The sequence below is a fragment of the Nannobrachium achirus genome, assembly GCF_963921795.1.
Source record: "Nannobrachium achirus genome assembly, chromosome: 4".
NCBI lineage: Eukaryota > Metazoa > Chordata > Actinopteri > Myctophiformes > Myctophidae > Nannobrachium > Nannobrachium achirus.
Window position 1 is genome coordinate 2933012 of NC_137813.1, and position 50680 is coordinate 2983691.

Here is a 50680-nt window from a genome sequence, read left to right on the forward strand (position 1 = left end):
AGTTTGTTTAGTGCTCATCAGGGTTGGGGGGGTCCCCCAGTTAAAATATGACCATTTTGGGGGTCGCGGCCTGTAAAGGTTGAGAACCACTACTCAATAGTAACAATAAAAACTACATTATAATAACACTCAATCATAATCCATGATCCACAGCCTCTCCATCAGTCCTCCTCCTCTCCTCTGATCAATCTATTGTGACTCTGCATTCCTTTCAATGCTGGCCTTCAGTAATCACTCATCATGAACATAATTATCTGTTTGGACTGTCAAGTATGTTTCCATTGTTGACACACCTTAGACGTTCTCATCAACAGAGAGCTGTTCACCTTTATGGAAACCACAACTATTAAAGCAAGTTGACAAACTAGTTTAGCCGGTAGAAGTGAATCTCCTCGTGTCCTTAAGTAACCCTGTAACCCTCGTCTGAAAAGCCATCTGTCTGTATAATAATAACAACAATATACTGTATACTACCCACTCACCTTTGCAGGCCTTTTGCTCCTACAGTGTAAGATGGAAGCACAGTCAGTACTGATAAAACACAATGATTGAATTATTGAAATCACAAACATGGAATATAATAAACCCTTTTGCAAATCCCGCCCCATTCTGCCCTGTTACTATGATGGGACATTAACCCTGGGCAGATTGTTTTTATAGTGGAAGTGGATGGGATTCTTTTTTCCCTTCATAGCCTCATTACAGCTATATAAAGTACCAAAGGAAAAACACCTAGGTGATATTAATAAAAAGGGAAGACAAAGGTACAGTAGTTACATTGCAAAACAGGGGATTTACCCGAAAATATATGTTTTAATTTGTTTAATCCCAGTGGGACAGAATCCTCTTTGCAGATTCTTTTATAGTGGTAGTGGATGCGATTTTTTTCCCCTTCATAGCCTCATTACAGCTATATAAAGTACCACAAAAAACACATCTACGTGATATTAATAAAAAGGGAAGAAAAAGGTACAGTAATTACATAGCAAAACAGTAGTTTTCCCCCGAAAAATAAATGTTTTAATTAGTTTAATCCTCTGGATAAGAGATAGAAAGAGAAGCGCATTGCATCTTGGGTACTAGGAAGAGGACAGAGAGAATGTTTCTCCTCACATAATAGGCTGGCTTTTCGTAATTCTGCCCATTTAAATTATATGTACCCAATCGTGACTCTTAGACCATTGATAAGGTACATGTGAACTAGTTTGTTGAAGCTTATTCGTTATGATGAGCGAGATCGCTTGACGCTTGCCGTCGCTATCACCGTACCGGCCGATCTCCGTGTCGCGCACTGCGGACAGTTTTTGAAAGGCTGAAGCAACATTCTCCACTGCACAAACTCCACCCCCGATAGCAAAAAGTGAATGTTTTTTTCTGGTTGGCCAGTCAGGGAGTCTCAGGGACCAATCAGAAGGCTGACAAACGGTCTATTGGACCATGATGTCACATGTGATGCCTGTCTCAGGACTGCCCCCTAGCTGCCAGAATACAGAATACAGCTTCACAGTCTCCATGTGTTCTAAAGTATAGCTGACCACTTTAACCCTAGTCTCTCGATTACAGACTTCTGCGTTGCTGCAAAAAGAGCGACCGAACTTTTCCTTGACGATGGCTAGCCAGATTGCTTTAACCCTGACATCCTAATTATGGGCATTTTAGGCTGAAAAGAAAAGACAATTTCTGATCTACAAGCTCACAACGTGCTGTGATGTGTTTTCAGCTTGTAGATAAGCTTTCCCCCCCAAATAAATGTAGATTTAAAGTTTTTGATAAGTGTAAAAAATAAAAATAAAAGTCCACTATTACAGTATACATTTGGGGCTACATGTGTTTCTGGTAGTTTCTGGTCATGTTACTTGTTGTAACAAAGTAAGTAGTATGAAAAAGGGAAAAAAAGGATCCAACAATTCAGTCTCTCGGACTAAGACCAAATATAATGTGTTTGTTAAACCTAAATCATGTGACTGCTTGGGCATACATGGGCAACTGGCGGCCCGGGTGCCACATGCGGCCCCCACCTTCACTTAATGACGCCTGCTGGTATTGATTTCAGCTGTTACAATTCCAAACATGTAAACATGACCCGCTTTAATTACTTCAGTCTATATCAGTAGCTTAATGACTTAGCACTAGCCTTTTTTATGTAAAATGTATTTGTATTTAAGTTCATAAAGTTAACATAAGAACATATAAATGCATTGGAAATTTTATCAAACAGGACAAATAATTAAAACAGCGGCGGGACTCGTACAATCCTGCCATAAACATACAACTTATATATATTTATGCAGAGGAGAACTCTCTCTCTCTCTGTCTGTCTCCCTTTCTTTCTCTCTCCGCTCTGTGCGTCTACATTTGGCATAGAGAGCTAGCGAGAGAGAGAGAGAGAGAGAGAGAGAGAGAGAGAGAGAGACAGAGAGAGACAGACAGAGAGAGAGTCACAATCACAAATATGCCTGTATAAAACAATCATTTATTAGTGTTAGCCTTGTTTAGGGTAACTGCTCCTCATAATATGGATATTCTAAGGAGGAGGAGCACAAGGTGATGTCAGCAGGCAAAGAACTTCACCGTTTATGGTGTCCACACGGCAAAGAAATACGGCAAAAGAAAAATGCGCTGCGGCCGGATTTTTGGAACATATTCGTTTACATCCTCGTTTGCATGTGGACACCCATGGGCAACTGTAAATGTACCTCCCCGTTCAAGGACCGACACGGCACCGTATGGACTGGGCCTTACTTTTCAGCATTCCAATTAAAAAATAGCTGAAAATAAGCTGAACATAATTCAGGATTCCAGTTCAAAAATACTGTAGCAGATCTATTAGCTCTAAACTTGAGCTTGTAGATCAGCTATTTTTGACTGTGTTGGCATTGTGGCCCCTCTGGAGTGAGTGTGAAAATATATAATATAGTGGCCCTCTCTCAATCATCAAAGCCCTGTTCTAGTGCACGAGAGGAATGTTCTCCCCCAATTACTTTTTTTATTTTCATTTACAAAACAATTCAGTGTTGCAGAATGAATCACTCCTCCCTTCCATTGATTCTAAATGATAATATACAGTAATATAATAATAATAAAGCGGTCTAGAATTGTCCCTCAAGGTAAATCTTCCTCCCCCACATTTTATTTAAACAAAAAACATTATAAAAGCCTGGGCCATTGGTTCTGAAACATCTTCATGTCCAGGACCCTCATATTGACCTACAGACACAGAGGTGTAACTACCGCTGACGCAGACAACGCTATTGCGTGGGGGCCGAGAGTCATTTGGAGCTCAGTGGCCGAGTCAGGCCGACCCGCTCTGTCGGTTAAATCTAATAATAATGTATAATGCTGTTCTTATCTGTCCGCGACCGCGGTTTTCCAGGTGAACCTGAGCGCAAACGTGGGGGCGCGGTAGTGTGGGGAACACACACCACTGACTATTGCCGATGATGGAGAGGTTATATAGGTTTATGTATTGACCATTTCGTAAGAGACTCATCTCCAATTGCAAGATAATTAAAAGTTATTTGGGGCCATGATGATAACAGTGGCGTCAATTGGGTATGGCAAGCTATGGCAGCTGCCATACCCTGGCTACAGGGGGAAATAATAAAATGCACTTTTCATTGTGCCTGTTGCTAAGGTATGGCAACATGACTGGTGTCTTGCACGCGCGCCCTCGACACCAGTCATGTTGCCATACCTTAGCTTTTGCTGAACTGACGCCACTGGATGATAACCTCTTCTTCCCACTACTAGACTAAGGATTTATATTGTTTGTGTTATTGTTTACAACCACAATTAGTCTCGTGTGGGAAGATCACTGTTCTATTAGAAGCCTTTTCAGAAGTTAATTTAATGTTTTCCATTTAATGATTTCCTTTATCCTCATCTAATCTTGCGCTAATGCACACAACTGTTTTCGCCAGGTTTTAAGGTCTTATTTTAGTTGTTTCTCATAAGCTCACAAACCTCCGGCCCCCACCGCTGCGCTCAGGTTCACCGGGAAAACTGTGGTTGCGTTCCGTCCAGTGACTGCTGCTTCCAATTCCTGTAGTAGGCTGATACCATTTCAAAATAAAACGTGTTGAATGATCATCACATTACAAATATCCAATAAAATGACTCTTGTTTTGAAATGTACACCGGCATGACAGGAAGCTCTATCGTGCCCCTTAGTGCTGCTAACAGAACACAGGCTGAAGAGACGTTCTGAGTAAAAACAACACGTTTGTTGGGCATTATGGAATATAGGGGGTGCGTTCAGAAATGCGCACCGGGTGTGTGCTCAGTGTAGTGAGTGCAGTGGGTGTGACGTTGTAGAGTGCGTTCAGTGTGGCTTATTTACGAACGACCAGTTTTAAGAGGCAGCTGTGTGCTTTTTCACTCTGGTTTTTACCGTGTTTTACGAGGGCGATCGCGCGTGTGCACACTGCTGTGCGTGTGCTCCGATGCGTTGCGGAGCACTCTATACTAGTTAGGGTTGGGTATCGTCTGCGATACTTTTAATGGTATCGATTGCATGACGTCGATTTTATCAGGTATCGGTTCACGTGAAAACGAACGATACCTTGTTTCGATACTCTGGAACACACCCCTGGCCGGTCGCAGTTGGGCTACTGAGAGTTTAATGACTGCTTTAGTAGGCTACACTTGTTACTGTGGAAAATAGCCTATAATGTTTATTATTATGATGATTATCCAACATCTATACTCTCAGCTCCGCCACACTGTGTGATCATCATCATCACCTCTGTAGCTGCGGTAGAGCAGTTAAACTTAAATAAAAAGTATCGAAAATGGTATCGAAAAAGGTATCGTATCGATTCAAAGGTGAACGATACCCATCCCTAACACTAGTACTGAATAGAGCAGGGCCACTCAGCAAAATACCAAAAGTCCAAAGGGCCGCAAGCTAAAAATGACGGTCCCATTTTGGACGTTTACAATGATTTTGTAACACGCTTCATGACAAGTCTAATAATTAAGGAAACACACAGAAGACAGACACATTTCCATCTATATAAGCCTGGCCAAACCTCATTGAATCAAAAGATTGTCATGGATGGAATGATGAAATGATCAAATGTTATCAAATTAGGCTTTATTCACAAAATGAGAACATGAACAGAAGTGGTTCACTCGTTTTGTAAAACCGCCCCTGTGTCTGGGTATGCAAGGCTAGTGAACCTTGGCAATGTAAAGGTATGTTTTCTCATGCCAATAATGATCCTTTTCATTAATAGGACGGATTTAAAATAAATAGACGTTATTCAATCACTCAAACCCCAGCATCCCTATTCTTGGGGGACATTCACCAAAAATAGCCGATCTACAAGCTTGTAGATCGGCTATTTTTGGTGAAGAGAGTTGTTGTATGGAAAAATAACTCAAGTACAGTTCAACTCAGCCTCAGATGCACTGTACTTGTAAAACAGTTTGATGCTTTGAGCTTTGTAAAACACAACAGCTCGTTGGAGATTTGTGGTACAATAAGCATAGTTCCCTGGCTGCTGCGTTCTGTTGGAATGTGTGCACTGTCTGTCGGTGATGACTGGCGGAGTCGCAGAGGCAGTAGTCTCGCGTAGCCAGACAACTATTCCACAATCTCTGAATGCTATATAGAGTCTGGAACAGCAGCTCCCTAACGGCGAGTAATGGAAACGGGCATTACCGTTCAAGAAAATATATTTTAAAATGTCATTTCTGCTAAGCAGCAAGCTAAACATGTTTATATGATTTTTATTTATATAATGATAAATGTGTGCGATGTGAGACGGAAACGGAAGTGACGAGGAGGCTTCACTTCCGCTTCATCTCGCACTCATCATTTCTATTCTGGTTTGCCAGACTGTATGCCGGGAGCATTTGACCAAATCGCGGAGGCAACAGTCTGGCCACGCGAGACTACGGAGACAGAGACAAGCACAGACAAGGGCAACGTCTTCACTAGCCTGAAACACCGTCATGCGTCTCCACTCCAGTGAGCCCGACTGTGGTTGTCTGCTGCAATATCTCTGCAGACTTGTCTGTCTGACTGTCTCGTTCTATAGCTCTAATGTAGCCGCCCGCATCTCCGCACTGCTGTGCTCTGTGCATTGACTGAATTCGCTTCCTGACTCGTATCGCTACCTACGGAGTGCACCGAGGCTCAAACATCACCGCGTTTTGCGTTACGCGTTAACTTTGACAGGCTTAGAAAAAAATAATATTTGACGTCATTTACCCATCCTACCTGGTTCCCATTCAGAATTCCCATAGACTTTTTTCATATCGCGTCTTATAAGAACTGTTTGAACGGTTTGACTCGTATGGATATGAAGAATCAACTGATGGTGAGAAAACGCTAATGTTACTGTCTCTGAATTAGTTACATTTTCACTAGAAACAGACTGTATCAAATATGAGTGACTGACTATCATAAACCATACAGAGCCTCCTCCCCGACAATATCGCACAAACCGTTTGTTTATTATTGGACCACAATGCTTGTATGAGACGATTTTTAAGATGACTCAATGTTATTCTTCATAGAGAAATGACTTCCTTGAACCGGGGGATGAGCGAGTGACATCATGACTTCACTGCTCTATGTGAGCGACACAGTGTCCTTGCTTCCGTGTTGTTGTAGCTCCGCCCAGGCTCCACTACAATGCATGTGATGAGACCTCGAGGTAGCCTGATCTCAGACTCAGCTCACGCTTTAGTCTGAAACTGTGCCCTATTCTGAGCCATTTACGGGGGAGGAACTTTTTTTGCGAGCGTGCACGCGCGCAACCGCACGCGAGTGATCACGACGCACGGTGAACGCGACGCACTGTCACGGCGTGTGTGTGTGTGATTGTGTCTCGGTCTGTGCCAGTGACTGCTTCCACACAGAACTGCGACCAGAAAAATGTAATCAACATTAACAGCTTGGTGAAATCGGCGTGCGCGCGCGCGTGTGTGCTTGCCTCAGCCTGCCTGATGTGTGTGGGAACTTCGTTTGAATCGTTTCAACTGCTGCGCGGATTGGATATTCGTTAAACCCAACCCCACCCTCTGCACTCATTGGATCAGCTGCAGTTTTTGGCTGCTAAACTGCCGATTCATGCACTCAGCTCCAGACCAGAGAAACAGTCCACTCTGAGAGTGGGCGGGGTCTATGGTCTGGAACCAGGCTAACCTCGTGGCGCTGTGGAAACCTAGAACCGGAGGAAACTGCAGAAGAAGAAAGGGACCGCATGGGGAACTGATGTTTTGTTTCTGGGGTTATTCCGTCTCCTAGCAACCGAAGAGCGATCAGCGGGTAGACATCAGACAACGGCGGTATTAATAAGCTTATTAAATAAAGATAGTAAGACGGAGATCTCCGTCCATGGCAGAACTTAGAGGATAAATTAAAATAAATGCTGGCAGCAAATTAACGGGCCGTGGCTCAGGGTTCAGGCTCATAGATCTTCACCAGGTGGTGTAGTTGGGTGGGGGTCAGGTGGTGTAGTTGGGTGGGGTAGGAGGTGACTCAGGTGTCTGGCTCATAGATCTTCACCAGGTGGTGTAGTTGGGTGGGGTAGGAGGTGACTCAGGGCTCAGGCTCATAGATTTTCACCAGGTGGTGTAGTTGGGTGGGGGTCAGGTGGTGTAGTTGGGTGGGGTAGGAGATGACTCAGGGTTCAGGCTCATAGATCTTCACCAGGTGGTGTAGTTGGTAGGGATGTCACCGAATAATCGATTTTCGATTATTCGTTCGGGCCGCCACTATTCGATTTTAATATTTCATAATCGAAAATCAAAAAAAAAAAAAAAAAATATATATATATATATATATATATATTTTTATTTTTTTTCATGGCTTCGTTTTTAAACAAAATATAGGCTAATAATAGTAATATTATTAATAATAATAGTATGGCCATTCATTTATTAGCACCACCACAACTGTAAAGTAAACTGTTACTAGAGCCATCAGCGCCACACTCCTGCTGCGTGCTGCCTGCGCACTGACTGCAACTGCTGCATATACACCCCCACCCCTCCCCCCTGCCACAGGCAGACAGGCACACGTGCGATTGTTTGTTTGGCAAAGAGAGAAGAGAACTGTGAGAGACACGCTAAAAACAAGATGCCGAAAGTTTCACGAAAGAGTTCCTCGTGGAACTACTTCGACAAAATCAGCGACACAGAGGTAAAATGCAAGCTGTGTGAAAAGACTTTGTCCTACCGCAACTCAACTTCAACCATGAATAATCATTTGAGTGCGAAGCACCCCACCGTGACAGTAGCCGAGGCAGAGAAAGAAGCAGCACAGCCACGTATCACCGACTATGCAACTACAGCTCGTCTTTGTGATGGAAAGCGTGCACAAGAAATCACTGCTTTGATAACTAATATGATAGTTAAGGACATGCTCCCAGTGAGTTTCGTGGAAGGAAAGGGCTTCATTAAACTCATGGAAACTTTGGAACCACAGTACAAGATCCCATGCCGAACAACAATCACTGCTCGGATCGAGAAGCTGTACATGAGAGAGTCAAATGATCTGCGCATAAGATTGTTAATTGTTCCAAAAGTGGCGATAACTACCGACGGATGGACGGCACTCACAACTGAAAGCTACGTCACCATAACCCTCCATTACATTGATGATACATGGGTGTTGAAGTGTGCAGTGCTGCAGACGAGGGCTATGCCTGAAAGGCACACTGCTGAGAATTTAGCCAATGGGCTTCTCAGTGCCACCGAGTCCTGGGGGATTCAAGATAAAGTGGTTGCATGTGTCCATGACAATGCCAGCAATATCGTTCTTGCCAACAACCAGTACTTGGAATGGGAATCAAGTCCATGCTATGCCCATACACTTCAACTAGCCATTAATGATGGTTTCAAGCTCAAACACGTACAGCACATTGTTGCCGGGGCCAGCCGACTGGTGTCACACTTCAATCACAGCACTACAGCCACACAGGCGCTTCGTCAGAAACAGGTTTGTCCCCCCCCTTAATTATTTTTTTAATGGAAATAATAAACAATATAATGTCTTTATTTAATTTGTGCACGTGCACACACACACACACACACACACACACACACACACACACACACACACACACACAATAAAGAAGTGTGTGCTTATGTAAACCTGTGATGTGACAAAACTAATTCTTAATTATTTTTATTCTGATTCAGGCTGATCAAAAGCTGGAGAAACACTGTCTGATTCAATACTGTCGCACGAGATGGAACTCCATTTTTGAAATGTTTGAGCGTCTGCAGGAGCAGCGCTGGGCTGTTACTGCTGTCCTTTCGGACCGAAGTGTCACAAAGCTGGCCGACGCGAGGACACTGGAGCTTGCTGACGACTCTTGGACCGTGATGGAGGAGCTGCTGTCCGTGTTGCGCGCCCTGCAACTTGCAACCACTGCCCTGAGTGGAGAGTCTGGGGTCTCCTGTTCTATGGTTTATCCCACTACATCAACGCTGCTGCACACACACCTGCCTGTTACTCCTGGAGAGTCAAAAAAGGTTGCGGAGTTCAAGCAAGCCGTGGCTCAGTCACTGGAAAAGCGAATGAAACCCGACGACGTGGAGAGTGCAGAGAAAGTACCCTTCATTGCATCATTTCTCGACCCACGGCATAAGCACCTCAAGTTCGCTAACCGTGTGCTTAAGGATGCTGTCAAGGCCAAAGTCACGGCGATGCTTTCAGCCCTAGCAGCAGCCGAAGACGACGACCCAGTGGTCATCGAGGAGGAGGAGGAGGACTCAGCGGAGGAAGGGGCGTCTGGTGGTGGTGAAGCCGCGAAGAGACCACGATATGACAAGAACGAGTCTGCAATGTTAACCTTGTTTGGCGACGATTATCACAAGGAGCAGCCACTAACGCCTGAAATGGAATTAAGCCGTTACTGCGACGAAAACTCCATTGCTCCCAATTTGGATCCACTCCGCTGGTGGGAAGTTAATGAGAACAGGTACGCGAGGTTGGCACAACTTGCGAGGGCATACTTGTGTGTGCCAGCCACATCTGTCCCCTCGGAAAGGGTTTTTTCGGCGGCAGGACTTGTTGTTAATCGGCTGCGCACACGCCTACTCCCTGAGCATGTTGACCAGCTCATCTTTTTGAACAAAAACGAGTAAGAGTCAAGAGACGTTTTGTTGTTACTGATGGCTTTGCAGTTTTGATTCACTGTTTGATGCATGCTTAAACAAAGCAACTGACACTTTAATTTGTTATTTGTGTCTGATTAGACTAGGCCTACTGTATTTCATTTTGTTTGTGATTATTAAATAACTAGAGACATATGTAACAACTACATAGGGATAAAATGGGGTTAAAAATAATTGGCTACTGTAAATGAAAAATATAAAAAAGTGTTCTGGCCTATTGTTCTGCCATTGCCTCCAAGTCTTTAGCTAATGCAGGCTACATGATGGCTTATGGCTATTGTTTTTTTTCCTGAAATGTTGCTTAATGTTTATCATTACCTGAAAGTTATACATGTAACTTGAAAAAGCATGTGAAGGTGCATTGCATTCCAGTAAAAAGAGAAATAAAAATAAAATTGAGAAAAAAAAATATTTCTTTTTTTTTTTTTTTTGAGGGGAGGGGGGGGGGGGGGGTCGACTTTCGATTAAAAATCGAATAGTACTGTAGAATAATCGATTTTGGTAAAAGTCCATTTCTGACATCCCTAGTAGTTGGGTGGGGTAGGAGATGACTCAGGGTTCAGGCTCATAGATCTTCACCAGGTGGTGTAGTTGGGTGGGGTAGGAGATGACTCAGGGTTCAGGCTCATAGATCTTCACCAGGTGGTGTAGTTGGGTGGGGTAGGAGATGACTCAGGGTTCAGGCTCATAGATCTTCACCAGGTGGTGTAGTTGGGTGGGGTAGGAGGTGACTCAGGGCTCAGGCTCATAGATCTTGACCAGGTGGTGTAGGTGGGTGGGGTAGGAGGTGACTCAGGGTTCAGGCTCATAGATCTTGACCAGGTGGTGTAGTTGGGTGGGGTAGGAGGTGACTCAGGGTTCAGGCTCATAGATCTTGACCAGGTGGTGTAGTTGGGTGGGGTAGGAGATGACTCAGGGTTCAGGCTCATAGATCTTCACCAGGTGGTGTAGTTGGGTGGGGTAGGAGATGACTCAGGGTTCAGGCTCATAGATCTTCACCAGGTGGTGTAGTTGGGTGGGGTAGGAGGTGACTCAGGGCTCAGGCTCATAGATCTTGACCAGGTGGTGTAGGTGGGTGGGGTAGGAGGTGACTCAGGGTTCAGGCTCATAGATCTTCACCAGGTGGTGTAGTTGGGTGGGGTAGGAGGTGACTCAGGGTTCAGGCTCATAGATCTTCACCAGGTGGTGTAGTTGGGTGGGGTAGGAGGTGACTCAGGTGTCAGGCTCATAGATCTTGACCAGGTGGTGTAATTGGGTGGGGTAGGAGGTGACTCAGGGTTCAGGCTCATAGATCTTGACCAGGTGGTGTAGTTGGGTGGGGTAGGAGATGACTCAGGGTTCAGGCTCATAGATCTTCACCAGGTGGTGTAGTTGGGTGGGGTAGGAGGTGACTCAGGGCTCAGGCTCATAGATCTTCACCAGGTGGTGTAGTTGGGTGGGGTAGGAGGTGACTCAGGTGTCAGGCTCATAGATCTTGACCAGGTGGTGTAGTTGGGTGGGGTAGGAGGTGACTCAGGGTTCAGGCTCATAGATCTTGACCAGGTGGTGTAGTTGGGTGGGGTAGGAGATGACTCAGGGTTCAGGCTCATAGATCTTCACCAGGTGGTGTAGTTGGGTGGGGTAGGAGGTGACTCAGGGCTCAGGCTCATAGATCTTCACCAGGTGGTGTAGTTGGGTGAGGTAGGAGGTGACTCAGGGCTCAGGCTCATAGATCTTGACCAGGTGGTGTAGTTGGGTGGGGTAGGAGGTGACTCAGGGCTCAGGCTCATAGATCTTGACCAGGTGGTGTAGTTGGGTGGTGACTCAGGGTTCAGGCTCATAGATCTTCACCAGGTGGTGTAATTGGGTGGGGTAGGAGGTGACGGGGCAGCGCTGGTGGCTCCTGACGTAGAGGAACACACAGCTGTAGCAGAACACCAGGCCGGAGGTGGACAGAGCCGTGGGGTTGGTCCTCACACGGCCACACAGAGGACACACTGCCACCTGCAGGATGGGAGGAGACATGACAGGGATTAGGGGTGTAACGATACATTTCAAACCATTTAGGGCCTAGAATTATTGAATGCTTTAACCAGTGAAAAATAGCAGATATACAAGCTCACAGCGCGGCACCGAGTGCCGCGCTGTGAGCTCGTAGATCTGCTATTTTTGAAGTCGTGAACATGTGTGCAAATCTTTGAATATATGTATTTTCAAAGCGCACATTTGTAACTCAAATTTTGCTTCTGGGTGGTCCCTGGAACTAGATATTTTGAGATGGGGGTCCGTGGCCAAATACATATCATTTTGGGGGTCCTTCACATGAAAAGGTTTGAGAACCACTGAGATAGTAGTCTCTCAAGAACAGACTAACTGAGCTCCAATTAAGTGAAAAGGACCTTTTCTTTGATGATGGCTGGTCAGATTGCTGACATAGAAACATAGGTTTTTCAAAAAACCAAAAGACACTTCGGCAGAATCGGGGCAAAATTCAAATTTTCAAGATTTTTCAAAAAAAGCTATTTTTCAATAGTTAACACAAACTCTGCCATCAAAATACCCCTTTGTACCCCTTCTCTGCCATGCCCGTAGAACCCGTAAATGTAATAAAAATGTATTAAAAAACATTTTTTTATCGAAACGCAACTAAAATAGGCCGGAACTAATGCTCCGTGATCGGTTTCTACACGGACACATTATTGAGCGGACACCTTTAACATTGGAGTCCCTGAACCGGAAGCGGAAGTCCGTCCTCTATTTTGGCCCAGCTTACTGTCTGCACTCCGCGGCTTACAGATGGAGAACTTATTGATCAATTGAAAAAGTTTCAACGGATTTGAGAAGCTGATGGAATACGCGAACACACGAGCAGTGTCCGATCACGCACGATGGGAACTGGACAAGCGCCCACGTTAACAGGTAGGACTCGGAGAAGCCGGCAGTGAAAGACATAGAGAAATTAACGGGCTTTACGGCCATAAACTACGAATGAGTTAAAGCAGTAAATAATCCTAGGCCTAAAAGGGTTAATAGCGATTCGATACGCATCACGATGCAAGGTTGACGATACAATACACGGACGATATTGGTTCATTCATGGCGATACGATACGATTCGATTCAATGATTTAAAATCGATATAGTAACTATTTAGCAAAGAAATTAAATTAAATTAAAATGTTCTTCTTAAAAATGCTAAATACATTGCACAAGTAGGTAGTATTTATACAATCGATTCTTTGCACTGCCGATTCGATGCAATACAAAATAAAACAATACGATTCGATTTTAGCTGTTTACATTTCGATATACTTTGATTTTTTAAGTTAAAAACGATATTTCGATACTATATCGTTACACCCCTAACCGGGATGGTTTACTGCAGTACACAGAGGACACACTGCCTCCTGCAGGCGGGGAGGAGAAATGACAGGGATGGTTTACTGAAGTGGTTCTCAACCTGTGGTTTCTGGACCCACAGGGGGGTCCCCAGATTATTATATATTTTTTTTTATTTGGGAGGGGGGGAGGTCTCCCAAATGATTAGATTAATGTGAAACATTGTTTTCTCACTCAACAGTAAACAAACCAACATAAAGTTTAAGTGTATAGAGGGTATCTGCACATTTGTAATACTTTTTAATACCTCTAAAATTATAAATTAAACATGGGCTAATTTGTCAAATATTAGAGGCAGAAATTGTGGAAATAGCCGATCTACATGCTCACAACGCCTCGCAAATTTTCACAATAGAACCGTGTTATACAAATTGTAATAGTGCTCGTCAGGGTGGGGGGTCCGCACTGGTCCACCCTGGTCTAATCAGAAATCAGACAATCAGAATCAAACGTTATTTCTTTCCACAGTGTTGTGAAGCTGAACTAGAGAAGGGAGCGCTTGATTTTCTCTCAAATCCTGCCGTGCGGGGCTTCTAACTGAGTGACTCCGGGCGGGGTTGGTAAAAACAGCAAGCGCCCCCCTATTCCCCATTCTGATTGCAAGTAGCAGGTGTGTTGTTTCTGCAGCCTGTCTGGGAAATACTTTCTTGTAGCTGGGAACTACTTTCTTGTAGCTGGGAACTACTTTCTTGTAGCTGGGAACTACTTCCTTGCAGACCTTGTAGTGAATTATAAGTGAAATATAACAGTTTTAATTGGTACATGTCTATGATTATTCTTGTTGCCATATTATAACAACATGACTGGTGTCTTGCATGCACGCAAGACACCAGTCATGTTGCCATACCAGCTCTTTCTGAACTGACGCCACTGATTGTACTTGACACATTGAGTGCCACGCAACGTTAAAACTGGTTACACCAGTAAGACTCCCTAATCAGGAAATAAGCGTCCGTCACGTCACATACACACACTTTAGAAGGCATGCAGTGCAGTAGTAATGATGAAGGTTAGCTGGGAACGCCCATATTTGGCAAAGCCAATGCATATACTGTACGTATGGACACTGGTGTCCAATATAAAGATAGAAATGATTGCCCAGCATATTCCATCAGCTGCTATAGTTACAACAACAACAACAACAACAACAACAATTACAATGAATTAAAGTCCTACTGACATTATCTTGCTTGTTATAGTGATGTATTACCTGCTTATTGTAAATAGCTTTGGATTAAAAGCGTCTGCTAAATGCCTACATGGGTTTCTATTTGACCTATCAATATTAAGCCCATATCTGGGAAATCCCATATATGGACATATTGTGTCTGTCTAACCAGTGTTGTTGCAGCGACTTGAGTCAACCTTGCAAAATGAATTCTGCCCTTGTCCTTTTTATGCCCATATATGAAGATCCCTGACCCGATGTCATCAATATTAGCGACTTTAAGCTCGATGATTTTCAGGACGGCAACGCCAGGCGGACTACGGCTGCTATGACGTAATCGCCGTAGCGATCAAAATGGTTAAGCAAAGCCTCGGCGGCGACGGGTTCCCACCCCTTTCACTGAACGCTTTGGTTCCCATGGCGACGCGTACACGCAGCAGACGGAGTAGGCGCTACGTGGGTAGGGACCTTCTGCCGTAGTAGAGACGGCTGGGGCGACGGCAGGTTTATCTATCGAGCGCGGATCATTTCCGGTTACCGTTGTCATCTGCCGTTGCGTTGCTTAAGGTTGCTACACATATGGTGCCAACCCCGAGTTTCCCGAGTTTGTATTGGTACCAACGCTGTGCCAACCCCGAGTTTGGGCCGTTTTTGAAAAAACAAAACAAAAAAAAAAACATTTTTTTTTTTGTTCAAAAATGTTTTTTGGACCTCCAGAAATGTATTAGGCATGATCGCGACCGCGAAATTGCATGTTTAACCCCCATACCAACCCATTCTTTCAAACATGGCAGCCATGTTTGTTTACATCTGACGAAAACATAATGGCCTATAAATCATGAATGCCTGAACGGATTTCCAAGCGGATTTGTTTGTTTGAAAGCTGTGAACAGTGGGCACACACGTGGTGCATCATCTAGGCATGGGCGTGCACGATCCGTGCACTATAAATTACATGGAAGTCTATGGAGACCATGGCATCAAGGGACATTGAAGAGAAAAAATCATGGCAACAAAAAAGTTAACCGCATATCTGGGAAGGCCCATATTGCCTATTTCTAAGTACTCAGTACTCAGGTAGATGTACTCAGTTACCTTTCCTTTAAGTACAGTACTACTTTTAAGTACAGTACTACTACCAGGGTTCCCACACATCTTTACCAATTAATCCATTATTCCAAAACTTTTCCAAAACCTTTCCAGAATATTTTTTACCCGATTTCCAGGACTAAATAACAATAATTCAGCTCAATAACGAGTCGCTTACACCTATGTGCAATAAGCCTTATTCACGGCCCGCCCACTCAGCAAATTTCTCAGCATCCCCCGGGTGCTGACATCAATTTAGAAGGGGAAACTATAACAGAAATAGCCGGACTTAAAGCCAACAAATCATTATTTCGAACGGTAAAGTAAATTATAATGCTTTGTGCCTTTTACTATCTTGTGTTCTTGATTATGCTAGCCGTATTTTATACTTTACTATTTGGAAATTGCATTAAATTTGCGATTTCTGTGTTAACTCTAGGCTATAGTAGGATTTTCCCCTTCAAAATGTGACTTCAGCACCCGGGGGATGCTGAGTGGGCGGGCCGTGAATAAGGCTAATAAGACAGGTAGTGTATGCCAGTGGTTCTCAACCTTTTCAGGCCGTGACCCCCGAAATAATCATGTTTTAACTGGGGACCCGGCACCCTGACGAGCACTAAGAGTTGAGGAATTTTGTATAACACGGTTTTATTGTGAAAATAGCCAATCTAACGTTGTGAACAAAATCAATAACCAAAGACAATGCATAGCTATTTTTATCCAGGACCTTGCAGGACCCTTGATAAATTCCAAAACTTTTCCAGTACTGGAAAAATATTTTTTTCTAATTTCAAAATATTTCCAGGAATTTCATGACCGTGGGAACCCTGCACTACAGGTAAATGTACTCGTTTACCTTTCCTTTAACCCATTCAGGCCTAGAATTATTGAATGCTTTAACCAGTGAAAAATAGCAGATATACAAGTTCACAGCGCGGCACCGAGTGCCGCGCTGCGAGCTTGTATATCTGCTATTTTTGAAAAAGTCGTGAAAATGTGTGCAAATCTTTGAATATATGTATTTTGTGAACGTTTGTAACTCAAATTTTGCTTCTGGGGGGTCCCTGGAACTAAATATTTTGAGATGCGCGTCCGTGGCCAAATACATATAATTTTGGGGGTCCTTCACATGAAAAGGTTTGAGCACCACTGACATAGTAGTCTCTCAAGAACAGACTAACTGAGCTCCAGTTGAAGTGAAAAGGACCTTTTCTTTGACGATGGCTGGCCAGATTGCTGACATAGAAACATAGGTTTTTTCAAAAAAATCTTAGGATTCAAAAGACACTTATAGAATCGGGTAAAAATTCAAATTTTCACGATTTTTCAAAAATAGCAGATCTACAAGCTCGCAGCGCGGCACTCGTTGCCGCGCTGTGAGCTTGTATATCTGCTATTTTTCAATAGTTAAAGCATAACATAATAATACACAATAATGTGTACCCGTTCTGAATGGGTGTTAAGTACAGTGCTCCTACAGGTAAATGTACTCGGTTACCTTTCCCTCCCGAGCGGCGGGGGAGGGTGGGGGGAGGAGGAGGAGGTGCAGGGGGGGAGGAGGGGGCGTGGCCAGGGAGGCCAGGGCTCCAGCGGAGCTCCGGTTCTCCTCAGAGGAGGAGGAGGAGGAGAACCACCAGTCCAGGAACTGAAGGAGGAACAAACCACACGACACGGAGGAGGACAGGAGGAGGGAGACCTGACTGGACAGTCTCTGGAACGCACTGGAGAGAGAGAGAGAGAGAGAGAGAGAGAGAGAGAGAGAGAGAGAGAGAGAGAGAGAGAGAGAGAGAGAGAGAGGGGGAGAGGGAGGGAGAGAGGGGGAGAGGGAGAGGTAGAGAGATTTATTTTATTATTTTTAACATCTAATTTATTCATAAATGTTTTTTTTCTACATTAGTTCTTCAATCACAAACTACAACACAACAATACCACAAAGAAAAGAGCGATACATCAACAAAAGGTAACATGTCATTAGGTCGAACACCCTTTAGATCGACCACCAAACTCTAACCCAAACCCTAATCCTAACCTCAGTAAAACTATGCCGAACTCTAACCCTAACCCTAAACCTAACCTCAGTAAAACTATGCCTAACTCTAACCCTAACCCTAATCCTAACCTCAGTAAAACTATGCCTAACTCTAAACCTAACCTCAGTAACCGTGACGCGGGTGATTATCTAACGGGAGTTCGACCTATGGGGCAGTCCCCCAACAAAAGTGATTCCCATTCAGTTCTGGAGTCATGCACCCTTTTCCAGGCCATCCTAGCCAAACACTAGGCTACATGAGCGCCGCCTGCCACCCGCAGGGCTGAGGTGGGTTGGTTCATGGCTGTACCAGACCCCTAGAGAGAGAGAGTTATGACACTTACGTCGACTCCCATTGTAAACGTGGAAAGCCTATTTACTCTATGGTGGAAAGCTAGCTTAGCCTAGCTTACTGGAGCCTGTTCTCATTCTTAGCGAGCCTCTGCTGCTCGTCCGCCCCCATTATAACCCAGGCATTTTCACTCTCTGGTAAGAAGACTAAATCACTTCTTTTTCCCCCTTTTAATAATGTTGTCTACCTTGGAGAGGCCTGTGAATGAGTTAAAAGGGGGAAAAAGAAAAAGACGTGATTTACTTACCAGCGAGTGAAAATGCCTGGGTTATAATGGGGGCGGACGGGGCTGAAGAGCAGCAGAGGCTTGCTAACCCCCTGGCTCCACCGAGCGCGTCGAGCGTCGCGTCAACGCTGGGAACGCTCCCGTTTTAATCAATGAAGGGTGCTCCACTGACAACGGTAACGTCAACGTCGGACGCTCCGGTGACGGCGTCCAAACTCGAAAATCGCCCCGGTTCAATTTTTTGACGGCGTCCACAACGTCCAGTCATGTATAAAATATGAATAAATGCATTGTAGGCTATATTTAAATGTAGGCTATATACTGTACGTGCGTTTATGCTGTTGGCTATCCATTCACAAGGGTGACTAGATGTCCCAAAAATTCTAGCATATTTTTTTTTAAGTAATTACAGCGGTCTACTTTGATAAAATGATGTACAACAGGCTATATCATGACAAAACAAAGTGGTGGTGCATTGCTGCTCTCTGCTGAACATAGTGTGAGCTATAGACTACGTCCACATTCAGGTCACAAATAGTTTTATTCCTGTTTGAAAGTGATTTTCATGTTGTTTTGGAAATGGGCTATAATATTGGCCATAGAATGAATACCTCACAGTCACAGCCGCTGCGCTGCGGTGGAGCCGGTCGGATGTCAATGTGACGGCGTCAAAGTGACGGCGTCAAGACGCAGAGCAGCGCGACGCTGCCAGTGGAGCCCTGGGGTAAGAATGAGAACAGGCTCCATGCGACGCCACTTCCGGTCTGCGGTGAGATCAAAGCGTGTCGCCACTCTGCTTACACTGCTCTGGGCTGCACTAACTGTACTTTCTGAAAACCATTAGGATTTAGAAGACTCTCTTAGGTCTTCACTTTGGTTGTTCTGAAAACCATTAGGATTTAGAAGACTCTCTTAGGTCTTCACTTTGGTTGCCAACCCCGAGTTTCCGAGTTTGCGCCGTTTCTGAAGATTTTTCTTTTTTTTCCAAAAATGTTTTTTTGGACCTCAAAAAATATAGGCATGATCGTGAAATTGCATGTTTAACCCCCATACCAACCCCTTTCTTTCTTCCTGAACGGATTTCCAAGCGGAATTTTGTGTTTGAAAGCTGTGAACAGCGTGCACACACGTGGTGCATGATTAGGCATGGGCGTGCACGATCCGTGCACTATGAATGACATGGAAGTCTATGGAGACCATGGCATCTTGGACCTTCAAAGAGATTTAATTGATTGCAAAGAGAGAGTTAATGGGTTGTTAAAGTACGTGTGTGTGTGTGTGTGTGCATGCGTGTGCGTACCTCAGTTTGTGTGTGTGGGTGTGTGCGTACCTCAGTTTGTGTGTGTGGGCGTGCGCGCGTGCGTCCAGCTGCTGCATGTCCCTGAGAGTGAGGTGCTGCAGTGTAGTTCCAGACATCCACAGCAGGGGGCAGTGAGTGGCGCTGCGTCCCAGCACATACAGCAGCATGTGGGTGAAGCGCCATGCGCCCCACAGGCTGCTCAGGGAGCTCTGGACGCTCAGCAGCCTCCGTGCAGCCAGCTGCACCCTGGAGGAAGGAACATGGATGGAGAACTCCTCCTCCTCCCTGTGAGCACACACAAAACATGTTGGATTTGTTTTTTATTTGATTTATTTGAAAAAAGAAAAAAACAATAAAACCACAGACTTAATCCTGGTGTCTATACTGCCTCCCCCTGGCCAGCCGGGTCCACCTGATGGAGGGGAAAGGAACTGGTTGGAATAACGTGTTCCTTCCACGCGCTAAACTTGTACATCTGCTACTTACTTGCACTTACTTTATACTGCTGTTGTTATTGTTGTAAAGTGGATCTCTTTGAAATGATCTTATTGACTGAATAACAGCAGGCTCTTTTACTAGTTTTATTTGGTGATCTGATCTGTGGCATTGCTGAGGATTGATCTGATCAGTGGCATTGCTGAGGATGTATTTTAGTTTTTCAGTGTTATTATTGCAGCTTTGCAAAGTACAATTATTGCACTGTACTGAAGCCTGAAGGGCCAGGCCTTTTGTGTGTTTGTTTTATATTTCTCCACCTGACTAACTGTAACTGCTAAAGTGAAGCTCTTAGAAATGGGTGTGTGAGACAGATTTTCAAGCCATGTCAGTAGGCTTTGTAGTTTACATTAATAATTTTTTGTATCTTCATGTCTGTGTCTATTTAGAATGAACACAACAATGACATGATACTAAAATGATTTGTCATACATCTTTCTTTACAATTTTCTGTTATTCCTTGGTCTTTTATGAGATTATATTGAAGGTCAGCAATGCTACATTATAGATTATAGCTTCTTAATTGAATGGAAAATAAATGTTTCATTAAACGTATGTATCAGATCACACCGTATCGCATCGAATCATATCGAATCCAATCGAATCGCATAAAATTCCACAAAATCGAAATCGTATCGAAATTGCACCGAATCGAATCGTATCGAATCGTTCTGTATGTAAGATGTATCGTCTCTGAATCGAATCGTAGCCCATGCATCGGATACGTATCCAATCGCCTTGTAAGGGATGGATACACACCCCTAATATTTATGTATATATTTAAGTATATATTTATGTATATATTTATGTATATATTTAAGTATATATTTATGTATATATTTAAGTATATATTTATGTATATATTTAATGTATATATGTATGTATATATTTACTTGATGCGCGTCAGGATGCGCTCCAGTTTGATCTTCAGGTAGGGAACCAAACACAGCAGCAGCAGGGAGCGCCAGCGGCACTTCCTGCTCAGGCCAGGAAGTGCTCTGTGATTGGAGGAGGAGGAGGAGCAGGAGGCGGAGACTCTCTTCAGGGCGTAGAAGTTCTCTGAGAAGGAAGCGGCCGTGCGCGACAGGAAGTGGTTCTGGAGCAGCAGGTCAGCGCACAGGAAGAGCTCGTCGAAGGTTCTCCACAGGAAACCCAGACGACCCGGGTTCCACTCCACTAGAACCTGAGAGAGAGAGGAACAAGAGACAAAATAAAAAGTCACACCCACGTTTGACTGCGTTTAACAGTTGAACAACGTCTAAAAGAAAATGCCCATACACTGTGTGACCAGTGTTGACTTCATCGGTAACATGTCATTAGGTCAAACACCCTTTGGATCGACCACCAAACTCTAACCCAAACCCTAATCCTAACCCTCAGTAAAACTATGCCTAACTCTAACCCTAACCTCAGTAACCGTGACGCGGGTGATTATCTAACCTGCCGACGCTGTTCGACCCAACGGGAGTTCGACCTATGGGGCAGTCCCCGACTTCATTGACTCAAGGCTATGACGTAAGACTTAAAAAAAAAAAAAAAAAAAACTAAATAAAAACTTATGTGTGAAAGGTGTCTGCTGGGAAATGAATTCCGTCTCACCATTTATATTCTATATTGAGAGTGAAGCAAGTGAAGCATAGTCTCGGGAGACTGTTGACTCCCGTGATTTGCTCCCGTCATACAGTCTGGGGCACCGGGAGTCTTATGGTGAGTATCCCATTAAAGTGGAATAAGTGAAGTCTCCTCCCCCGTTCTGTTTTGTTTTTAACATTGCGTACATATCCTAATATAAATAAAACATATCTAAGCATACGTACATAGTTTGCTGCTTGGCATAAATGACATTTTAAAACATATTTTCATGAACGAAAATGCCAGCTTCTGATACTCGCCGTTCAGCAGCTGTAGTTCCAGACTCTATATAGGATTCAGAGATTGTGGAATAGTTGTCTGGCTACGCGAGACTATGTGAAGCATGACCAAAGCTTCACTTTGAGCGGCTGCTCAACCTACTAATATCACGCAGAAAGTTTACTAAACACAGGTTCACTTTGCTGGGAAATAATTCTCGGACCGAATAGAATAGTATGGTCCCTCAATGACCACACATGAAGCTCAATTTTTTAGGTTTTAGAAAAGTTTTTTACTGATTAGGTGTGTGGTCTACCTATGTCATTGTTTTTCTAGATTGATATTCCTATGCATGTGTTATATTGTTGTTGTATTGACATATTATCTTGCTTATTATAGTGATGTGTATTGCCTGCTTATTGTAAATCGCTCTAGATTAAAAGCGTCTGCTGAATGCCTAACCTGTAAATTGTTGTCTATGATGGCAACACACTATCATAACTAAGCTGTGATAACAACTGTTATAATAGCTCGGATAACAACTAAAACTAAGACTAAATATACTGACAATTAAAAACTAGACTAAAATGTTTGATAGGAACGAGTGGAGAAGAGTCATTTTATGCTTGGCTGTGTGCAGGCGTCACTCTCCAAAAATAGCTGATCCAGACGTGTAGACTCGATGACAGCTTTCGAATAAAAAAACAAATCCATTGAAATAGACATATCTGTTGCCAGGTTGTAAACGCCACATTGGAAACAGCCAGCTGTGCTCTATGGTAAGGCATGGACACGTTTGCGCACAAAGCGCACGATATGTGTGCAGATCATATGCCAGGCAGGTAAAAGAATCCGCATGAAAAAAGACCATGTTATGGCCGTGCAGGCAGTTTCCTTGTTTACAATGGAAACTATGGGAGCGGAGCTATGATTCGGCCTTAGACCGGATCCGGTCAAAACCGGAAATGCAGCAGGATACAGTTAGGAGGCGGGCCTAAAGAGTCCGAAACGGCTATAAACAGCAATCATACTTTTAATTGTTTCATAATGATTAAAGCTAATTAAATCTTCGGGCTCCTCGGGCATGGCAGAGCGGTACAGTGGGAAATCTCCGGTTTCGACAGGGATCTCAGGAAATGAGTTAAGGGGAAGCCAAAATATTTCCACACACAAAACCTGTATGAGGCAGGAGGGTTTTCCAATCATCATCAGCACAGACCTGCACCGCAGTCAGTGCTCAGTGTGTTTAATCTGTCGCCTCTCTTTTCTCTTCCCCGTCGGAAGTACGCATGATTCGGACGCCACAAAGAGTAACAAGGCCATGTTAGTCAGGTTCACTATGTATTTTCGTTCAGAATTTGTGGGGATTAGTAAAACTATACATTTTTGGAATCTTCAGAGCATATGGGGAATCCAGAAATCTTTGTTTGCATTTGCACAGAAACCTGCAAAGCTGCCACTATGGACGTTCAAAATGGCTGACATAAAATACATAATTTGTGCTATTTTGGCTTCTAGACAACCTAGAAATGTAATTAAACATGCCAATCCTATGTTTTCTGGGTCAAGGAATCAAATGAGTAAATGATGGGTGTAAAATATTCCGGACCCCCACCCCCTTTCTGGGGGTTATCTCTTTTGGGACCTCCCAGAACAGTACGCCAGCCAGTTAATGTCTGATTTTCATAATATTAGAGTTGTTTTGTAGGTTCTAAAACATCCTGAGTTCATTTATTACATTTTTAAAGCAGCCAGAATGATCTGTCTGACTTTTGGTTGGGGTCTTTCCTCACGCTTGAAATGTAAAAATACTGTTGGTACATATATCACATGTAGCAACAGTATTTTTACATTTCAAGCATTGTGCTGAACACGTAGGATCGTATTTACTCCTAATCGCTGGAGTTACATGTAACCTGTGAATGATCTTATATTGTGTCTTATGAGTTTTGTTAGAACAGGTAATTTTCTTTGCATTTAGAAAGATTTGTTTCCATTTTTTATCATCAATCTGGTACCCTAAATCCTCTTATAACCATCTTCCTTAAAGAAGAGGCTTTCAACAGTGTATTTTTATTCAACCTTAATTCTCTTTTATATTGTGGTATGGATTGAATGTAGCTTCTAAGTTGTAAGTATCTGAAAAATTGTACTTGAAGCAAGTTATATTCCGTCTTTGGTTGGGCAAAGGATTTTAAGGTATCACCCAGAAAAAGATCCTGTATTTTTAAGATACCAGAATCTTTCCAAGCTCTGAAACCGACATCTGAGCACGATTGAGAAAAGTCAGGATTACAGTACACAGGAGGCAAGCACAGAATATTGTGTAGCAATACCAAAATGTTTATGTATCTGGTTCAAAGATTTTAGAGTGTTTCTCACAATAAGGTTATCCCTTATCTCATGAAGTTGGGTAGCTCCATTCACAAATGATATCTCAGAAAGAGACAAACAACATCCAATGGACTCCACATCAAGGAATGTTGAATTATTATAATTTTTTATCCAATCTGCTATGTATCTAATTTGGGATGCCCAATGGTAATACATAATGTTGGGAAGACCTAATCCTCCTTCTCTCACCTTAACGAGGTGCTGCAGGGCGGGTCTCACAGCGTCCATCAGGGTCTCCTGGGCCAGAACCTCGAACACGGAGGGCGTGTCCTCTAAGGCCCCGCCCCCAACCACATGAGCCCCCGCCTCCGCCATCGCTGGAGGTCACAGGTCACCCAGAGGTCACCGCGAGGTCAGCTAGTGATGACCTGAGCAGAAGAACTCATCAAATACCTCTCAGATGAGTTTTAAAGTCACATTATAAAGCTATAAAACAATGACACGGTTGCAGACAGGTTCATATACTCAACGCAGGGCTTGGCACCAACGGCTGCCCGTGGCAAGTAAATAAAGCGTTGGGGAAAGTGGAGCATGCTTTCAGGGTGGCTGTCGGGCAAGTGTGTTTGAGCGGGGAAGCAACCGTTTTTTTTTCTTTTGTTTGCTACACACAGCACGAGATGTCCGTCTAAAGAGGGACACACACACCAGGGCTCGAGACTAACCTTTTCAGACTCCACCTAAACCCTTAGCACTACATGAAGCTAGTTAGTTTTTTAGAAACTTGATTATATTGTGTTTTTTTTTCTAGATAGATATCCATTTGTTATATTGCTGTTGATGTACTGACATATTATCTTGTTTAATATTGTGATGTTTTTATCTGCTTATTGTAAGTCGCTTTGGATTAAAAGCGTCTGCTAAATGCCTAAACTGTAAACTGTAACTGAGACTAAGGGACAAATTAATCTCCTCTAGACCTCCAAGCTCACAACAACGCGTCACAGTGCGAGCTTGGAGGTCGGCTATTTTCGCTACTTAACCACACTGAACTAAGCATAATCAAGTGAATACTGGAGATGTGGCGTAACGGCATGGATTTCTACACAGAGAGGGCAATTCTTTCAACATAAGATGCTGCATTCAAGTTCAGGAGAGTTTGGACAAGGCAATTCTCTTGAATGCTGCCTTCAGGTATGGCATGGAAACAGGGGGCATTTGCATTTCTTTCACCATAGTAAAAACTGCATTCATGGTCTGTTACAGACGGGTAAACATTTTCGGAACATTATTTTTATTTTATCGTCCGTTTTTCAAGACAAAGTCGAGTATCCACCTGAATTTACTGTAGCATTATCTGTGGGACAATTCCGGAGAACAGCAGACATACAAGCTCACGTCGCGTAGCAGATGCAACCGTTGTGAGCTTGTAGATCAGGGGTGGGCAACTTTGATGATGGAGAGGGCCACTACATTTTCAAACTCGCTCCAGAGGGCCACACAATGCCAGTGATGTTACTAGGTTTTTGTTTTAATTTCAAATGCATTTATATGTTCTTATGTTAATTTATGAACTTAAATACAAATACATTGGACATAACAAATATAATAACATTGTAATAATAGTCATTTAGCTACTGATATAAACTGAAGCAATTAAAGCGGTTAATCTTTCCATGTTTGGAATTGTAACAGCTGAAATCAATAATATATCAGTACTCATTTTACACAAATATCAACCTGAGGGCCGCATTACGTGAAGGTTGGGGCCGCCAGTTGCCCACGTATGTTGTAGATCACTCTCGGCTGCGACACCGGAAAACTGCGGCACACCTTCTGCGCAATGCATGATGGGACGTGGGAAAGTTGTGGATAGCCCCTTTAATTTAATTTACTTTTCGGGCAAGTGAGCATGACCTTTGGGCAAGTAGAGCTTGACCTGTACTTGCCCGATGGGGGCAAGTGCCCCTGAGACCTTTTAGTGTCAACTTCAACCCCATGCCCACCTATCCTGTTAACCCCAAAACAATGGATTCTACGACGATAGCTCAGAAACACTTGGGGTAAGGGTTTCTCAACTTGTCAGGGTACAAACCCAAAAATTGTCATGTTTGACTCAGTGGGGACCCCCCGAAATAAACACCCCACCCCCACCACCCTGACAAGCACTTGTAATTGTATAGGAGTTGAGGCATTACATTTAGTTTGACTCTGGTTACAAAACTCCTTAAAATGTCACTTTATGAAACATGAATGCATGTTGGTTTGTTTACTGTTGAGTGAGAAAACAATGTTGCACATTAAGATAAATCATCTCCCAAGTTTGGGAACCAGACAGCTTTAGTTTAGGGTATTCTACAAAAAATGAAATATAAATGCTTGCTCACAATGCTACTTCACACGCACGCGCGCGCGCGCGCACACACACACACACACACACGCAAGCACGCGCACGCACACACACACACACACACACACACACACACACACACACACACTTCAAACTGTATTGTATTTATCTTCAAAGCAGTTGTCTTTTTGCATTAAAGTTTTGCAGCTGATGCGTCCAGAAATATAATAAACAAAAACCCCAATGAAGTGATTCTTTATCAAACATTACAAACTTCTAATTAATAATATATAGCAGCTTATCAGTATCTCTGCAGGTTATTTGAGTGTTTGAAGCACAATAACGTCATTGTTATGTACAGTAGAACAACAATATCGATACCCACGCCAGTCAGTACATATAAGGTTTATATTAAGACATAATTACCTTAATGTTCCTTCATTAAAACATCTTTAATGTTTGTTCTGTTGTTTTGTTTACTTTCAGCACGAGAGCAGCACTGTGTGAGCACTTCCGTGTTCGGACCGTGACGTCATGACGTAGACGTACAAGACGTTCATCTATTAGCAGCGGCGTCAGTTCAGAAAAAGCTAAGGTATGGCAACATGACTGGTGTCTTAAGACACCAGTCATGTTGCCATACCTTAGCAACAGGCACCATGAAAAGTACATTTTATTATTTTCCCCCTGTAGCAAAGGTATGGCAGCCGCCATAGCTTGCCATACCCAATTGACGCCTCTGTCTATTAGTCCATAGTTTTCAGTTTTTCCTGTTTTTTCCCCCCTTTTCTTTTCCATTCCAATTATCTTTCTTATTTAATAAATATCTTTAATTGTTGCTGAAAGTAATGAACTCATTTTTCGATTCCCTGCCTGAATTAAAAGGAGCTGAATTGATATAAATCTTTGGTTTTATAAATAATAGTCAGTTCTGTGCTTTTAATGGGGGTTGGCGTCCACTCCACAGGCGTTACAATACCGCCATCTACAGGACGGTCATGTCTTCACTTCACAGTGGCCACAACTGCAACAGTACACCAATTTAAGGAGAGTTTAAAACTAAACATGTTATAAAATGTTTTTAACCATTTTGATATACAATAGATATATTCTTCATATTACCTTCTAGGTTTTTGCATTTCTTAACTGCACTGCATAAATTTATATTGTTTTTTATTTGTATTTTATTTTTTATGTAGGCTATGTGAAGCACTTTGTAGAGTGGTTTATAAATGATGTGTATTATTTCTAAATCACACCATTTTGTTAGTGATAATAGACAAACAGTACCGTTCAAACTGTGACAATGACACAGACCGTCTCATCATAAGTTTTTTGCAGATATTTGAGGTCACAGTCAGACTCACAGACAGCACAGCACTTTAAAGCCTCACTTTACTTACCAAAGGCACATTTATATTTATTTATTCATGTTGTACGTTTAATCTTGTTGAAAACGGAAACAAAAATTCAAAACGGTTCCTTATTAACCCAGTGGTTCTCTCTCAACCTGTGTAGTCAGGTTTGTTATGTTAAGAAATGTATGTTTGTCGGATTTTTGTGAGGATTTGTAAAACTACACATTTTTGGAATCTTCAGAGCATGGGGAATCCAAAAATCTATGTTTCCATTTGCACAGACACCTGCAAATCCGCCATTTTGGATGTTCAAAATGGCCGACATAAAATACATAATTTGTGCTATCTTGGCTTCTAGACAACCTAGAAACTTAATTAAACATGCCAATCCTATGTTTTCTGGGTCAAGGAATCGAATGAGTAAATGTTGGGTGTAAAATGTTCCGGACCCCCACCCCCTTTCTGGGGGTTATCTATTTTAGGACCTCCCAGAACAGTACGCCAGCCAATTAATGTCCTATTTTCATAATAGTAGAGTTGTTTTGTAGGTTTTAAAACCTCCTGGGCTCATTTATTGCACTTTTAAAGCAGCCAGAATAATCCTTCTGACTTTTGGTTGGGGTCTTTCCTCACCTGGGACCCTCAGACAGACCCTTGAGCCTACGGTATCTCAGTAATCGCTCTGCTCCAGAGCAATGTTAAATTAGATCATAATTGAAGCATAAAAGTTGTTGTAGCTGGGCTTTGAAAACAAAAAGGAGTAGTAGCAAATACCAGGGGTCTTCCACAGGTGGTCCGGGACCCCTGGGGGGTCCTCAGTTACTACAGGAGGGGGCCCGCCAAATCTAGATGGGATTTGAAACTGTAACCTTTGATGGTTTATTAGTATTCTCAGTATTATTTATAACATTATAACATTTTTGTGTTGGACAGTTATGGTTGACAGGTGTTAATTGAGTTTGTGGGGAGGGGGGGCTTAGGGCTTAGGGGGGGCTAAAGCCTCCTCTAGCCCCCCCTGGAGCCGTCCCTGTTGCAACGTATTACTTTAGGCGCGCAGACTAACATGTCCATTTATTGCACTGCACTCACACTGACAACACAACATACACACCTCTGTGTTATCGTCACCCCAAAACCTGCACCCTATCCTCTTAAAACTCATTTACTGCCATTTTGAAACAGCTCCCATCAGGGTTCCCCGCCAGAAGCCTCCATTGACTTCAATGTAATTTATAGTGCACGGATCATGCACGCCCATGCACAGATGATGCACCATGTTTGTGCAGTTTGTTCACAGCTTTCAAACAAAAAAGTCTGATTGGAAATCCGTTCAGGCATTCTTGAGATAATAGCCATTATGTTTTACATGTTATGTAAACAAAAATGGCCGCCCTGTTTGAAAGATGGGGTTGTATGGGGGTTGAACATGCAAAATCGCGATTGAAATCATGCTTACTAGATTTGATGGGGTCCAAAAATAATTTTTCAATTTTTTTTTTTTCAAATTTAAAGCGAAGGATCTCAACGTCTTATGCCTTACCTTAGTTTCCTTTTAGTTGACCTTGTATCAGTGAACTGTACTGTCATGAAACTGTAATTTGTCCTATGCAAAACTTCTAATAAATACTTCAATCAAATCAATAAAAAAGCCTTTGAAGCAGGGAGGGCAAGACACTTGACTGGAACATACCCTCCACTTCCTGAATTCCATCTATTTTCTTCAATTGATGGAAGCTCAGGGGAATTTGTCAGGTATGACAAAGTAGGCATCATAATACGACACCTTCATCAGGGGACATGATTTTGAGGAAGTGCACACACATGAAGAGGCTGATGCCCTGATTCCTCATCAAGTCCTTGCCTCTGCTGCTTATGGTGCGTTGTGAGACATAATGTGTTTGGTCACCCGACACTGCTGTTACTTCTCTGAAATTTGCAACAGTCAAAGCCAAGGTACAAAAAAAAGTAAATAGATATATTTGAGCGAGTTCAAGTTATTGAATGTCACAAATGCCAAGGGTTCCTTGGCCTACACAATTCGTCATGGGTCAACGCCTACTTGAAGCCTGATAATGATGACATTAAGCCATTAACCGCTTCAAGGACCTTAGCAAGAGTTCCATTTCTCCTGAGCTTATTAATGGTGAGCTTCCATCAACATTGCAGTCATTGGAGCATGTTGCATGCCGTGTTTACAGTTCAAAAGGTCCAACAACCAACTCGTGCTGCACTGCTCCCACATATCCTCCGTGCCAACTATGTCACAATGCGGGATAAATCATACCTGACAAATTGCCCTAAGCTTCCTCCAATCAAAGAACATGGGTGAAATTAAGAGAGTGGAGGGTATGTTCCAGTCAGGGGTCTTGCCCTCCCTGCTCAAATAACCTGCCTTTCACTCTATGCTATGGTGGAGACTGTGTCAACACTATTAGGTTGGACATTGAAGATGACGGAAAAAAAAAAATTTGCGGTTATTTGCGGATTTTAATTGTGTTTTATAACCTTTTTTGCATGTTTTATTCGGGTTTCCGCGGTTTATTTTTTAGCTAAATGTAACACAATTGGGAACTGCACACTAAACTTTCCCTTTGCCTCTCCAAACGGGCTGTGGACAGTGCGGAGACATATAAAAAATGCGCACACAGTGGCCATATGCCACTGATCTGATTGCAGCCAGCAGGATATTATTAGATGCTATATTGTCCGCCGCATCGGTCCAGACCCCAGTGTTAGGAAACAGCTGGTCAACTTCTGGTACACCATAGCCATTAGCCACTAGCTAGCCCAAACATTAGCCTAGCCAGGCAGCACAGCAGCATAACATAGCATTCATCATTACAAGTCTTTAGCCACGACTCACCAGTGAGGACGCCAGGGCTAGCAGAGGGCGATGTTAAATGCCTTCATAGCCTAGGTTGTGTTGTCTTGGTGTTCTGTATATTCCTTTTATGCCCGTATTGTTATAATTCACCCAAGTCCATGACGCATATGTTACGCACGGAGAGACAGACGCTTAGACAAGTTAAAAGGGAAGTCCTTTGAAAGCCATTTCCTGTCTAAACAGTGCCCAGAAGCACATTTCAAAACAAGAGCCTTTCTTTTTTTTTTTGTCTATACAATCGATCATTCAACACATGTTTATTTTGAAATTGTACTGGAAATAGAAGTAGCCAATAGCTCCTACTTCACGCCACTGATGTCAGAGCCTCTACTTGCCGATCGGCAATATTTTTCCCCCAACCCCCCTTTAGGGGGTGCGGTGGGGGGTGCGGTGGGACGTGGGGGAGGGGGTGCGGCCGCACCCCCAGCACCCCTACTTCCCTCGGCACTGCCGGACACCCTGTGGAAGACCCCTGGTATTTGCTACTACTCCTTTTTGTTTTCAGAGCCCAGCTACAACAACTTTTATGCTTTAATTATGATCTAATTTAACATTGTTCTGGAGCAGAGCGATTACTGAGACAGACTCAGGGGTCTGTCTGGGGGTCCCGGGTGAGGAAAGACCCCAACCAAAAGTCAGAAGGATTATTCTGGCTGCTTTAAAAGTATAATAAATGAACCCAAGAGGTTTTAAAACCTACAAAACAACTCTAATATTATGAAATTAGGACATTAACTGGCTGGCGTAATGTTCTGGGAGGTCTCAAAATAGATAACCCCCAGAAAGGGGGTGGGGGTCTGGAACATTTTACACCCAACATTTACTCATTCGATTCCTTGACCCAGAAAACATAGGATTGGCATGTTTAAATAAGTTTCTAGGTTGTCTAGACGCCAAGATAGCACAAATTATGTATTTTATGTCGGCCATTTTTAACGTCCAAAATGGCAGCTTTGCAGGTGTCTGTGCAAATGGAAACATTGATTTTTGGATTCCCCATGCTCTGAAGATTCCAAAAATGAAAGGAACCTGACTAGTGGGTCGAAACCCCCAGGGGGGTCCCCCAAACTTTTTTTTTTTTCAACAAAAAATAAAATATTAATAGGCTATATATATTTGCCAGACCCATGAAATGGGTAGGCCTACATAAGCAAATGTCTGTCCGGGTTTTCTATATAAAGGGTATATATGATGATGACATGATGATGACATGCCTACAAAAGGCATGATGTCATAAATGATGATGACAGACAGGGGGTCTGGCACAACCAGGTTGACCTGGTCTAGTTTTTAATCTACCAGCAGAGATCAGCCTGTGGTCAAACAACGAGGCCATGACATCATCATTCTGTCATAAATGAAGAGTTCACAACCATCAACTAATTATTAATTTACTAATTATTAACAACCTGTGAGCAGACAGTAGGCTATATAACACATACACACAATGTATACACACGCACACGCACGCACGCACGCACGCACGCACACACACACACGCACACACACACACACACACACGTGACACAAAGACATAGGCTACACAGGCGCACACCCAAAATGTTCAAATGTACAAATACCTACTTTGAGTTCCCCAAAAATGACAGATTTTCACTCATGAAGCATATTGAATTCAGTGAGTTTTCTTTTTCTTTTTTTGTCACACCCCAAGAAGACAATCATTTGATGAGCAGCGCAGGGCTCATCAATATGTCCGTCCATGGATGAATGTGTCCATTGTCCTCGTCCGTGGCAACTTTATTTTTAAAACATCTTCTTTTAAACATCTTTATAATCTTCTTATTTCCATTACGAGACCCACTTACTGAAGGTCAGTCTCTGTCAATTGTCACACTAAAACAATAGCAGATCTACAAGCTCGCAGGGCAGCACAGGTATGTGCATGCATAAAGTGAGTGGCAAAGTGAGCGGAACATCTTCAAAAGTTGTTTAATGCAATCAGATAGGACTTTCCTGTTTGGATGTGTGGGCTGTCAAGACCAGAAAGTAGTTTCCTGTTTGGATGTATGGGCTGTCAAGACCAGAAAGTAGTTTTCTGTGTGGATGTATGGGCTGTCAAGGCCAGAAAGTAGTTTTCTGTGTGGATGTATGGGCTGTCAAGGCCAGAAAGTAGTTTTCTGTTTGGATGTATGGGCTGTCAAGGCCAGAAAGTAGTTTTCTGTGTGGATGTATGGGCTGTCAAGGCCAGAAAGTAGTTTTCTGTGTGGATGTTTGGGCTGTCAAGGCCAGAAAGTAGTTTTCTGTGTGGATGTATGGGCTGTCAAGGCCAGAAAGTAGTTTTCTGTGTGGATGTATGGGCTGTCAAGGCCAGAAAGTAGTTTTCTGTGTGGATGTATGGGCTGTCAAGACCAGAAAGTAGTTTCCTGTTTGGATGTATGGGCTGTCAAGGCCAGAAAGTAGTTTTCTGTTTGGATGTATGGGCTGTCAAGACCAGAAAGTAGTTTCCTGTTTGGATGTATGGGCTGTCAAGGCCAGAAAGTAGTTTTCTGTGTGGATGTATGGGCTGTCAAGGCCAGAAAGTAGTTTTCTGTGTGGATGTATGGGCTGTCAAGGCCAGAAAGTAGTTAGTTTTCTGTTTGGATGTATGGGCTGTCAAGGCCAGAAAGTAGTTTTCTGTGTGGATGTATGGGCTGTCAAGACCAGAAAGTAGTTTTCTGTTTGGATGTATGGGCTGTCAAGGCCAGAAAGTAGTTTTCTGTGTGGATGTATGGGCTGTCAAGGCCAGAAAGTAGTTTTCTGTGTGGATGTATGGGCTGTCAAGACCAGAAAGTAGTTTCCTGTTTGGATGTATGGGCTGTCAAGGCCAGAAAGTAGTTTTCTGTTTGGATGTATGGGCTGTCAAGACCAGAAAGTAGTTTCCTGTTTGGATGTATGGGCTGTCAAGGCCAGAAAGTAGTTTTCTGTGTGGATGTATGGGCTGTCAAGGCCAGAAAGTAGTTTTCTGTGTGGATGTATGGGCTGTCAAGGCCAGAAAGTAGTTTTCTGTGTGGATGTTTGGGCTGTCAAGACCAGAAAGTAGTTTTCTGTTTGGATGTATGGGCTGTCAAGGCCAGAAAGTAGTTTTCTGTGTGGATGTATGGGCTGTCAAGACCAGAAAGTAGTTTTCTGTTTGGATGTATGGGCTGTCAAGGCCAGAAAGTAGTTTTCTGTGTGGATGTATGGGCTGTCAAGGCCAGAAAGTAGTTTTCTGTGTGGATGTTTGGGCTGTCAAGGCCAGAAAGTAGTTTTCTGTGTGGATGTATGGGCTGTCAAGGCCAGAAAGTAGTTTTCTGTGTGGATGTATGGGCTGTCAAGGCCAGAAAGTAGTTTTCTGTGTGGATGTATGGGCTGTCAAGACCAGAAAGTGGTTTCCTGTTTGGATGTATGTGTCAAGGCCAGAAAGTAGTTTTCTGTTTGGATGTATGGGCTGTCAAGACCAGAAAGTAGTTTCCTGTTTGGATGTATGGGCTGTCAAGGCCAGAAAGTAGTTTTCTGTGTGGATGTATGGGCTGTCAAGACCAGAAAGTAGTTTTCTGTGTGGATGTATGGGCTGTCAAGGCCAGAAAGTAGTTTTCTGTTTGGATGTGTGGGCTGTCAAGACCAGAAAGTAGTTTTCTGTGTGGATGTATGGGCTGTCAAGACCAGAAAGTAGTTTCCTGTTTGGATGTATGGGCTGTCAAGGCCAGAAAGTAGTTTTCTGTTTGGATGTGTGGGCTGTCAAGACCAGAAAGTAGTTTCCTGTTTGGATGTATGGGCTGTCAAGGCCAGAAAGTAGTTTTCTGTGTGGATGTATGGGCTGTCAAGACCAGAAAGTAGTTTTCTGTGTGGATGTATGGGCTGTCAAGACCAGAAAGTAGTTTTCTGTGTGGATGTATGGGCTGTCAAGGCCAGAAAGTAGTTTTCTGTGTGGATGTATGGGCTGTCAAGGCCAGAAAGTAGTTTTCTGTGTGGATGTTTGGGCTGTCAAGACCAGAAAGTAGTTTTCTGTTTGGATGTATGGGCTGTCAAGGCCAGAAAGTAGTTTTCTGTGTGGATGTATGGGCTGTCAAGACCAGAAAGTAGTTTTCTGTTTGGATGTATGGGCTGTCAAGGCCAGAAAGTAGTTTTCTGTGTGGATGTATGGGCTGTCAAGGCCAGAAAGTAGTTTTCTGTGTGGATGTTTGGGCTGTCAAGGCCAGAAAGTAGTTTTCTGTGTGGATGTATGGGCTGTCAAGGCCAGAAAGTAGTTTTCTGTGTGGATGTATGGGCTGTCAAGGCCAGAAAGTAGTTTTCTGTGTGGATGTATGGGCTGTCAAGACCAGAAAGTAGTTTCCTGTTTGGATGTATGTGTCAAGGCCAGAAAGTAGTTTTCTGTTTGGATGTATGGGCTGTCAAGACCAGAAAGTAGTTTCCTGTTTGGATGTATGGGCTGTCAAGGCCAGAAAGTAGTTTTCTGTGTGGATGTATGGGCTGTCAAGACCAGAAAGTAGTTTTCTGTGTGGATGTATGGGCTGTCAAGGCCAGAAAGTAGTTTTCTGTTTGGATGTGTGGGCTGTCAAGACCAGAAAGTAGTTTTCTGTGTGGATGTATGGGCTGTCAAGACCAGAAAGTAGTTTCCTGTTTGGATGTATGGGCTGTCAAGGCCAGAAAGTAGTTTTCTGTTTGGATGTGTGGGCTGTCAAGACCAGAAAGTAGTTTCCTGTTTGGATGTATGGGCTGTCAAGGCCAGAAAGTAGTTTTCTGTGTGGATGTATGGGCTGTCAAGACCAGAAAGTAGTTTTCTGTGTGGATGTATGGGCTGTCAAGACCAGAAAGTAGTTTTCTGTGTGGATGTATGGGCTGTCAAGACCAGAAAGTAGTTTTCTGTGTGGATGTATGGGCTGTCAAGGCCAGAAAGTAGTTTTCTGTTTGGATGTGTGGGCTGTCAAGACCAGAAAGTAGTTTTCTGTGTGGATGTATGGGCTGTCAAGACCAGAAAGTAGTTTTCTGTGTGGATGTATGGGCTGTCAAGACCAGAAAGTAGTTTTCTGTTTGGATGTATGGGCTGTCAAGACCAGAAAGTAGTTTTCTGTGTGGATGTATGGGCTGTCAAGACCAGAAAGTAGTTTTCTGTTTGGATGTATGGGCTGTCAAGACCAGAAAGTAGTTTTCTGTGTGGATGTATGGGCTGTCAAGACCAGAAAGTAGTTTTCTGTTTGGATGTATGGGCTGTCAAGACCAGAAAGTAGTTTTCTGTTTGGATGTATGGGCTGTCAAGACCAGAAAGTAGTTTTCTGTTTGGATGTATGGGCTGTCAAGACCAGAAAGTAGTTTTCTGTTTGGATGTATGGGCTGTCAAGACCAGAAAGTAGTTTTCTGTGTGGATGTATGGGCTGTCAAGACCAGAAAGTAGTTTTCTGTGTGGATGTATGGGGTCAAGACCAGAAAGTAGTTTTCTGTTTGGATGTATGGGCTGTCAAGACCAGAAAGTAGTTTTCTGTGTGGATGTATGGGCTGTCAAGACCAAAAAGTCGTTTTCTGTGTGGATGTATGGGCTGTCAAGACCAGAAAGTAGTTTTCTGTGTGGATGTATGGGCTGTCAAGACCAGAAAGTAGTTTTCTGTGTGGATGTATGGGCTGTCAAGACCAGAAAGTAGTTTTCTGTGTGGATGTATGGGCTGTCAAGGCCTGTGATGGTCTGGCTCTGGGACCACCACAAAAAAGGGGAGACGACACAGAGGTTCAATGCAATAATAAGTTTAAAGTTTATTTATAATGAATTAATCAATAGAATCAGGCAAGAATTAAAGTTTCCAAAATAAACAGGCAGGGAAACTAACTGCCCATCGTTTAACCGAAACAAACTAAAGCAAGATAACAAAAAAGAACAGCTGCTCTCTGAGGTGGCCTGCCGCTCCAGCGGCCTGGAGAAGACTGAGGAGAGAAAGAGGTTTGTTAGGCAGGCCTTTTATAGTGGGGAGGCACCGGCCAGGTGTCTCCCCTCAACCGATTGCCTCAGACTCCACCCTCCAATCCAGCACTGTAACAGGACTCATTAAAGGCACACACCACATATTCCTATAAGGCCCTAGGGGCCGTCACACTCCCCCCCTTCAAGACAGGGTCCCACAGGGAACCCTGGCCTAAATCGTGCCACCAAAACTACATAAAAATACTACAATTGTGCATATAATAAGTAAACATGGGCCCCACAAAAACTAACCCTCCCAGCTCAATTCTCCATTCAGCTTCTGCCCCACCCTCTCAGCAACTGGTACCTTGGAGCCTTTAAGAGAGGTTAAAGCATAGGCACAACAGATCATGAACACAGAGTTAATTTAAGTTAATTTAAGGGCACTAAGAACAGTAACTCATGAGCATCCACACGGCACATCATGCTCTTTCCAATTACTTTTTCCATGTTTTTCCTTCCTGTGTGCATTACAAATGCAGACAGGATGAGAAGAACTTAGTGCAATGTGCGACTGTGACACACAAGCACAAGATCTCTCAAAATGATTGCGTTTGCGTCTATCACGCTCTGGAAACGCAATATCACGACTTGGGATGAGAACATCATGTACAGGAACACGGGCACACAAAACAGACCTTTTAACCTTTGCTTCAGGCCGAGACCTTTCCAAACTAGGAAACAGAGCAGGCACTTTTACGGACTGACTCTGTTTTCCAGCTCTTTGGCAAGTAAGACAATTTTTGATGTACTCTGCCACGCTTCTTTTAACACGGGGCCAAAAGAACTTTTCCAAAACCTGATTGTACGTTCTACGCACACCCACATGCCCCGACTCATAGTGAGCAATGCGTAAAATGACCTCTTGGAACTTGGAAGGAATGACAATCTGGAAAACAGGGTCTCCAATGAACCCTTGGCCACGTGGCCCACACTTGCGCAGCAGCACTTCATTCTCTATGAAGTAGCCATGTGCAAGGTTTTTCACCTCACTTTTGGGGAGAACAAGATTGAACAGCTCTTTCAGTTTGGGATCGTCTTTCTGCTCCCTCACCAACTCAGACTGCGAAATGGACCTAGGAAGATTGCACAGATAGTCAGTTTCATGCTGGCACTTCACATCAACTGCTGTTTGAATAGGCTGCACCATTGGCCGATGAGCAAAGACCCTCTCCCCTGCTACATCATTTCCCAGCACTACGGTCACCCCATTAACAGGTAGAGCTGGACGCACGCCCATTCGCACTTCCCCTACAAACAGATCAGAACAGAGCATGAACTTGTGTACAGGACAATGAAAAACTGACATTTCCATGCCCAACACAGGAATGAACGAACCAGTATTGGTTGCTCCAGAAAATGGCAGAACAGAGGCAAGGATAAATGAATTACACGAGCCCGTGTCTCGCAAAATAGTTACTGGCACCTTCTCCGGATTACCAATCAATGACACATGTCCTTTTGACACAAACGGCAAAAAGGCACTGGACACCTCCTCAGCACTAGGCCAATCAGCAGAAACAGACACAGCAAACGCAGATGAAGACTAGTTATAACTCCTAAAGTTAAAGTTTTTTTTTGGAGTTAAAGGGGAGGCTCAATAGAATTGATTTGCATTCGGTTTTTGGCTTTTTTGCATTTGGCTTTTTTGCAATTGGCTCTTTTTTGGTGTGCATTTAAAGGCCCTACAGTCTGGTGCTGGTGGCTTTGGATTAATTATCCATCTTTGATCTTTCTTGTTTGGAGTTCATGATGGAGGAGTTTGTGGCAGCTCCGTCGGAGGAGAGGTTGGATGCCTGCTCGAGTGACCAGCTCATTAAAATTGGAGCTCACTACCAAATTGAGATTGGTGATAAAAGGAAGAAAGAAAACATGACACTCCATTGCACACTCCTTTTTCCAGTGTCCTGGTTGGTGACAATAATGACAGACATTATCAGGGTTCTGTACACCTCCAGCACGGCCACTAGGTCCGCTACCAGCCCCATTGGCCCTGCCAGGAACATACTTTCCCCCAACAACCTGTCCTGCCACTCTACCCCCAGATCCACCAGCATAACCCCGGTTGTCCGGAGCTACACTTTTGTGCGTCAATGCATAATCGTCAGCCAACGCCGCCGCTTCAGCAGCAGTCTGAGCCTTCTGCTCACATATGTACACAGCCACATTCTCAGGGATTGAGTTCTTGAATTGCTCAAGTACAATCAAGTCAGACAGGTCACCATAGTTCTCCACTCCTGAAGCTACACACCAACGATTAAAGTGCATTGTTAAATCGCGAGCAAACTCCAGATAGGACTTATTTCCTCGCTGCCAGGTTCTAAAACGCTGGCGGTAAGCCTCAGGCACCAACTCGTAGGCTTTCAGCACTGCCGCTTTGACCACCATGTAGTCTGTACAGTCCTGTTTTGACAGTGAGGCAAATGCCTCCTGAGCCCGACCAGTGAGAACACACTGCAACAGGACTGTGCGGTCCAAGTCACTCCAGTTCCGAGCGTCTGCCACCCGCTCGAACAGAGTAAAGAACACATCCACTTCCTTCTCATTAAACTTGGGGACCAAGCGAAAACTATTCAAGATATTATCCTTGTCACCTGAATCCTCCTTCTTTGCGTCCCTCAACTTCCCATCTCTCACCAGACTGAGCCTCGCCGTCTCAACATCTAGTCTTGCCATTTCTGCTCTGTGCCTCATTCTTTCCATCTCCAACTCCTGCTCTTTCAACTGCACTTCCTTTTCTTTCAACTGCATTTCCTTGTCTTTCAACTGCAACTGAACCTGCAACTTTAGGTTTAGCAGTTCTTTCTGCTGGTCAAATGTCAAGCCAGCCCCAGAGGGCAAAATCTCCTCCACAACCAACTCATCATCCTTCGGAGGAGTCAACACCTGCTGCTCATACAAATTAGCTCTGATGATAGAGCTCATGTTTTCTTTCTTCCTTTTATCACCAATCTCAATTTGGTAGTGAGCTCCAATTTTAATGAGCTGGTCACTCGAGCAGGCATCCAACCTCTCCTCCGACGGAGCTGCCACAAACTCCTCCATCATGAACTCCAAACAAGAAAGATCAAAGATGGATAATTAATCCAAAGCCACCAGCACCAGACTGTAGGGCCTTTAAATGCACACCAAAAAAGAGCCAATTGCAAAAAAGCCAAATGCAAAAAAGCCAAAAACCGAATGCAAATCAATTCTATTGAGCCTCCCCTTTAACTCCAAAAAAAACTTTAACTTTAGGAGTTATAACTAGTCTTCAGGTTATCAGTATCCCAGCTGGAAAACTACAAAATATAAGTGCCCCTCTCTTTTAAACCCCCCACTTTAACTCCACCCAGCTGCCTGTGCTTGGGTAGCGGTGGGTACTGATGCACTGAAGGCCACCGCAAAGGCCTAGCTTATACTAGGAGTAGGAAGAGCAACCAGTGGCTGGCGACCCACATCCACTCTCTAGCCGTGCCCCCGAGACGGAGTACGCACACGCCGGTGCGCACTCGCAATCTGCCAGCCGCACCCTGCACCTAAAACCACCCCTGGCCTAAACGCTTATTTAACCCCAGTAGCCCCACGCACCTCACAGGGACACTTATATAATAATAACAATTATATTTAACCAGCCAGGAAACGTTCTTTTACTTAACCAGTAGTACAAAAAAGACTAGGGTTGGCCCAACAAACTGATATGCAAAAAAAAGTGACTTACGTTTTTCAAGTCCGGTGACCCTTTAACACACCTCTTAGACCTCTGAACGCTCCCCAACAAGCCTGAACATGGAATTCCCAACAGTGACAACACTTGGGAGATTCCCCAGTTCAACAGCTCCACCACCTTGCTACCACCAAGGGAAGGTGAGCCTCAGCTTGACCACGCCCCAAACGCGAGCACTTAAATAGTTAAGCTCTATTTCTTACCGAATGTTGACTTTAGACGAGCCCCCATTTGTGATGGTCTGGCTCTGGGACCACCACAAAAAAGGGGAGACGACACAGAGGTTCAATGCAATAATAAGTTTAAAGTTTATTTATAATGAATTAATCAATAGAATCAGGCAAGAATTAAAGTTTCCAAAATAAACAGGCAGGGAAACTAACTGCCCATCGTTTAACCGAAACAAACTAAAGCAAGATAACAAAAAAGAACAGCTGCTCTCTGAGGTGGCCTGCCGCTCCAGCGGCCTGGAGAAGACTGAGGAGAGAAAGAGGTTTGTTAGGCAGGCCTTTTATAGTGGGGAGGCACCGGCCAGGTGTCTCCCCTCAACCGATTGCCTCAGACTCCACCCTCCAATCCAGCACTGTAACAGGACTCATTAAAGGCACACACCACATATTCCTATAAGGCCCTAGGGGCCGTCACAGCCAGAAAGTAGTTTTCTGTGTGGATGTATGGGCTGTCAAGACCAGAAAGTAGTTTTCTGTGTGGATGTATGGGCTGTCAAGACCAGAAAGTAGTTTTCTGTGTGGATGTATGGGCTGTCAAGGCCAGAAAGCAGTTTTCTGTGTGGATGTATGGGCTGTCAAGACCAGAAAGTAGTTTTCTGTGTGGATGTATGGGCTGTCAAGGCCAGAAAGTAGTTTTCTGTGTGGATGTATGGGCTGTCAAGGCCAGAAAGTAGTTTTCTGTGTGGATGTATGGGCTGTCAAGACCAGAAAGTAGTTTTCTGTGTGGATGTATGGGCTGTCAAGACCAGAAAGTAGTTTTCTGTGTGGATGTATGGGCTGTCAAGGCCAGAAAGTAGTTTTCTGTGTGGATGTATGGGCTGTCAAGGCCAGAAAGTAGTTTTCTGTGTGGATGTATGGGCTGTCAAGGCCAGAAAGTAGTTTTCTGTGTGGATGTATGGGCTGTCAAGACCAGAAAGTAGTTTTCTGTGTGGATGTATGGGCTGTCAAGACCAGAAAGTAGTTTTCTGTGTGGATGTATGGGCTGTCAAGACCAGAAAGTAGTTTTCTGTGTGGATGTATGTGCTGTCAAGACCAGAAAGTAGTTTTCTGTGTGGATGTATGGGCTGTCAAGGCCAGAAAGTAGTTTTCTGTGTGGATGTATGGGCTGTCAAGACCAGAAAGTAGTTTTCTGTGTGGATGTATGGGCTGTCAAGACCAGAAAGTAGTTTTCTGTGTGGATGTATGGGCTGTCAAGGCCAGAAAGTAGTTTTCTGTGTGGATGTATGGGCTGTCAAGGCCAGAAAGTAGTTTTCTGTGTGGATGTATGGGCTGTCAAGACCAGAAAGTAGTTTTCTGTGTGGATGTATGGGCTGTCAAGACCAGAAAGTAGTTTTCTGTGTGGATGTATGGGCTGTCAAGACCAGAAAGTAGTTTTCTGTGTGGATGTATGGGCTGTCAAGACCAGAAAGTAGTTTTCTGTGTGGATGTATGGGCTGTCAAGGCCAGAAAGTAGTTTTCTGTGTGGATGTATGGGCTGTCAAGGCCAGAAAGTAGTTTTCTGTGTGGATGTATGGGCTGTCAAGGCCAGAAAGTAGTTTTCTGTGTGGATGTATGGGCTGTCAAGACCAGAAAGTAGTTTTCTGTGTGGATGTTTGGGCTGTCAAGACCAGAAAGTAGTTTTCTGTGTGGATGTTTGGGCTGTCAAGACCAGAAAGTAGTTTTCTGTGTGGATGTTTGGGCTGTCAAGACCAGAAAGTAGTTTTCTGTGTGGATGTTTGGGCTGTCAAGGCCAGAAAGTAGTTTTCTGTGTGGATGTTTGGGCTGTCAAGACCAGAAAGTAGTTTTCTGTGTGGATGTATGGGCTGTCAAGACCAGAAAGTAGTTTTCTGTGTGGATGTATGGGCTGTCAAGACCAGAAAGTAGTTTTCTGTGTGGATGTTTGGGCTGTCAAGACCAGAAAGTAGTTTTCTGTGTGGATGTTTGGGCTGTCAAGACCAGAAAGTAGTTTTCTGTGTGGATGTATGGGCTGTCAAGACCAGAAAGTAGTTTTCTGTGTGGATGTTTGGGCTGTCAAGACCAGAAAGTAGTTTTCTGTTTGGATGTATGGGCTGTCAAGACCAGAAAGTAGTTTTCTGTGTGGATGTATGGGCTGTCAAGACCAGAAAGTAGTTTTCTGTGTGGATGTATGGGCTGTCAAGACCAGAAAGTAGTTTTCTGTGTGGATGTATGGGCTGTCAAGACCAGAAAGTAGTTTTCTGTGTGGATGTATGGGCTGTCAAGACCAGAAAGTAGTTTTCTGTGTGGATGTATGGGCTGTCAAGACCAGAAAGTAGTTTTCTGTGTGGATGTATGGGCTGTCAAGGCCAGAAAGTAGTTTTCTGTGTGGATGTATGGGCTGTCAAGGCCAGAAAGTAGTTTTCTGTGTGGATGTTTGGGCTGTCAAGACCAGAAAGTAGTTTTCTGTGTGGATGTATGGGCTGTCAAGGCCAGAAAGTAGTTTTCTGTGTGGATGTATGGGCTGTCAAGACCAGAAAGTAGTTTTCTGTGTGGATGTATGGGCTGTCAAGGCCAGAAAGTAGTTTTCTGTGTGGATGTATGGGCTGTCAAGGCCAGAAAGTAGTTTTCTGTGTGGATGTATGGGCTGTCAAGGCCAGAAAGTAGTTTTCTGTGTGGATGTATGGGCTGTCAAGGCCAGAAAGTAGTTTTCTGTGTGGATGTATGGGCTGTCAAGGCCAGAAAGTAGTTTTCTGTGTGGATGTATGGGCTGTCAAGGCCAGAAAGTAGTTTTCTGTGTGGATGTATGGGCTGTCAAGGCCAGAAAGTAGTTTTCTGTGTGGATGTATGGGCTGTCAAGGCCAGAAAGTAGTTTTCTGTGTGGATGTATGGGCTGTCAAGGCCAGAAAGTAGTTTTCTGTGTGGATGTATGGGCTGTCAAGACCAGAAAGTAGTTTTCTGTGTGGATGTATGGGCTGTCAAGGCCAGAAAGTAGTTTTCTGTGTGGATGTATGGGCTGTCAAGGCCAGAAAGTAGTTTTCTGTGTGGATGTATGGGCTGTCAAGGCCAGAAAGTAGTTTTCTGTGTGGATGTATGGGCTGTCAAGGCCAGAAAGTAGTTTTCTGTGTGGATGTATGGGCTGTCAAGGCCAGAAAGTAGTTTTCTGTGTGGATGTATGGGCTGTCAAGGCCAGAAAGTAGTTTTCTGTGTGGATGTATGGGCTGTCAAGGCCAGAAAGTAGTTTTCTGTGTGGATGTATGGGCTGTCAAGGCCAGAAAGTAGTTTTCTGTGTGGATGTATGGGCTGTCAAGACCAGAAAGTAGTTTTCTGTGTGGATGTATGGGCTGTCAAGGCCAGAAAGTAGTTTTCTGTGTGGATGTATGGGCTGTCAAGGCCAGAAAGTAGTTTTCTGTGTGGATGTATGGGCTGTCAAGGCCAGAAAGTAGTTTTCTGTGTGGATGTATGGGCTGTCAAGGCCAGAAAGTAGTTTTCTGTGTGGATGTATGGGCTGTCAAGACCAGAAAGTAGTTTTCTGTGTGGATGTATGGGCTGTCAAGACCAGAAAGTAGTTTTCTGTGTGGATGTTTGGGCTGTCAAGACCAGAAAGTAGTTTTCTGTGTGGATGTTTGGGCTGTCAAGACCAGAAAGTAGTTTTCTGTGTGGATGTTTGGGCTGTCAAGACCAGAAAGTAGTTTTCTGTGTGGATGTTTGGGCTGTCAAGGCCAGAAAGTAGTTTTCTGTGTGGATGTTTGGGCTGTCAAGACCAGAAAGTAGTTTTCTGTGTGGATGTATGGGCTGTCAAGACCAGAAAGTAGTTTTCTGTGTGGATGTATGGGCTGTCAAGACCAGAAAGTAGTTTTCTGTGTGGATGTATGGGCTGTCAAGACCAGAAAGTAGTTTTCTGTGTGGATGTATGGGCTGTCAAGGCCAGAAAGTAGTTTTCTGTGTGGATGTATGGGCTGTCAAGACCAGAAAGTAGTTTTCTGTGTGGATGTATGGGCTGTCAAGGCCAGAAAGTAGTTTTCTGTGTGGATGTATGGGCTGTCAAGACCAGAAAGTAGTTTTCTGTGTGGATGTATGGGCTGTCAAGGCCAGAAAGTAGTTTTCTGTGTGGATGTATGGGCTGTCAAGACCAGAAAGTAGTTTTCTGTGTGGATGTATGGGCTGTCAAGGCCAGAAAGTAGTTTTCTGTGTGGATGTATGGGCTGTCAAGACCAGAAAGTAGTTTTCTGTGTGGATGTATGGGCTGTCAAGACCAGAAAGTAGTTTTCTGTGTGGATGTATGGGCTGTCAAGACCAGAAAGTAGTTTTCTGTGTGGATGTATGGGCTGTCAAGGCCAGAAAGTAGTTTTCTGTGTGGATGTATGGGCTGTCAAGACCAGAAAGTAGTTTTCTGTGTGGATGTATGGGCTGTCAAGGCCAGAAAGTAGTTTTCTGTGTGGATGTATGGGCTGTCAAGACCAGAAAGTAGTTTTCTGTGTGGATGTATGGGCTGTCAAGGCCAGAAAGTAGTTTTCTGTGTGGATGTATGGGCTGTCAAGACCAGAAAGTAGTTTTCTGTGTGGATGTATGGGCTGTCAAGGCCAGAAAGTAGTTTTCTGTGTGGATGTATGGGCTGTCAAGGCCAGACAGTAGTTTTCTGTGTGGATGTATGGGCTGTCAAGGCCAGACAGTAGTTTTCTGTGTGGATGTATGGGCTGTCAAGACCAGAAAGTAGTTTTCTGTGTGGATGTATGGGCTGTCAAGGCCAGAAAGTAGTTTTCTGTGTGGATGTATGGGCTGTCAAGACCAGAAAGTAGTTTTCTGTGTGGATGTATGGGCTGTCAAGGCCAGAAAGTAGTTTTCTGTGTGGATGTATGGGCTGTCAAGACCAGAAAGTAGTTTTCTGTGTGGATGTATGGGCTGTCAAGGCCAGACAGTAGTTTTCTGTGTGGATGTATGGGCTGTCAAGGCCAGAAAGTAGTTTTCTGTGTGGATGTATGGGCTGTCAAGACCAGAAAGTAGTTTTCTGTGTGGATGTATGGGCTGTCAAGGCCAGACAGTAGTTTTCTGTGTGGATGTATGGGCTGTCAAGGCCAGAAAGTAGTTTTCTGTGTGGATGTATGGGCTGTCAAGGCCAGAAAGTAGTTTTCTGTGTGGATGTATGGGCTGTCAAGACCAGAAAGTAGTTTTCTGTGTGGATGTATGGGCTGTCAAGGCCAGAAAGTAGTTTTCTGTGTGGATGTATGGGCTGTCAAGGCCAGAAAGTAGTTTTCTGTGTGGATGTATGGGCTGTCAAGGCCAGAAAGTAGTTTTCTGTGTGGATGTATGGGCTGTCAAGGCCAGAAAGTAGTTTTCTGTGTGGATGTATGGGCTGTCAAGGCCAGAAAGTAGTTTTCTGTGTGGATGTATGGGCTGTCAAGGCCAGAAAGTAGTTTTCTGTGTGGATGTATGGGCTGTCAAGGCCAGAAAGTAGTTTTCTGTGTGGATGTATGGGCTGTCAAGGCCAGAAAGTAGTTTTCTGTGTGGATGTATGGGCTGTCAAGGCCAGAAAGTAGTTTTCTGTGTGGATGTATGGGCTGTCAAGGCCAGAAAGTAGTTTTCTGTGTGGATGTATGGGCTGTCAAGGCCAGAAAGTAGTTTTCTGTGTGGATGTATGGGCTGTCAAGGCCAGAAAGTAGTTTTCTGTGTGGATGTATGGGCTGTCAAGGCCAGAAAGTAGTTTTCTGTGTGGATGTATGGGCTGTCAAGGCCAGAAAGTAGTTTTCTGTGTGGATGTATGGGCTGTCAAGGCCAGAAAGTAGTTTTCTGTGTGGATGTATGGGCTGTCAAGGCCAGAAAGTAGTTTTCTGTGTGGATGTATGGGCTGTCAAGGCCAGAAAGTAGTTTTCTGTGTGGATGTATGGGCTGTCAAGGCCAGAAAGTAGTTTTCTGTGTGGATGTATGGGCTGTCAAGGCCAGAAAGTAGTTTTCTGTGTGGATGTATGGGCTGTCAAGGCCAGACAGTAGTTTTTGCCACTCAGTAAATGTTTCCATTGCATAACTTCCGTGTGTGTTTTCTTTTCTTTTCTTTTTCTTTTTACTATTTTGAAAAAGATCATGAATGCAGTTTTCTCTATGGTGAAAGAAATGCAAATTCCCCTTTCCATGCTGAAGGCAGCATTCAAGAGAATTGCCTTGTCCAAACTCTCCTGAACTTAACACATATGGTGCCAATCCCGAGTTTCCCGAGTTTGTATTGGTACTACCGCTGTGCCAACCCCGAGTTTCCCAAGTTTTTTTTTTTTCAATTTTTTTTATCCAAAAATTCTTTTTTGACATCCAGAAATGTACTAGGCATGATCGCGATCGAGAAATTGCATGTTTAACCCCCATACCAACTCATTCTTTCAAACATGGCAGCCAACGGATTTCCAAGAGGATTTTTTTGTTTGAAAGCTGTGAACAGCATGTACACACATGGTGCATCATCTAGGCATGGGTGTGCACTTTTTACACAATTGCACAATTACATGGAAGTCTATGGTAACCATGGCAACGCGAGACATTGAAGAGAAAAAATCATTGCAACATAAGTGCAGCGTCTTATGTTGAAAGAATTGTCCTTTCTGTGTCTAGAAATCCATGTCGTTACGTCACATCTACAGTATTCACTTGATTATGCGTTTAGTGTGATACGTGTGATATATGCTTAAAGAATTTTTAAAAGACACATTTTGATTCCAAAGGGTTTTCAATCATGTTCTACCTAGCGACAAACTGAAGCCATGAATTAAAAAAAGAATTGTTTTATCAATTTAATCAAAAACAAACATGTGGCAGCAGTCAGGCACAAAACCATGGATCTCCAAAACAAACCTTTTACTTTCACTTCAAATAATCGTAAAGAAAGTAGGCGAACTACATGCTCAAAAGCACGCACTGTGAGTCGAGAGCTTGTAGATTTTATTTTATTTTGCTATTCCTTCTTCGAGATGCTCTCGTGGAGCAGAAGATTTCAAAAGTGAAATGTGGAGGTGCAAGTTTTCAAACAAAACAAAAACATTAAGTGACACACGCCACACAGATCGCTGAGTCACGAATCAAAAACAAGACATTTCTTGGAAACATTAAAGCAAATTTCCCCCAAATTAAATGATGTTCAAATGCTTTTTGTTTTAGTTTTTACAAAATGACTGAAAATAAATCTCCGGATTAAATGAACGATAACCTCTGACATCAGACAACAATAACAGCAACGTCAACAAACAAAGGCAGAGAGGTCAATTAATTAACTATTATTCACTTTTTTCATGAAACAATGTCCCTTTTCAGTCAATCAGAATTCAATCCCACATTTCTCTACACCAGGGGTCTTCAACGTGTTCAGGCCAAGGACCCCTTAGCTAAGAGAGGGATAAAGCAGGGACCCCTTAGCTGAGAGAGGGATAAAGCAGGGACCCCTTAGCTGAGAGAGAGATGAAGCAGGGACCCCTTAGCTGAGAGAGGGATGAAGCAGGGACCCCTTAGCTGAGAGAGAGATGAAGCAGGGACCCCTTAGCTGAGAGAGAGATGAAGCAGGGACCCCTTAGCTGAGAGAGGAATAAAGCAGGGACCCCTTAGCTGAGAGAGATAAAGCAGGGACCCCTTAGCTGAGAGAGGGATAAAGCAGGGACCCCTTAGCTGAGAGAGAGATGAAGCAGGGACCCCTTAGCTGAGAGAGGGATAAAGCAGGGACCCCTTAGCTGAGAGAGGGATAAAGCAGGGACCCCTTAGCTGAGAGAGAGATGAAGCAGGGACCCCTTAGCTGAGAGGGATAAAGCAGGGACCCCTTCGCTGAGAGAGGGATAAAGCAGGGACCCCTTCGCTGAGAGAGGGATAAAGCAGGGACCCCTTCTACAAATTGAATACAATTGTGTTGCAGATTAAACATTTTCATAGATTTAGACTTGTTTGACAGAAATATCACCAGTGTAGGTTGTTGGTTTCATGTGTATTTTTAGGCATTGAACCACTTGAACCATCAATACTTAGTCTTATTTTATTTTCACTCTACGCCAAACCTCTTTGCCAAGAATAGGAGATCTACAAGCTCACAACAGCTTGTAGATCTGTAGCTTGTAGAATATTTCTGGAATAAACCCCAAAACCTACTGCTCACGTGCGTCCGTCCGTCCGTCCGTCCACAAGCTTCTGGTGGTGGCGGAGACTGGGTGGATGAAGAGAGAGAGAGAGAGAGAGAGAGAGAGAGAGAGAGAGAGAGAGAGAGAGAGAGAGAGAGAGAGAGAGAGAGAGAGAGAGAGAGAGAGAGAGAGAGACGTTTCCACAACACTGACATGAAGTTAGTGTCACCACCAGCCACCAGGCAGCCTGTTTCCTCACACTTCTGAAAAGGATAATAAGACAAATGTGCTTTAAAAGGAACAGTTTGCAGAAAATTATAAGTTTATTCAATCATTAATCACCCCAAGGAGACTTGGAATTCAGGGATATTTTAATTTTTTTGTTTTTGTCACATTCCTATAAGCCAATAATTTGATGTCCGAATCAAAATGACTGGTTGTCAAAAACTAACACATGTCCATGGGCCGAGTAATCCATAGAAGAAAAGTCATTTTTGTGGTGAACTATCCCTTTAATGCATTATAATTGGTTTCTATAACTTAACAAAAAAAATAACACCTTATCTTTTACTCAAGAGGATCAATGCCTGTCGTAAGTTAATGTTGTTTGTCATGTACAGCCCTAGGGAAATTATGGAATCCATGGGATTATAAAAAGTATTTAAAATATTTTTGTGATGCTCATATTAACCTTAGGAAGTATTACGTATTACGTTACGCTTTTATTTTCACATGCATTCCATATCGTCACTCTCTGCCCAAAATCTCTTAACTCCATTTTTTAGGTTTTAATTTTTTTTTGGCATAAATCAGGGCTATTGAACACCCTTTACATCTGAGTGTTGGTTAAAATAATATTGAACCAATGGAAAGTAGTAGAAAGTGCTTGGGACAAAACCTCCTAACTCCACACTTTCTGCCAAACCAGCTAACTCCACCCGATTGGCCCTCTCTTTTCCTCATAAATATGTGCTAATAATTGAACACCCTTTACGTCTCTGTGTTGGTTAAAATAATATTGAACCAATGAAAAGTAAAACCTCCTAACTCCACTTGAGATCATTTCCAAAACCGTTCGTTTTGTATTTATCATCTTTAAAATGTAATAAACGAACGAAAACAGCCGATCTACAAGCACACAACGCCTTGCATCGCGAGGCGTTGTGTGCTTGTAGATCGGCTGTTTTCACTAGTTCTGTGCGACAGTCTTGTATGATGAAGCAGGGCTTTGCTTTACCAAAAGACGTACACATTTGAAACTTGGAGATACGAGGTTTCTGCCTGACAGTGACGATATTTTAGTGATTATGTTGCGAGGAAAACGTTGAGATAATAGCCATTTTGGTTAGAACTGACTGAAAATAACTTTGTACTTAAAGTTTAAAATGATACTAAATATTTTTTCAGGTGTCCAAATAAATTCCAAATAATATCAAATGATCTTGCTGCACCCCTGGACTGCCGTCACGGCACCCCAGGGTGCCCCGGCACCCCAGGGTGGCTCTGAACGTTAAAACTCAACACAGACTTCTACAAACTTACAATCAATCGTGTGACCATGTATAGTCTAAATAGTCTTAACTCATTCCCTGCCAGGCCCGATAGTCCCGAGATTATTCCAATGTCTTTCCCCGCCATGCCCGATAGTCCCGAGAATTTAAAAAAAATTTTTTTTTTTTTTTTTTTTTCAAAGATTTTTTTTTTTCAAAAAAATTTTTGGACCCCAAAAAATGGAGTAGGCATGATAGCAATCGCGAAATTGCATGTTTAACCCCCATAGCAACCCCATCTTTCAAGCATGGCAGCCATTTTGGCAGCCATCTTTGTTAAACATAGTGGCTGTTATCTCATGA

General features: G+C 43.6%; 1 protein-coding gene across 1 annotated transcript; it reads right to left on the reverse strand.

The window, feature by feature from the left end:
* Positions 1-7942: 7942 nt before the first annotated feature.
* pex12 (peroxisomal biogenesis factor 12) lies at positions 7943-27221 on the reverse strand. The gene is made up of 6 exons (XM_080724625.1): positions 27132-27221; positions 24608-24786; positions 21067-21356; positions 19709-19963; positions 17270-17492; positions 7943-12120 (listed from the first exon to the last, which is right to left on the reverse strand). The coding sequence occupies exons 2-6, from the start codon at positions 24731-24733 to the stop codon at positions 11941-11943; spliced, it is 1074 nt and encodes a 357-aa protein (XP_080580751.1). The 5' UTR covers positions 24734-24786; positions 27132-27221; the 3' UTR covers positions 7943-11940.
* Between the last annotated feature and the right edge of the window lie 23459 nt (positions 27222-50680).

What these genes read in the sequence shown, in the direction of transcription:
- pex12 (XM_080724625.1), bottom strand. Translation starts at nt 24,733, where the DNA reads ATGGCGGAGGCGGGGGCTCATGTGGTTGGGGGCGGGGCCTTAGAGGAC. An exon ending in CCCTGCAGCACCTCGTTAAG is followed by an intron (nt 21,357 to 24,607) that starts GTGAGAGAAGGA and finishes TCTCTCTCTCAG; the next exon opens with GTTCTAGTGGAGTGGAACCC. An exon ending in CGCATCCTGACGCGCATCAA is followed by an intron (nt 19,964 to 21,066) that starts GTAAATATATAC and finishes GTGTGCTCACAG; the next exon opens with GGAGGAGGAGGAGTTCTCCA.